At 41.1% G+C, this 58,554-nt stretch overlaps 1 protein-coding gene across 3 annotated transcripts; it reads right to left on the bottom strand.

Annotated features, from left to right (window-relative positions):
* Nucleotides 1–2,712: 2,712 nt before the first annotated feature.
* add1 (adducin 1 (alpha)) lies at nucleotides 2,713–57,970 on the bottom strand. 3 transcript variants are annotated; one of them, XM_056290213.1, is made up of 16 exons: nucleotides 57,842–57,970; nucleotides 37,940–38,148; nucleotides 34,572–34,734; nucleotides 31,836–31,987; nucleotides 30,703–30,783; nucleotides 29,659–29,808; nucleotides 29,367–29,510; nucleotides 28,079–28,177; nucleotides 25,932–26,105; nucleotides 24,901–25,158; nucleotides 21,477–21,572; nucleotides 18,970–19,062; nucleotides 13,888–14,044; nucleotides 9,563–9,652; nucleotides 8,167–8,200; nucleotides 3,384–3,502 (listed from the first exon to the last, which is right to left on the bottom strand). In XM_056290213.1, coding segments are annotated over exons 2-16 (1,887 nt in total). In that variant the 5' UTR covers nucleotides 38,135–38,148; nucleotides 57,842–57,970; the 3' UTR covers nucleotides 3,384–3,501. The 3 variants fall into 3 exon arrangements, with proteins under 3 accessions (XP_056146187.1, XP_056146188.1, XP_056146189.1); XM_056290212.1 differs by lacking the exon at nucleotides 8,167–8,200 and having other exon boundaries at nucleotides 2,713–3,502; XM_056290214.1 differs by lacking the exon at nucleotides 3,384–3,502 and having other exon boundaries at nucleotides 8,166–8,200.
* Between the last annotated feature and the right edge of the window lie 584 nt (nucleotides 57,971–58,554).

Genomic DNA, 58,554 nt, shown 5'->3' with positions numbered 1-58,554 from the left:
TGGAAAAACCCGGTCCAGAAAGTAAAAACCCTTACTGTGTCTTCACTCTACCCAACCATCAGATTGCACTGACTAGTTTCCCAAAATAGCTGGTTTAATACCGAAAGACATCAGCATTCTTCCAATGGTTTCTGATGTTACTCATCCTATTTCAAACATAACATCATTATAACCATTTTGATATTCAAAATCTATGGACTAACGCAATTTAAACCAAATAATGTTTTCATTTGATAAAAAGTATAACATAGGCACCTTAAACACCAAACTCACGAATCAAAATTGACGTTTCAAACGGCTTGCTTTAATTAGTTGAATCAAACCCTGGCGAGTTTAAAATGACATGGGACATATCAGCAAATAATCCAAATTGCGAGGGAGAATTAGACTGTTATATATATGTGTGTGTATGTATATGTGTATGTATGTATGTATGTATGTATACGTATATATATATGTGTGTGTGTGTGTGTATATATCTGAGGTCCCAGATTTATATCACAGAAAGTGCTTGTTAGCGTTCAAAAAAAGAAGCATCAGAGCTAGTTTGTTAGACATCAGAGCTCTTGCCCCTCAAATTCATTCTCCTATTGATCCAATTGCCCCCCTCCCTTCCTTTTTCCAACCCCTACCAACCTCATCTACACCATTTCCCTATTTGGTCCTTTATTGTTTAATTTTTGTGCCATACCTGTAAACGCTTAATTCCAGTCCATTTTTTAGTAAGCTAGTTTGGTGAATTGCACATTATCTGAGATGTTTATCCTCATAGTCTCGTACAGAGAAGTGACAGTCTCAGGACCACTTCGGGCAAAACATTGTCTGATTATTTCTATTCAGTTTTCAGTCCCTGCTTAAGTAATTTATGCCAACCAATCACCAATAGAGTGAGAACATGAGATTAACAGAAGGAAAGGTGTTCATGTGTGGTGAGGGTATGAGAGAATTGGTATTCCTTAATAGGAGGCTGTTATCTGCACAGTCCGCTGCAGCTTTATGCTCACCCCTAGGTGATGTAAGTCTTGAGTTCATATATAATAAACCGTCCTTGGAAAATTTGCTGCATGCCAGGACACAATGCATAACATCCCACTCTCTTGGGTAATGAACTCAAAATATTTGCCATCTAACTGAGTTGCTGAAATCACAGAAAATATAGACAAATAAAGGTTTCAAGGTAGTGTATTTATTCATGGATGAAAAGGAAACTACCATGAAAAAACAAGAGGCAGTGGTAGCATGTCTATAGATGGTATGATGAAGCACATTTAAATGGGAAATAGATCAGAGAATACAAATCAGTGGAACTGTGAGTGAGTGACTCAAATCAAATCCAGGACAATCTAGTATTGTTATTAGCACAATATAGCAAAAGGTAGTTACAGTCATGTAGAGACAAGACAGTACGAGCTCTAAGCATTCTAATGTCATGCAGTCCTTAAGAATTTACTTTGTTCTCATGTAATATTGTGAATATACCGCATTTATAGTGGTTTGTCTGACCAAGCATTTTAGATCAGGTGAAAAATTCATATTAGGCATACATACGCATGATATTGTAAAAAAAAAAAAAAAAAGCCTTTCAGTTCATCGTAAACTGGATAGCTAAGGAAATCAGATCACCTACCCTCGATCATCACTCACTCTGACAGGCTGGATGGAAGCCTTAAACACTGGGGTTGAATGTGGTATGGCATTAATCCCTTCAGTTTTAAATGTTAAAATTATGTGCAATTTCATCCCTGATTTTATAATCAGTAACAGTTAATTGCTTCTCCATTGTCCGTGGTGGCCTGCCTGCAACTGGAACGCAACAGAAGTTCACAAGAGTCCGGGATGAGGAATTCTGATATTGATCATGCAGCATTATAATATAGGCATATTATCAATTACATGTCTTCTAATAACTGTACCTATTCAATATTATACAGATACATCTTAAAGCAATGCATTGTAGATGAGTTTCCAGGCAGTGGTTTACAGAAGGGGTTGATTCAGTGCTTTCTCACAGTTAGCAATAATGGCTGAATCTACTTTCTGAGAAAAAAGCTTGTTAAATTTCTACAACAAAATAATCTCATCTAACATGAGACATTTGTCTCTAGTTACTGCGTTTCATTGAGGTGGGAGTGAAGTCAGGGAGGAAATGCCAAGTAAGATGAGAAAAATGGATGAAGACAAACTAAACGAGAATAGTTTTGTTTGTTTTTTTACACATTCCTTCATATTCAATGGCAAAGCGTTGCTGTGAAAACAAATAAACAGTAGCAGAATAAAAGTGATGCCTGGACTCATTAACAAACGCTCGGTAAGGTCAGGCGTGGTTCAGATAGTATAAAATGAAGTTGTGCAGAACTGCAAATTGCTAGTATATACTAAGGATGTAGTTTGTAAAAGTTTTTTAATACTCCTATGAGAAATGTTAACATCATTACATAGTCACTTGCAGTGTGAGGCTATGTCCAATGTGATTTCATTTCCCGAGTCTAAGAGAAAATATGTTTGAGCTCTGTGGAGTCAGCGAGCATTCAGACTGTATAGGGGATTGCATCAAAAACAAGAAAACATATATATTACTATAGATGGGAGCATGTTTCATAGACAAAGACCCACTTATGATCTCCAAACCGTCACTCTCCTGGCCTCCATATATGTGTGTATATGTAATCAGGTAAGCAGATCAGTTGTTTAGAAGATACAAAATCAGCAATGTGCAATTTGTAGTTTTTATTTATTGTAATTTGCCATCTGTAAAAACAAAAAGATTGCAGCTTCTCCTTTTGCATTCCTTGTTTTTAAGACACTTTGACATCTTTTGATACAATCCCAATACATTCTAGTGGTTAACAGTTAATATCCTTTAAACAAAATAGGGCATTAAAAACCTTGGACCTCATATCAACTGTGCGGCTTGTATAAGATGTTTAAAAAGCCACACAGATGAACAGGACAAGATATAATGCAGTACTCACTCACAACTAAAAGCACTATTACTTAAAATCCTTCAAGCAACCAACTCATACACGGTATACAAAATTGGCACACACTAACATTGATAAACAGGTTAATAAGCCAGAGACAAATTGTAACAAAAAAAAAAAAAAAGCATAAACTTAAAAAAAACGCATGGGTGCTTATTCCTATGGTGCATTGGTAAGAGGACGAAAAGCAAAAACTAAAAGATGAAGCCAGCCTTGAGGACCATCCCAACGTTTCCCAATCTACGGCTCTGTCTTCTTTTTGTTTTTCTTCAGGAAGGAAGGTGTACGAAACTTCTTTTTCTTTTTGGAGGGTGACTTGCTGGGAGACTCGTCACCCTCCTGGTCAGCGGTGTCTGCAGGCTCCTCCCCCTCAGCTGTATCTGCACCAACAGTGGCAGGGGCGACGTCCTCGGCAGGAAGGGCGGGGGCGTCGGAGGGGTCGTCGGGGGTCAAGTCAGGAAGGGTCTGTCTTAGGGTGGCTGCATCACTCTCGTCCTTATAAGTCTGTTCTGGCAAGGACTCTGGGGGGGGGAGAGGAAGGGCACAGAACAGCTACAGTATCTGTCATCTCAGAGGCTGGTGTACTTCCATCAAATTATATACAAGTGCTTCAAAAGGCTCCTTAACAACGCTAAAGACATAATATATGTTCACATCAGTCAGTCTGCTGAGTAGCCCTTTTCTGATGTGAAATAGGCCCTTTCATGAGCAGCCAAGTCTGGCCTTTCCCAAGCAACATTCTCAGCAACAGCCAGAAGAGCATTTCATATAGACTGAAAGACCACACTTCACATAGAGCATATTTTGCACACCACACCTCTACTGACAGCTACGACCAGACTGACAGCTACAACCAGACTGACAGCTACAACAAGAACAACCGAGGCGGTCATTTTGACCATTTCGGATTTTCAAAGTTTAATAAACTTTGTGAAAAGAAAAAAAAAAGATACAGACCTGCCACTACCTGAATGCTCCTGAAATTGCATATAATTCCATTAAAATTAGTTTTAGATCAATTGCACAAAAGAAATTTATAATAAAATCTACCTAAAACAACCATGAGTGGTCAAAATGACTGTGTGTAATTTGTGTATCATGTCAAGTCAAGTCAATTTTATTTGTACAGCCCAATATCACAAATTACGAATTTGCCTAAAGGGGCTTTACAGCAACACACCATCCTGTCCTTAGACCCTCGCATCGGATAAGGGACAATGCCCTAAAAAAAAAAAAAAAATTTAACAGGGAGAAAAAATAGGAAGAAACCTCAGGGAGAGCAACAGAGGAGGGATCTCTCTCTCAAGACAGACAACGTACAATGGATGTTGTGTTTACACAATTTACAGAATACAACATTGAAAAGGATAACAGAATTATAATGGAATTATCAAATTTACGAAGAATATGTCACCATTTATGACGTGTGTTGGTCGCATCATTTCCTTCGCGAAGTTCATTGCTCTGTCCTAGAAACCCATTAGCGTTCTCCAGTGCAGAGTAATAGTCTAAATTTGATTTTTGATTATCGCCAACATGTCTGGTTACAGACGCCATTTCAGACGCCCCATGACTACCACCAAGGCACTGCAGTATTTACAGGCATTGGATAGCAGCTATTTTAAATTGTTTGAAAAATAGTATATACGTTGTAAATGTTAATTTTGATGTCAGTCGTTTCTTAACAGACATACTAACATATGTAATGCATTAATATCTCAATTGGGTATTTATCTTGATAGAATATAGAGTTTAAAACCCGTGGGCGGTCAAAATGACGGCCCATGGTTGTTCTAGTAGTTTTAAAGTTCCTGTCGTTGTTCGGGACTGTTTCAATGGTTATTTTCAGTTCCTTTTTTTTTCTTCCATTTCACGCTTTATAGGCCTTGTTATGTTTGTTAGATGAGCAATATGTGTTTACCGTTTTGTTTTTCAGGTAATATTTCACTTTTTCAATCTTGCTATTCAAATTTGACCATGTCTCTCTGAAGTTTAAATTGTTTAAAAATAGTATTTAAGTTGTTAAAGTGTTAATTTTGGTGTCAGCCGTTTCCTAACAGACATACTAACATATACAATGCATTACTATATCAACTGGGTATTTATCTTGACAGACTATAGAGTTTAAAAAAACGGCAGCCATTTTGACCGCCCATGGTCGTTTTAGGTAAGAGTGAAATCGTTCTAGTGTTAAAACCAATAAGTGCAAAACTAAGATCTCCTTGCACCTTTGCTCGAGCATGCATCCCCTTACTTCTGACTTAACAATAAGTAGAAAAAAAAGAGGAAACTATGACTGGAAGATCTTCTCTGGGATTCTGAATTCTGACTGGCCCACACTGTTTCACAGAATCTTTATTTTACCTTTATTTATACAGGGAAATCTTAATGAGTGCAGTTCTCTTGTTCATTTGCACCCTGTGTACAAAACAAAAACGACAATCTAAAAATAGAAACATATGCAACATGTTTACACATGTAATAAGTAACACGTGAGGGTACAGATTGCAAAATCAGGGCATTAAAAAATCAACAAATATTAAAAGCTGGTGCACATCTTAGTGTGACTGAGCAAAAGGAGCCAACAAGTCAAAATAAGTGAAAGCAATGTTACATTTTATTATGGTGGGAGTACAAAAACTACTCGCAGACTTCCCCCTGTGTCTCGACACCTTACCTAGTCATGATCTCTTGTCTGACGATCACGTTTAAAATTCATCATAAATATGTAATGTGAGAATGGGTGGTAAAATTATGTTTGTAAATTAGGGATGTCTACTTCCACCTTAAAATAACGTGTTCCTATCAAAATGTTGGCTATTTGTTTTCACCTGTTAACGTCATGCCAAAAATCATAAAAGAAGTGAATTTTTGTCCAGTCACTTCAATGCTTTCTTTACAATAGTTTTATCAATGGGTATCACTGAGCTTTTAAAGGATTTAATAAAAATCGATTCCTATAAATATAGGAATGTGTCATTAACAGCAGCTGCTGAAGAATAAAATGCTAGTAGTGTATCTTGGGACTTTTTCTTGAGTTGTTCATATAATCTATGACATTAACGTACAATATATTATACACTTTACTGAATATAATCTTAAATTCCAATATGAGACTGGAAAAGGTATTCACTCTGCTCTGTCTTGATACATACTCAATAATCCAGGTAAGAAAACCAAAGAAAGTTGTATCAGTTCATCTGGACACAACGTTTATTGAGAGAAACGTTTCATCACTCAACTAAGTGACCTCTTCAGTGTAAACTGACTGCAGGTATCCCCACCCTTATAAACAATACAGTTGCATAATGACTGAAACCAACAACCGGTTTCATATACAAACATGAGTGCAAACATTAACTACAGTTTCAATGGCCATGGATTGATAGGGAGGAACGCTGGTTTGAACGGGGTGTCAAAAAGGCTATCTGTGTGAAGAGGGAACAACCATCCCTGAACTCTAGTTGATGGTCACGGCAATTTGCATATCGTCACCTTCTTAAAATAACGACCTAAGTCATATTTTCAAGTTTTTCAAAAACAGAATAAATATAGAATATATGATATTTCTTAATCATTTCACACAAAAAGGTTATGACAATATATGACTATTGACAGACAAATAACACAGCATTATTTGTATGTCATTAGTCATATATTGTCATAGCCTTTTGTGTGAAATGATTAAGAAATATCATATATTCTATATTTGTTTCAGTTTATTCTTTTTTTAAAAACTTGAAATATGACTTCGGCCATCATTTTAAGAAGGCGACGATATGATACCTGCAGGGTGGGGATACCTGCAGACTGAAGAGGTCACTTAGATGAGTGATGAAACGCTTCTGTCAATAAACGTTATATCCAGATGAACTGATTCTTTGACATTCTGCTCTGGTTCCAGTTAAAAAAGTTGAATGTGGAAGGCCTTCTCATAACTTCTCAATGTTGTATCTTGCATGCAGTTACTTAAATTATTAGTTATTTAAGTCACAATCTCTTCCCTTGCACCAATGGTAGCCCATATGACACTCTCCATACACAGAATACTCCCAGGAGCTGTACTAGACCCTAATGTTTTTTAGCAGACTACAGGGGACAAGCAGCCCAGACAGCATCAAAACCACTGCCTCAATCTCAAATTAAAGCCCACACTCTACAATCAGTTGAAAAACAACCATAGTTGCTCAGTTATTGTTTCACTTTGAATCCATGCTACAAATGTCAATTGCCTTGTCATATCAACAAACACCTAGTCAAGTGCTTTAGTCTTCATTTAAAGTATCAAAATGATCCACAAAGCCTCTATTTATCTCATGTTCCTAATGAGGGTAACACAAAACACAAAGAAATATACAATACACACCACAAAGCAAAGCTTTAAAGCAAAGCTTTGGGCTGCCATTAACTGCAATGCTAAAACAACAGCTGGTTTCAGCAAAGCCAAAAAGCAATTTTGGTTTCAAGGCCACACTGAAATAAAGTGTTGATATACCTGGTAAAGAGTTCATCTGTAAAAGAAAAAAAAATCACCACAATTTCAATAACCTACCTGTTTCATTTATGAGAAATACATGTTTTTAATACATGTCAGTGCAAGTTTAGTAGTTTTATTTGACACTGGATCAATGCCAGGAAGAAGAGAGGGTTACCTACGTAACAACGTAAAGGTTGGTTTGCATGTTGTGAGGATTATTACAGTCGTCTCCTCCACTGGGCCCAATACCTCATCATGCTTTGGAAGTTACAGCATAATTGCCAATGAATTTAGTTATTCCCTAACATTATCATATTGAGTTTTTCAAGTGAATCAAGTCTCAACTTACATGAGTGCGTGAGAGGAACCACCTCTCCAAACTTTTTAAACACAATTTTGCTGGCTTAATTAAAATGATGTATAACATCCTGTATGTACCATGTGGCCATCAAATTCTGGATGAAAGCACATTACCAGGGAAAGAGGAGCTCTGAAATAACCTCCATCAATGTCAAGAAACCAATTTTGTGGGAAACAGACTTCGGTTACTTTGTGAAAAGTCACAAACTGCAGCCAAACTTGTTAGTGAGACCACAGGGAGGGGTAACTAATGAAGCCATGCAAGAAAAGGGTAAATGATCACACACAAGCATGAGGGTGAGGTGTAAGTACCGGGTTAGTCTTGCAAGTGGAACAGTACATACTTACTATGGCAACAGGTACTCTTTTGCATTTCCTTCTCCTGATTGCAAACGCAGCCGCAAAGAAGAAAAAGCACAAGTAGAAACAAATGTCTATGCAGGTCCAACCTCAGGCATTGTGTTAAATTAAAAAGGAAAAATAAAACGCGAAAAAGAGAAAAACCACCAGAGGAAAATAAAAAAGAACGGATAGAGACCATAGAGACCGACCCCAAAAAGATGGATAATGGAAATGAGTGAGCAGAGGAGATACTGTACATTGAGACATATGTTATATAATAATATCTCTAACATTAGATTACACCTGGGATCAGAGCTACCACCCCCTCCCTCCCTCATGGGTCATATACAAGGACAAAGTGCTGGCTCGTTTGTTTAGATAGGATGCTATGGATTAGATATGGATAGATCCATCTATCCACCCATTATCCAAACCGCTTATCCTGCTCTCAGGGTCGCGGGATGCTGGAACCTATCCCAGCAGTCATGGGGCGGCAGGCAGGGAGACACCCTGGACAGGCCGCCAGACCATCACAGGGCCGACACATTCACACCCAGGGGCAATTTAGTACGGCCGATTCAACTGACCTACATGTCTTTGGACTGTGGGAGGAAACCGGAGCACCAGGAGGAAACCCACGCAGACACGGGGAGAACATGCAAACTCCACACAGAAGAGGGATGACCCCCAAGGTTGGACTACCCCGGGGCTCAAACCCAGGACCTTCTTGCTGTGAGACGACCGCGCTAACCACTGCGCCACCGTGTGGCCAAGGGTAAACATAAAATCTGTAAAGACCGAGAGAAAATTAAAATACTAATTATTTTCCAATTACTGTCCAGTGGTACATTAGTTCCTCTGAATAGTGAAATCACGTCTTATTGGTAGGGCCAGTCCTTTTATCATCATGGATGATACTGCTAGTTTAGGTGTAATCCAATAGTAATAAAGACCAAGAGGGAGAAATTAAAAATCTCAAACAAAGAATATGTTGTGGTCCCAGACTTAGTAGTATAGCACCAAATCTAAATTTAGGAACACAATGTTTTCCATAAGACCTTTAAAACTTCAACTCTCTTTTCGTATGAATCCTTATAATGGATATTTACCCACCCAAATTGTATTTAGCATTTTCTATTTCCTGCTTTAGGAAGCCAATAATCCCATGAAACCTCTTGGCCTGTTATTACACAAACACATCACAGCACCTGCAGAAGTTACTGGTTAAAGACCAACACATACGGACTCCAAGACAGACAGGCAGATGAACGGGCAGGAGCCCCTGCATTCCTCCTGTTGATACTAGGAAGATGAAACCACCCAGTCGGAGGACTGGGGAAACCCATGCTGAACCAAGCAGGACTAGGCCAGGCCAGGCAAAGATGTATTCAGGCCAACTTACCTTCCTCTGCCCTGATGGGGGTACTTGGGGGTGTGCATGTAGGGCTCTGGCCTTTTGCCTCCTCCTCGGGCTCTACTGCCTGCTCTTGGTCTGAAAGGGTGTCAACAAAAAAAGTAAAAAAATAAAATCATTATCAAGAAATGAATGACCAGTAGTAAGCAAAAGTCAATGACCAAAATAAGAATTTAGTCACTCAAAATAAAGCCATCCCACAACATGTCAGTCAGGTTGTGTGTTAGTTCACAATCCTAATCTAGCCCACATTTGGTCTCAAGAGTGAGTCAACCCTACATTTGTTGTTTAACACCAATATCAATGTCACAAAAAGAAAAACACAAAGGTACACTGAACAAAAAAGTGGCGGATCATGCCTTAAAGTCGCTACAAGGAGTTTTAGATTATTTTTTTTATTACTTTTTTGGATTTTTTCACCCTTTTCCTTCCCAATTGTATCTGGCAAATTACCCCACTCTTCCGAGCCATCCCAGTCACTGCTCCACCCGCTCTGCTGATCCGGGGAGGGCTGCAGACTACCACATGCTTCCTCCGCTACATGTGGAGTCGCCAGCCACTTCTTTTCACCTGACAGTGAGGAGTTACAGCAGGGGGGTGTAGTGCGTGGGAGGATCACGCTATTCTCCCTCAGTTCCCCCTCCTACCCAAACAGGCACCCTGACTGACCACAGGAGGCGCTAGTACAGCGACCAGGACAAATATCCACATCTGGCTTCCCACCTGCATACACGGCCAAATGTGTCTGTAGGGACACCTGACCAAGCCAGAGGTAACACGGAGATTCGAACCGCCGATCCCCATGTCGGTAGGCAACGGAATAGACTGCTACGCTACCCGGAATTTTAGATTTTTGTTAGCTTTGTCTGTCCCTGTGGACAAAAGCAGAAGTGTTTTGCCGAAGAACAACTTCATTTCACATAAAGAATTGCCTCATCTATATATATTGTCTATGTCTAAATTCACCATCTGGTAACTCATGCATTTGTTTTGAAGAGAAGATTGGGAAATGTAATTGTGTTTTGGAAAAAACAGGTGTTTGCAAGATATAAAGCGCTGGAGTAATGTATTAGTGGCTATTTATCCCATCTGTGTGCCATAAATCATTTTGACAGATTTCAAGGGGAATCTGACCCCAAGACAACCATTTAGGATCATTACAAAGCAGTAACTTATCTTCTCGCTGATGGTCTCATTTAATTATGTCGGTCACATAGAGAAATCAAATTATATTGATATATAATCGGTAAAAAACTCCCCGTAGCTGCTTTAAAGAGGAGGACAACCGCACTTCAGACATGTATAAACAGATCCCAGTACGTCTACCTTGAAAAAAAACCCAAAGAATGCCAAAGAACCCCAAACTGCCTTTAGTCAGTCAGAAACATGAGAGGTAGAGACTTGGTTCAAGGCTCCTACAGACTGTGCGATTTGGGCCGACTCAGATGCAAGTTGACTAAATGTGGCGATATCTTTGGTCGTGGCTCCAAAATGGCGGTCCTACGTCACACTGTGAGACAGGTTCAAAGATGGACGTTATTGCGACCAAAGATAACCTGCGACAAAAGTCTGACAGTGTCAGAAATTTAGGTTGACCATCTCGCAACGGGACTGCTGTTACGACCTACGTCTACTAACCAACCAATAGAAATGCAGCACGAAATGACGCACCGATTAACACGACGCAGAATCTTTGCTGGCGCTAAACACAAACAAACACACTGTTAGCATCTGTGACCCAAATGCGATGGATTCAACAAAATGAGCTAACAAAACGAGCAGTAAAACGAGTAAAATGAGCTGTGGCGACTACCAAAAGGACTCGATTCCTGCTTGGCGTCATGTTGCTCTACCAGCGGCATAGATCGATTACACGTGCTGATGCAACACGCACGCTGATGTTGTTTTTATGGACTTGCGTCATAGCCTGTGATTCAATAGGTGTTATCGTACGGTCTACATACATCAAACTTGATGTCGTACCCAAGTTTATTGGATCCATATCACACAGAGTGGCTTGCAATAAACTTATAGGATTGCTAAAATCGCACAGTCTGTAGGAGGCTTTAGAGAAGGATAGTAAACATCAGGTTACACAATGACAATGTTTACATATCCAGGAAAGATTAGAAGGAGGAGAAAGAGGACAATATTGAATTTTTTCCAAACACGAGAAGTTCTGGTTGGATAATTTGGATGAATGAAGAGGGACCGCACCTCCTTTAACAGTCGGAACAATTAAGACTCGGCTGTCTTAATTGTACTGATAGAGATTTCAGATTTATGGAGTGGGCACGCTGGAAGAGGGGATGTGTTTGAATCTCAAAATACAATTTCTTTACTCCTCCTTTATCATCCTCTCTCGTTAGCTTCCCAATCCAATCATGAGAGGGACCTCAGATTTTCTCCTCCACTGCATTTTTGATGGGAAATCAGTGAGAGGCAATGAAGGATAATCAATCAAAGACTTTGGAGATTCAACTGCAGATGGGGGAGGGGGGGAGGGTTGCAGATGGTGAAACTACATGTCAGCAAACTCCAGACCCTCAGAGGAAGGAGAGGACACCACAGGCAGGGATCCCAGACTCCCATTGCAGGAGTATGCACAGCAATAGGTCGGGGGCTGAGGCAGCGAGGAGTTTAAGCAGAGGAACAGAGCCGAGCAGGACTCTGCTTCGTCTGGTGTACCTGGATCCTGGTCTGCCTTGGCTGCCTCTACCACCATCTTCTCCTTGCTGAGAGCTCGTAGCACAGCACAGTGAAACTCCTTATGGGGGGAATCGGGAGCTGACAGACTTGTGTCTTGTAAAATCTCATGAGTCTCAGTCTCCTCTTGGACATGTTCAGCCTCACTAGCGAGGCAAAGTGAAGACGAGACCTGTGCAGGACCTGCAGCAGCAACTGGCGAGATCATTTTCTCAGAGGTGGAGGTAATCCCCTGAATTTGTGGTGTACTGGTAGACTGTGCAGGTGTGTTGGTACAGTCATAACCTCTTGAGACTTCCTCAGGCTCAGGGAACTGGGTGGATTCCTGCTTCTCCTCCTGTCCCTGTACTGCGAGTGGCAGTGCATGTGTGTTTGAAAGAGAGTGAGTGTGTGGAACAGAGACAGCATAATAGTCTGGCAGCCATATTTGGCATAAATCTTTGCATGACTCTGACAGCACACAAGTGAGTATTCTCTCTAATTATAACTGTTATAACAACACCAAGGAAAGGATTGCCTTTTACTTAAACATATTCACAAGACTCTCAGGCATAACCCAGTAATGGTTTTCAAATTCAAAATATGGAACTGAGAAATAAAAGTAAAAGAAAGGAATAGTTCCATTCATTTATTGATGCATTACAATTTATGCCAATTTAGATTGCTGGCATTAAAACTAAAACTACAAAAATATATACACAAATTTACATGCTCAATTCTTTTTCTCTTTAGTCACTTTGCTCTGATACTATATGCTTTGGTTCTGCCAGACTTCATCAGTAAAATAATATTTTTTTTAATTTTATAATTTTTCCTCAAAATGTTATTAGAAGAGCCTTCCTTTTTCTTTTCTTTTTTAAATTATTCATATGTTTAATTTATACTTCCATTACAAATAACACTTCAAGCTGAAATAAAGTTTTTTTTTTCTTTTTTTAATTTACTTTTGTTAAATTAACTGTAAACCATATAGGGACAGCTGAAAAAATGAAGAAAAAAAACTGATTAATTTGTGAATTTGGCTGCGTAAGTTGTTAAAATTGAAATAAAAACTAAGTGAAAAAAATGCCTTGATAAAGTATAAGATTATAGGGAATGGCTGTACCTGTCCACTACAAATAAGAAAATTGCCCATTTCTTCAATAAAAAAGGGACAACAGATGGTAAATTAAGATGATAGTTTTTGCCCTCTGTGAGCCTTTCCTTCCATCTGCATGAATCTGAATAACATTATGTTACCTTATACACAGGGTGGACATTACCTCTGGCTCCATGCTGGTGAATTCTTGATGTTGCTACTTAAGTTTGTCAAAGCTAACTGGACTTTGACAGGTAGCCAGCTACTTTTTTAACTGGCATCCTCTTCTTGCCCCTTCCCCCCTATTTGTAATGGGGAGTTTTTTGTTTGTTTGTTTGTTTTTTTTCTTTGATTGGTGGTAGCCCATCTACTGTAGGACGAGCAGAAAATAAACTACACTGTTTAACTGGCCACAGCAGCTGATCCAAAATGTCCTTATTCTAGAAGCTCACCACAACTGTAGAACTGAATAGCACCCTTACAACCAGGCAGCTTCAGCTCATCATTCAGTCCAACGTCCCTCCTTTACCTTCAGGCCCCTTCTGTTTCAGCTCCACCTCCTTGCGGTACTCCTCCAGCTCTTGGTCAGTGAGCTTAGTAAAGGGGTTGGGACCCTGCTTGCTGACAATAACCTTCGGCTGGTACTCCTTCTCAATGATGGCCTTGGATGCCGTGATCAGCTCCCCCTTCAGGACAAATATATGAAGGACACAGATTCCTGAGTTTCACAGGTAATTCCAGAGTTTACATGCAATATTCTCAGATAAAACAAGTCTCTGCAGTGTCATAAGCTTGGAATGAGAACAATTCATACTCTACTATGTAAAGCATAGCTGGTTTCATTGGATAACAGACTGTTCATTATTGACATAACCGATGATCACACTGAGTACAAACAGCAGTATCATGACTTAATAAATGTGTTAAGTTCAGCGCACATGTCAGACCCAAGACTGTTTCTATAAATCAATGTACACACAGTACACACATATAACCCAATCATCTTTCTGAAGAGTAATATGTCATCTTTGATTCTTGATTACATAAGAGAAACACATTTTCCTTCTATGACGCAGACAAATGTTTACACGAGAGTTAACAATTTTGGCAGTTTGCGACAACCAGTGAAAACCAACAGTGTATAGTCAGAAAAACAGTGAAATAAAGCAAATGCCATCAGTTAAGTAAGCTGACAGCAATAGCTGCATGCTTCAAGTCAGAAAAATTAAAGATGAGTTTGCACTTAATATTTCACTCAGTTTTATTTTACATGACAGTCCAAAGAACATGCATTGCACAAAAACGCAATCTGGATCCTAAACCTGCCTTTGTCACTTTCACTTCAAACTGCAAAAATAAGAAATGAATATTTCTTCAGCCGACTAGCCCATACTAGCAAAAGATACCACAAGAAATCAGAGTAGCATCTATCATAAGGCTTCTTGTAGGGAAAAAATCACTCTGGCTTGACCTATACTGATTACACCAAATCATAAGTGGTCGAACCCTGTTCACAGGGATGTGGAACAGATAAAATCATGTAAACCATGGCCCCCCTACATCATATCCACATAAACGTCAGTCTCACTAAAAAGGCCAACTAATGTCAGCTAAGCAGTCATAGTCACAGGCATTTCATCCACAGAGACCCAGATCTACAGTACCTAGTACAGGGACAGGGGGCTAATGTAAAATATAGGGTGAGAGGTCATTGTGACTGGAGTAGTAAGTACCTTTCTAATAGACTTAGCAGGACTATAGAACCCATCAGACACATCGAAGCCATCAATAGTGTCCGTACAGTCAGACAGAGGGGCATCCTGCAATAGTAAACCCAGTGAGGGGGGCAAAACCCAGCTCTTAAACACTCTTTCTTTTAAATTAGCTCCATCTTACAGGCATACATTCATGCACATGTTAGGCACACACACACACTCTCATGGACATAGACTACCTTGAAAACTTATAGAGGAACACTGCAAGTACATGCAAATAGGAACGGTGTTGCAAGGAGCTATGGAGTATGGCAGCAATAAAACAAATCTTCAGGATCATGCATTGCAGTAGCATACTATCTACACAGAGGGTGCTATTGGGTTCAACGCACCCAAGTTCAACAGCAGAGTAGAGCCTGACCGATAATAATTTAGTAATGGACAAAGTTATAAGCCGCTGTAAGTGATGTTGCCAGAGGATTTTTAGAAGTGATGAGGGACAAATAACAGGACCGTTATTTGTTTACTCACTAGAACTGCCACACTGTTTCATAAATAAACCTACAAACAAGTCTGTCAACAGCTTAGCGTACACCACTCAACTACTGTAATGTTAAACATAATTTTGATGTTTGACTGACGGTATTGGCTATCACATTACTGCAGCAAAACCAGGTATGGCTGACATGAATGTTGTCAGGCTAAAGGGAAGACATGATCAGGGGCATTTATTATTATTTAAGTAAGGTATTTCACATGACAATTATCAAATTACCATGAACACAGATGACCTCGGTCATGGGCTACTCTGCATTGCGGTGAAGTTAGTTTTACGTTGGATATTCAATGGACATTCACTCTGGATACTGTGGCATCTTTTTACTCAGTTTTAGCCAGTGTTGGCAGTAAGAGGACGGTCAATGCTCAGCGTTTTCGGTTTTTATTTTTCAAAGCCATCCAGCATGCAGAATTTCGCCACAAGAGGAAACTGTTACATAACCTCACACGAAGAGGAACAACTTTTGGATGCGTGGAACCATAAAATCCGGGTGAAAATCAGTTTAAACCGATCTGCTCCTTTTAAAAAAAAAAAGCGGGGTATTTTTCGGTGAAAATCGGTAAAAACCGAAAACGCTGAGCCTTGAGGATGGTGAGCTGACTTCCAAGCGCTCGCTCTTAACTACAGCGGAAGCAGCTGGATCCAGAGTGTCTGTCAAATATCCAACTTAAAACTAACCACCGCAGCCTACTCTGTTCGACTCTGATTGGGTCAGCTGATTGTTTTATTTGTGGCATTCCAAACACATGTGTTGCCAACAGTGGAGCTGCAAACTACACAATGACAATCTTCTGTCTCCCCGTTTCTTTTTTCATTGTCATTTATCAGCCGTTATAAACACAAATACCAATCTATCTGCAATGAGCTCACGTCGGCATGCCCATTTATCGGCCGGGCTCTACAGAAGAGTAATCTATTAGTGCTTCATCTGGTTTATGATAATGAAAATCTAAAATTAGTTTTATGAGCCCTTCTCCTGAAACAGCCTGATTAAAACAACATTTAGTAGTTCACTCTGTAATTGCCCATGCCCTACCCACAAACGAAAGTAGACTGCTTGTCCATGCAGTAGTCCATGTCTGAGTACCACGGGTACAAAAAAAAAAAAGAGACTCCAAGATCACTTGAGGGATGTAATGGCAGAACATGCAAAAATTGAAAAGGCAAACCCCAAGAAATCCCAAGTCTTTTATCAGTTTGCAGTTGAGGCTATAAAAACATTACAGCGCAAACAAAGGTCATATCATCATACAGTCTAGCCCCGTTTTGGACTAGTGCAAACTACTGCATGGGTGCTAGTCCCACTAAAATATAAGACAATTTCATAAAAAAAACTTGTTTTGCGCACTTTGCAGCACTTTCGACTTGGGTTGAGCAAGGTTTCCCGACCCTGATAAGGGTCTGAGAGTTTTCTGAAATCCTTGAACCCTTTTTTGTTGCTCAAGTGAAACATAGTGTTTGAAGATATTTGCAATAAAGTATAAAGATCTCACCTTTGTGTGGCTACTTTCAACTGCATTTTTTTTTAATTTCTTTGATTTTGATTTTGATATACTTTAATGATCCCCGTAGGGAAATTCTGGTCTGCATTCAACCCATCCTAGCTGTGTAGCTAGGAGCAGTGGGCAGCCACCATGCAGCGCCCGGGGACCAACTCCAGTTCGTCTTGCCATGCCTCGGTCAGGGGCACAGACAGGAGTATTAACCCTAACATGCATGTCTTTTTGATGGTGGGGGAAACCGGAGCTCCTGGAGAAAACCCACCGCAGACACGGGGAGAACATGCAAACTCCACACAGGGGACGACCTGAGATGACCCCCAAGGTTGGACAACCCCGGGGTTCGAACCCAGGAACTTCTTGCTGTGAGGCGGCAGCACTAATCACTGGGCCATCATGCCACCTTTAAAAGTCACAAGATCAAGAACTGATCAACAACTTTTTTTCCGCTTCTCTTCTAGGCTTTTCAGACCTGTATAGTAACCCCGGTGTGAGAGTGACTGAGGGAAAGTTATAAATCAAACAACAGAATAATGCATTGCTTTTATACATCAACAGGGCCTAAAGAATTATACCATATGGAGCTTAAACATGAAAACTGGTTACTAGTGCATCTGTTAATATGGACACCCCCGGTTATTCTTCTAGGCCTTTTTTTATGCACCAGGCGAACATTAACCTCAGCTAACTTGTTCATTATCAATATGGACAGCCTACTTTACGAAATAAAAATATTTCTCCTTTAAAAAGGACAAAGGGAAATAAAAAAAGAAAAGGCCTTCTCTATGGGGATGAACGTGTCTGCTGTTCTTCCAACAGGTTTCAGAAAAAGAGGGGTAGAAGAGGAAGCGTGTCCATAATGACAGGTGCATTTGAAAGTAGACTCGGAAAACCCACACAAAGGTGAATTTATACTTTATTAAAAATATATATTTCACTCAGGTAAAAAGAAAAGGATTCAAGGATTTCAAAAAGGTCATCAAACTTGTAAATTTCGGCAGGGAAAGCTTGACCAACCCAATCAAAAAGTGCTGCAAAGTGAGGGAAACAAGTTTTCCAGGAAGCTGTCAATACATTTCCATGGGAGTATCACCCACAAAGTGATTTGTGCCTATCCAAAACAGGGCTACAGAGAGCCATATAAGTTTGAGAGAAATTTATGCCAACAAAAGACTTAGGTGAAGTGTATTTTTTTGAATTAAACTGTATTTTGATGAAACCTAAAATGATTAGTCGACATGTGCTGAGACAAATCTGAATTTTAATAAAAAGAAAAGAATGGCAAAATACAAAAGAAAAAAAAATGCACACAGCAAGGAGATGTACACAACCTGAGCTGGGACGCAGTGAGGGTAGCATGAAGTTACTCTTCCAACAAACTACTCACCTCCAAGAGTGACACTCTCTGTGGTCAAAGAATAATGTCACAGTTAAACTCACCCCACTGTCTGAGACGCAAAATGGCGGACATTTTTTTTCTCCTGTGAAGTTACCCCTTTCGAAACTGATCGACTGTAGGATCAGATTACAATGGATTTATTGTAAAGGCAATCTATTATAAAGATCACAACGGTGGTCATTGTCCAGGGTAACTTCACTTTAACAATTAACACATTGCTTAATTCGTTTAAGAGGCGATTCCAGTGCTGGGGCAAAACAAAAAAAAATCATGAAACACTTTGTTTTCATTTAATTTGTCAGACTACTTGAAAGTTAAAGATCCAACGAAACCAGAGTGAAACTTAATTCTAAAAAAAAAATCCTCCAAGGAGAAAAATAATCAGCTGCATGAGATATATATCATTAGCTTATGGTTATAGTGGAGGGTGTGGACTGACCTGGCCGTAGGAACGTTCCACCATGCTACCAGCACACAGAACCTGAGATTGGGGACCTGCTGTCTTTATATCCTGTAGGTTTTGCTCTCGGATCTACAAACAGGAAAGGTAGTGTTAAGAGGTACAGCACACAGACAACTGTAATTGAAACTGCCTCGTTGGGAAGGTGTAGTTGGTTAGATTGCAAATTGCACAAAATAGGATAATCTCAGGTTTACACAGACCGGAAAAAGGGTTAGGAGAAATGTGCATTACCATGTCATCAAGATTAAAATAGCAAAATATGAGTGAGTGTAGGGCGGATGATCCGCTGTGGCGACCCCTAACGGGAGCAGCCGAAAGTAGTAGTAGTAGAGTGAGTGTAGGGCTGTGCGATATGTATTGTGTGACAATAGAAAAATGTCTCATTGTTTCATATTATGCGTATTATGAGCATCTGTCTGATTTATGGTGGTTGTTGTGAATATTAATTCAAGCCAGGGTATTGTGGCATTTAATGCTATATTGCCAATTCCTTTGGACCAGTAAATTTGTAATGGTTACCCGTATCATGCCAGAATTATCTGCCATGTTATCCAGTAATTAACTCAATATGAGTCGATGGTGAAAGGGTTACATTTTGGGGGCTTGTCCGGGATTCCATTGCAGTTGGGAAACGAACCCGGATAGCCCGGACCACAGGCAACTGTGCTAACCAGTCAATTAAAAGGTCCGACCTGTTAGCCAAGGGCTGGCTAGTCTAGTCATCCATGGTCGTTACACTACCCCCCTCTTTGGAGAAGCATGTCCCTGCGCTTCAGCAAATCAGCTCCCTGTATCCTGTATCATAACCTGTATCATAAGCACCTTGGACATGTCATCTTTGGCAAAATGTAACCAAAATGTATGGGAGGAGACCCTAGGGTAAACCCAGAACTAAGTTTATTTGTTTACCTAATTTATGCATGTAAGTTTCATTTCAGCTCAGTGTGAATGTTTTTATTTTTTTTAGGTCTTGACCTTTCTTTTATAAAGAAGCATAGAAATACAACAAACCATACATAGTCACCTATGTATTAATACAGGCGTTGTACTGATGAAAATATATGTCAGTACATACAGTAATGGGTCAGTAATAATCCCAAGAGGTCACAAATACAATCAAATTTTCCCAGTATTCCAAGAAATACCAACCCTTAGATTTTATAATAATTTGAATATTAGTCACAATACTATCCACTCAGTCTTTGTTGGAGGTTCAGTCTGTAAAACATTTCTTGCTGGCTATTAATAATATCTTTAATAGATATTTGTCATGAACCAATAAATGAGCTACAATATTGCCTTAATATATTGTAGCGAAAGAACAGTCAATTCCATCACCAAAAATATTCTGTATTGCCCGTATTACCTTCTGCCAGTATGACCGAATGGCTGGGCAGCTCCAAAATATATGGAAATGATCTGCCAGCTGTTCTCCAGATTTCCTTCACACAGACCCCTTCCCCACCCTTTCACATCTCACCTGTCTACACATAATAACTTGGGGATTATAAAATAGCTAGTCAAATTCTACCAACAGAATTCTCTCCAAAGTCCCGAACTAGTGGAAGCAGACTGTACAGAACACACATTCAACCAGTCTTCCTCTGAAATAACAAGTCCAGATTATTTGTCCCATTTTAATCTAACCTTATTTGTTAAATTTTTATTAATGGATTGAATACTTGAGTATAATGTTGAAACAAGTTTCCTGTCATCCATCTTTTTATACATGTCAATAAATGTCAGTTAGGTTGGTATCACATTTCTCTATAGGTTTTCTCATTATTAAAATAAGCCCTAGTTTGTAAATACCTAAAAAAAAAAAATTCTAAACATATACACTATCAGCCAAAACATTAAAACCACCTTGCCTAATCAGAATAAGCTTTATCGGCCAAGTGTGTCTATGCACATGAGGAAATTCACAGAAGGTCTCCCATCCAAGTACTAACCAAGCCCATACCTGCTTAGCTTCTGTCATTCAGCAGAACCAGGGTGCATGTTTGTATGACTGCTGGCTGCAGCCATACCAACATATAAGAGTCGGGGAATTACATTCATTTTTATTGTTTCTACTGTAGTGGACTTACGGACATGTTTCACCATAGCCTGTTGTTTGTATTAAGTTGGCGTGTTCACTTTAAAAGCTCAGGGTGTAGCAATGGTAACACAGCATCATGTTTGTGGAGGCGGGGTGGGTAAAAAAATAACAAACGACACATGTGCTGGTGTGGTCAAAGAGAGAAGCTATTCATCTATGTTCTCTCCCAACTTCCACACTAGTGACCCCGATGTTTGTCTGCTGGACGTTTGCAGAGAAACGATTTACTCATTGGATTTATAGAAAATGTGCTTGGTTTATACAAATAAACTTGACTTGACTTATGTATCGTTATTGGGATATGAAATTACCAATATCGGGATATGAGATTTTAGTCATATCGCACAGTGCTAAGTGAGTGAAAAAAAGAGAACTACTTTACCTTATTCCTCATCTCCAGGACTTCTTTGGGGTTAGTGTTCAATGGAATGAACTGATTGGCTACTGCAGCCTGGCGGAGCCCATCTTCCTTTGTCCACTGTAAACACCACAAAAAGTGTTAAAAAATCAACTGAAAATCGGGTCTATAAAATAACATGAATACCCAAGCACAAAAATATACATAAGACAAACTACTACGCAGGCTTTACAATACAATAAGGAACATGCTTGTCAAACTGAAATGAATTAAATTTTTGATGAGTTTTAAAAAGGACTGAATGGAAACAGGACCTGAATGCAGTGGACCAATGATGATGCAGCTTTGAAACAAGATGGGAGGGTTTCATAACTACGTAGAACGTACGTAAACCCTTCTTACTAAGAAGCTGCTCTATTACTGAGCCAACATGATCTTGACTGTATCATTTACCATCGAAATGGTGATTCAAGACTGAAGTCCAAGTAGCATGTCTGATTTACCCTCAAGACTAATTAAAGACCCATATGTTCATTATCAGGTTTGTATGATCCCTAAACAAAGGCATCTCCTTCCAATGGCCTTAGTATGTGACTACTACCAGACCCACCTAATAAAATTCTTACAGTATTACCATTTTCATCATCATTGATGTACTTTTTGAATCCAAAACCAGAAAAAAATAACCAAAAAGCACACTAGAGATCAAAACATCACAGAATGAAGCCTAAAGTAATTGAGGAGGGGACAGAGGGTTTAAGGGGTAGGGTAGGAGGAGGTGAGGGAGCGTGGGGGTTGGATGGATGGTTTGGCGAGACGATGAGGCTGGCTTACGAAGCGAGTGGCAGTGAGGGGTGAGCTGGCATCACCAAAGTCATTTCCCAGGCTAATACACACATCAACAAAAAGAACGACAGAGATAAAAGAGAAAAACACATCCAAAGTGTCTCGCTCTCTCGCCCACCTTGGACGGGACACGCCAAAAAACAAAAAAAAAATCTTTCCTTCAGATGACAAAACCTTTCAACATCTTGTCAAATTAACATGTTCTGTGTAATCTGACAACAAAACAACATCTAGCTCACAGGAGGCAAGTAATATTAATTCCCCTCATCTGACAACTACTTTCAATAACAATAACTTGGTAATGCTCAGCATCTGACTTGAGAAAAGAAAATTGTTACCCGTTTTTGCACACAAATGCAACTGAATGAGCAGCAGGTGAATATATATTAAAAAAAAAAATCTTCAGCTTTCATGCAATTTTTTTTTCATTCTTAAACCAAGTATGTCATAGGCTGTGAAGAGCGTAAGCTCATGGTTTCATTCCTGTATATATATTTGAAGCTGGGCTGCTAAGTGCCAAACCAAGGGCTAAATGAGAAGGGTATTCTGGATGGAAGTTGTTGGGTTGGGTTGGCTGAGTATGGGATGAACATGTAGACGCAATATACTCACTGAGAAAGAGTCTCACAACACAACATTTCCTACTTTCCCAACAGGAGATAATTGATTCAAAACACAGGTCAAATTTCATTTGTCTTTTTTTTTCTTTCTTGTTTTAGACAAGTCCACTCATGCAGGTGTACACCTTGAGAGGTTAGAAAATCATTTTCAGAGTCAAACTGTAATGAATAAAAATTGAGAAAACTATATAGACAACTTAAATATACAACTGCAGTTGCAGGTGATGAGGAGGGGGACAAAAAGAGTCAACAATGTAGGCTGCATGACTCTTCTGGAAAGATAATTTCCTACCGAAGGTTGATCTGCAGTGCCCTCTTGTATGATACATACAGGAGCATCATATTATCCAATAACTATAATTCATCTCGCATTAGTATGTAACTATATAGTACTTATTAGAAACATGCCACCTTTCACCAAACACACAAGCCACTCAAGTCCTTAGGCAGCTTAAGGGAGAATTTGCATCATATAATCTTTATGTTTCCTGCAGAGTTGTAAAAACCAGGTCCAGACAGTAAAAGTCCAAACCATGTATTAACTCCACTCATGCACTAAACCAGCAGATTCTAGTCAACACCACTCCTCAACTAGGTAGGGAAAACTAGCTAATGAAATCAGCTGGTTTAGTAACATGGTTGGAGCCAATACACAGTTTGGACATTTAATTCTGGACCTGGTTTTTACAATTCTGGTTTCCTGTCATTGTATGTGCCGTATCTCTGAGTCGTTTTCTGTGAATGCAATACAGTTGCTGACCTTCACAATGCACTGACGACAGACATAAAACAAGGGGTGTGTGTGTGTGTATTTGGCGAGGGGTGAGTCTGTAAAGCAGTAGTGTGGTTAGCAACAACATAATCATGCGTTGCCACATACAACTGCCCACTTGGGGGCCATGCCACACACCCCTGCTGCTCCCTCCTCTGGGAAAAAAACAACAACAACAATAACGACAACAACAACAAAGTTGCATATCACTGCTACTCATGCAACAGGGCATGCGCTGGGCAGCTGGCCTGGCATCCTGAAGCGTTAGGAGACCAGTAGGGAAAAGACAGCTAAAGAAGGGTTAGACCATAATCCACAGATGATCACTGCTCAACTGGAATGCAAGCAACAGAGCAGAGATGACTATTTAAGACAAACCGCCTGTGGGGGGGGGGGACTGCAGTGATCAGAGCCTTTTGAGAGAGGGGAACATGGAGAAATCTATCTTTAGTTGTCCAAGGACTTGTAATTCAAACTATCTTGAGAAATCATGATAAGACTAATAAATAATCCATCCATCCATTAGCCAAACCGCTTATCCTGCTCTCAGGGTCGCGGGGAAGCTGGAGCCTATCCCAGCAGTCATTGGGCGGCAGGCGGGGAGACACCCTGGACAGGCCGCCAGGCCATCACAGGGCCGAGACACACACACACACACACACACACACACACACACACACACACACACACACTCATTCACACCTGGGACAATTTAGTATGGCCGATTCACCTGACCTACATGTCTTTGGACTGTGGGAGGAAGCTGGAGCACCCAGAGGAAACCCACGCAGACACGGGGAGAACATGCAAACTCCACACACTGGACGACCTGGGATGAGCCCCAACGATGGACAACCCCGAGGTTCGAACCCAGGACCTTCTTGCTGTGAGGCAACCACACTAACCACTATGCCACTGTGCCCCCACTAATAAATAAAGGAAAATAAAATTGCTATATGGTATGTTATATTCAGAGAGGGAAAAAAAGAAAACGTGTCAAAGTGAGACCAAGGAAATTTGTTGCACCCAGAACCTCAGGATGCCAACCCACTTACCCGTTTCCAAGACCAAAGTAGCTGTAAAAGTCTATACTATGATCAATAAGGTAGGCACAGACCAAGCAGTTGGTAATACAGCTTGGCACGCAGACACCGGACGAGAGAGACTGCAGCAAGGGTTTGACGTGATCGTGTGTTATGTTCGTCCACACCTTAGTCTTCAACTTGGGGCTGCTGCCATCTGGCCCATCTTCGTAGGGCTCGTCGGGCCGACCGCTGGCATTGAGCCAGCGGGTCTTGTCACGCTGGCCACGCTGGAAGCTGTGTTTCAGCGGGGAGCGAGCACCTGAGTCACTGTCATCCCCATAGGAATAGCCACCATGGGCGGAGGGAGCAATCTCAACATCACTGTACTTTTTAGCTTTGTCACGCAGTGCGGGGCAGCGATAGGGATAACCCGTCCTGTAGCCCTAGGGTCGAAACAACAGGATTGTTTGGATGGCCAAAGGCTACATAAACACAAATGTAACCACAACCATACAGTTCTTTTAGCTTTAACTGAAACGTGGAGCACACTATTTCAGAGCAAAAATGTAATTCTGCATTACTGTTTCAATCATTCATGAAATATATTTTCAGTATATCTACAATTATTGTACAACATTGTTTTCTACAACAGACTTGAATATTCTATATTTGTTCATCGCCCCCCCCCCCCCCCGTTGTTTTTTTATTTTTCCCCTTTTCCTCCCAAATTGCACCCGGCCAATCACCCCACTCTTCCATGCCGTCCTGGTCATTGCTCCATCCCCTCGGCCGAGCCGGGGAGGACTGCAGGAGACCACATGCTTCCTCTGATACATGTGGCGTCGCCAGCCGCTTTTCACCTGACAGTGAGGAGTTTCACCATGGGGACGTAGCGCGTGGGAGGATCACACTATTCCCCATACAGTCCCCCCCCCCCCATAGGTGCCTGACCAACCAGAGGAGGCGCTAGTGCAGCGACCGGGACAAATACCCACATCCAGCTTCCCACCCACAGACAAGGCCAATTGTGTCTGTAGGGACACTCGATCAAGCCAGAGGTAACATGGGGATTCAACCCGGTGATCCCTGTGTTGGTAGGTAACGAAATAGACCGCTACGATACCCAGATGCCAACATTTCCCTTTTAATAGGGAGGGGAAAAGGGAACTACTAAATAACTAGCATCCTTAGGTGTACACAGATACATTATTCCTACCAGGTTGTCCAGCATTCTCATCAGAGCCTCAAACTCCTGCTCCCCGACCTGCCACTTGGGCTGTGTAGAGGTCCCATCACCAATTTGCCCAGGGACTCGTGGGCGTGACTTGTACTTCACTGGATCCAGCATCACCAGATTGTCTGGCCCCCCAGCACTGGCCAAGGTTCGAACCTGGGGAGATCATTAGGGGGATATCGGCAGACACCAACACAAATCCAGGAGACACGGATAGAATTGGACAAAAAGACACACACAGACACACAATAACATATCCAAACCAAATACACATGGCATACAGGCCGTTGGAAAAAACAAAAACAAAAAACATACGCACACACACACAAACACACAGACAAGAGACAAAGATAATAGTTATGACACACACACAGACAGACATATTGGGGCAATATTCAAAATCTAAATACAAGTACACGGTGGTCCACATTTACAGTCAGTACTGACAGTTACAAATGACACAGATCACATAATGTGCTGTGCGTGTGTATGTGTGTGCGTGTATGTCATTAGCTGTGTTTCCATCTAATTATCGAGCGATTTTCAGCAAACTTTTGAAACGTCGCAAAAGGGGGGAAAAAATGTAAACGCGAATTAGGAGCGTTTCCACCAGCTGGCTTGGAGCCAATAAACTAGGCTACACAAAGCGTAGATTTTTTTTCTCTCTGCACCCTTCCGAGCCATCCCAATCACTGCTCCACCCCCCCTCTGCTGATCCGGGGAGGGCTGCAGACTACCTCATGCCTCCTCCGATACACGTGGAGTCGCCTGCCGCTTCTTTTCACCTGACAGTGAGGAGTTTCACCAGGGGGACATAGTGCGTGGGAGGATCCCGCTATTCCCCCCAGTTCCCCCTCCCCCTCAAACAGGTGCCTCGACCGGCCAGAGGAGGCGCTAGTGCAGCGACCATACCCTCAACCGGCTTCCCAACCGCAGACACGGTCAATTGTGTCTGTAGGGATGCCCGACCAAGCCGGAGGTAATACGGGGATTCGAACCGGAGATCCTTGTGTTGGTAGGCAACGGAATAGACCGCCACCTGGATGCCTGTTACGCATGGCTGTAAAAAACAGAGTAAAAGAAGTAGAGGTTGCGAAGCAGAAACAAAACCAGTCACGTTGGCCATCTACGAGAGAAAATGGAGAGGTCTTCAGGAATTTGCTTCAGTTGGGCAAGTTGGAATTGTTCTTCCATGTCAACTAGTAACTGGCCATGTTTTATGTTGTCCGCAGAGGAAGACAGAAATGCAATGGCACTAATGCACGTAGCAAGGGCCATACGACAATGACGGGCAGGTTATGGAAATATCCGGGAAGACGCCGACAGCAGAAACAGCTGATCCATCATGTGAGTTAAACGTTCGCTGCATCAGAATGTATTCGGCAAAGGTGTTTCCATCCCCCATTTAGTGCACTAAATCTTTCAAAAACGGCAAAAGCCAACTCAAACGAGAGTAAAAATAGGACTAAAAACAGCGTAAAAATATAACACCGAGGGTGGTCTGGCGGTGGCCTCGCCTAGCGTTGACTGTTTTTAGTGTCGTCGTGTGGCGTGCGGGGAGGTGTGTCGAAGGTGTCCGGCTGGGAGAGCTGGCGTTGGATCGGCTGGAGGAGCCTGGTCTGCTGCATCCGGTGGGCCCAAGGACCACGGCCCTGCCCGGAGCTGTGCTTGAAGAGGAAACACCAAGGGTGGCCTGACAGGGCACGGAAGCGGGGAAGGCTAAGCTAACTGCTAGCCCATGCTGACCGGTAGTTCCGACAGTCATCCTGGCTGGCGTTCGTTCTCCTGGACTGTGAGTTTTTTGTTCAATTTCGATATGTGTTAGTTTGGATATATGTGTTAGTTTGGATATATGTGTTAGTTTGGATATGTGTTCTTGTAGTTCTTTTAGTTTTTGGATATGTGTTATTGTCTTTATGTTGTACTGCTGTGGGCTGGGGATACAATATTTCACTTCATGTACGCAAGTACCAAATAAAGTGCCTGATTCCTGAAATGTTTTTTGCGAAATTGAGGAAGTTTTTTCGAATCTGACTGTTTCTAGCAACCTTTTCTAATTTGATGCTTGAAAATACACATAAAAATACATTGATGGAAACACAGCTAGTCCGTCTCTTGGCTTTTCCTACCTGGATTTCACAGGCAGTGACCAAATTGTGGATGTAATAGAAAGCTTCCTCAACCGTCTCTCCAACAGACACCAAACCATGATTCCTCAGGATTAGCACCTGGGGGGATTTGGAGAAAAATAATAGTTTGGGGGTATAAAAACCAAAATGAACAAATGAGTATATGCTTCCCTTCTCAATAATTACTTGTAAAATAGGGTTTTGTCCATTTACAAAGAGCCAGGTGAAATGAAGCTCAAACAATACATCCATCCATCCACCCATTATCCAAACCGCTTATCCTGCTCTCAGGGTCACAGGGATGCTGGAGCCTACCCCAGCAGTCATTGGGTGGCAGGCGGGGAGACAACATGGACAGGCCACTAGGCCATCACAGCCCCCCCCCCGCACACACACACACACACATTCACACCTAGGGACAACTTAGTACGGCCAATTCACCTGACCTACATGTCTTTGGACTGTGGGAGGAAACCAGAGCCCCCGGAGGAAACCCACACAGACATGGGGAGAACATTCAAACTCCACACAGAGGACGTCCCGAGACGACCCCCAAGGTTGGACTACCCCAGGGCTCAAACCCAGGACCTTCTTGCTGTGAGGTGACTGCACAAACCACTGCGCCACCATGCCACCTCAACCAATACATGAAGAAATAAAAAATAAAAAATGCTGCAAGGGTGGGAAAAACAGCATGTGGGTTTAGCAAGGTCTTCTGTTCCTTTTCCTGCCCCCTTTGTGCATTTGCACATGCACACACGCATACACACACACACACACACACGCACACACATACACACTACGATGCGAGAAAAGTCCCATGAAAAACAAAAACCCTCACACAAACACACGTGTGACACTTGCCTCATAATCATTCTTGTGCTTGACCCCAGTTGTGACATCACACTGGGAAGTGACTGATCAAATCCAGCCAAACAGATCACACGGCCATCGTTTGTAGGCAATGACTGTGTGATCTGGTTGGCTGGATGTGATCAGTAATAAATAAAATAAATAAATAGCACTATGACACATTAGACAGACACACACCACACTCATGAGGTGTATGCACGGTTACACCGGCCTCAATACGACACGTCTGACACCTGACTCAAGAGCCACGTTTGTATGCCTCTGTGTGGTACGACTGCAGAAAGTGTATAACCGCATCTGTGAGGTGAGTCACAGGTGCGAGCATTTGTGTTTCCTATGGTACGTTTAATCTTTCCACACACTCTCACTCTCTCTCTCTCTCTCTCTTTCTCTCTCTCCCTCTCTTTCTCTTTACCTTGCTAGTAGGCCCCAGGTTTCTCTGTATAAGTATACTCTCCTCCTCATCCACCAGTATGCCATGGTAGTCATGGTAGGCTACTTCACCCAAGGACAAAGCCTCAGGTGAGATAGGTAACAGGCCACACTTCATCGCTGACACCTAAAATCGAAGAAACAGGGCTATGTGACTAAAACGTGTAATTATACACATTAACAGAGTGTGGTGTGTGTTTGAAATTTCATGGTTTGTGTGTGTGTGTGTGTGTGTGTGTGTGTGTGTGTGTGTGTGTCTGTACACTGTAACTTACGGCAGCACCGGCAGGTGTGTGTATGTGTACAATGCACTTGATGTCAGGTCGGGCAGCATAAATGGCAGAATGCAGAGTGAAGCCGGCCTGGTTTACCCCCAAGTTTGTGCTGCCTCTGTCCACGATCTCACCCTGAAGGTTTATCTTCACCTAGTGGGATAAATGAGAAGGGTTTTCACAGCCACACTTATAAGCTTGCCAAGTGTTTCATGATTGTTGTGAAGCTGTATATTTCAACCATACATTAACACTAGAATGACCAAGGCCGCCATTTTGGCCGTTCTGGATTTTCAAGGTTTAATAACTTTGTGGGAAAAAAAAAGATTAAGAGCTGCCACTGCCTGAATGCTCTTAAAATTGCATATATTTGCATTAAAATGAGTTTTCGATAAACTGCAAAAAATAAAGGTCATGACAAGATCTACCTAAAACGACCATGAGCGTCAAAAAAATGGCTCGTAATTTGTGCGTGATCGTGCGCGTCATGTCACTATTTATGACGTGTGTTGGTCGCATCATTTCCTTCGCAAAGTGCATTGCTCTGTCCTAGAAACACACTAGCATTCTCCAATGCTGAGTTATAGTCTAAACTAGATTTTTGATTATTGCCAACATGTCTGGTTACAGACGCTGTTACAGACGCAGCATGGCTACCACCGAGGCGCTGCAGTATTTACAGGCGTTGGACAACAGCCATTTTAAATTGTTTGAAAAATAGTATTAAAGTTGTTAAAATGTTAAATTTTGTGTCACTTGTTTCCTAATAGACATACTAACATACGCAATGTGTTAATATCTCAATTGGATATTTATTTTTTATATTTATCTTGACAGAATATAGAGTTTAAAAACCAGCTGTCATTTTGACCGCCTATAGCCGTTTTAGGTAGGAGTGAAATCCCGTTCATTCTAGTGTTAAAGATTGTGTACTGTCAAATGACAACCTGTTTGTGTTAGACAGCGGTACCATTTGTCGGGCTACAGAGGCTTGTGAGTGGAGCAAAGTGACAGTGAATGACAAAATAATAAACTAAAGATTCTCACCAGACTGGATGCAGAGACTTCACTGTATAGGAGCCCAAAAGGGACAATCAGAAATCGCTCTTGATCTGAGTTCACCCTGACCTACAGAGTCAATATGAGATTAGATAATGCAGTAATATTGAAAGCAAATCAAATTAAGGTAATAAACTGACAGAGGTGTTTGGCAGACACAGAAGCAAAACCATTTTTCAAGTTCAACGCAGGATGTGTCTGGTTTAAATAGAATCAAACACAGTTTTCTTGTATATTTATTGACTTGAACTGATTTACTCTCTTTTGACAACCCCTGAGTTCATTTCATTCTTCCACTCTTAATCATCGTCATATGAGGCCAAAGTTACGAAAACATTTTTCCAAGAAAAATGTGTTGTGAAATGGATTTTGCTGCAGTGGCATCAAAACCAATCTTTCCACATACCATTGCAATTCACATGGATACCAGAACATTATATGGACTCATTATGCTGCAAACATTGCACTCCCCCTGTGAAGCAACGCAAAACTAAATTACTGAGTTTACCAAAAACCTTTCTTCATGAATATTAGCCTTAGTGCACTATAGTACATTCATTCATTATCCAAACCACTTATTCTTACTCAGGGTCACGGGGATGCTGGAGCCTATCCCAGCAGTCATTGGGCAGCAGGCAGAAAGACACCCTGGACAGGCCACCAGGCCATCTCAGCCCCCCCCCCACCCACACACACACACACACATACACACATTCACACCTAGGGACAATTTAGTACTGCCAATTCACCTGACCTACATGTCTTTGGACTGTGGGAGGAAACCGGAGACCCCAGAGGAAACCCATGCAGACACAGGGAGAACATGCAAACTTCACAGAGGACAACTCGGGATGACCCCCAAGGTTGCATAAACCCGGGGCTCAAACCCAGGACCTTCTTGCTGTGAGTTGACCTCGTTAACCACTGCCCCACCGTGCCGCCTATTTTGTATATTTTTTTTAATATATTTTGTACTCTAGTACAAAAGTAGCAAAAATGCTAACAGTAAATTCAATTCAATTCAATTCAATGTATTGTCATTAAAAACAATGTGCAGGCACATGTTAAAAATGAAATGAGGGAACTTGAATATATATCTATAGTAATGTACATAATCTTACTGTGAGGTGGTTATAAATAAGCTGGGACCAGCCAAACAAATCAGCGAGTCGATAGAAGGCGGCCAATTTGCATCGCAGCAGCTTTTCACCCTTGTCATAGGAGATGGAGTCTGAGCCACGTAGATCGTTTACCGGGGTCACCATACCTAAACCTAAGAGGAAAGTAAGGGAAAGAGCAAGAGAGGTATAGAAAAGCCAAGAGTTATACAAATGACATTGAATGAAAAGGGTAAAGAGAAGACATAAAAAGACTAGAAAACAAAAGACAAAAGGCAAACAATTAAATTAAATGTTCTGTTCAGAATTAATATGAATGAAAAATGTTGTCCATTCCTATTTCAATAGCATGCTTAATTCAAATGAATAATATATGCCTGATTTCCAAAGATTTGCTGAGCCACACCAGATTGAAAGGGGAGGAAAGAAGAAAAGGGCAAAGATATAAGGATAAGCCCAGACAAGCAAACACAAAGAAATTACTCCTGAGTAGAAGTCCACTTTTGATCGGCTCTGGCAGATATACTGGCTAATATTTAGCATTTTTATGAATGTCGGCATCGGTCATGACCCCCTTAAGAAGGGTAATATGAGGACGAAGAACACCCCTATATCAAATGAAATGGCTGTAATTCATCCATCCATTATCCAAGCCGCTTATCCTAATCGGGGTCACGGGATGCTGGAGCCTATCCCAGCAGTCATTGGACGGCAGGTGGGGAGACAACCTGGACAAGTCGCCAGTCCATCATAGAGCTGACACATCCACACCTAGGGACAATTTAGTATGGCCGATTCACCTGACCTACATGTGTTTGGACTGTGGGATGAAACTGCAACCCCGGGGTTCGAACCCAGGACCTTCTTGCTGTGAGGCAACCGTGCTAACCACTGCATCACTGTGCTTCCTGAAATGGCTGTATTTTTTTTTATTATATAATATATAATTTTGGGGAGAAAGCAGTGCTTTTATTAGCATACTTATACAATGCCCATGGATGTGTTATTTCTATTTCGTTGTTTAGGTACATAAACCTACATATTGTACTTATAAAAAATAATATAAAACAGAAATGGCATTCACATATACGGTGCTGTGTTTTGTATCAGTTATGTTTTACAATGGTGGTTAATGCTAATGAAGTGTTAGCTGTGAAAGACACATGCAATTTCCATTCTATGGTTCGCTAATTCAATAGGCTGGCTCAAGGTGAGCAACGTAGACCGATATTAGCTGCCATGCTAGCACAAGTCCCCATTCAATGGCTTGGCAGCAAGACAACCAGATATTTCCCAGATTCAAAAGCACAAAATTCCCTTTCCTTCACAATGTCCTTTTGCAGCCATATGTTTTTGCCTTTTGGAAAAGTGAAAGCAGCTGTGATATGTGAACTTTAACCCCAACATTGGCTAAATAGCAAAATCCATTCTCATTCTGACATACAACTCCATCCACAAGCTTTTGTTTACCTTCTAGCTTATCTGAAACAGAGCCAGTATGAGTAGTGTGCCACACACAATTACTGACAGACATGTTGTTAACAAACACATTCATTTTACAATGTGGAGCAACCACTGCTCATCTGCATCCTGTACATGCATGCATGTTAGTGAATGTTATAATTCAGCATTAACGAGACGATTAATAAAATCTAAGTGGCCTGAAACAGTGTTTCTCAACACAGTCCTCAAGTACCCCCTTTGTCCTGCAGATTTTCTTTGTAACACTGAATAGGTTAAGGCCTGCTTTGCAGATACTCAAACAATCACATCAGACCACCTAATAATGTGGTAAGGCGTGCGAAATATAACTCTTTTTTTTGGGGGGGGGGCCCCTTTTTCTCCCCAATTGTCTCTGGCCAGTTACCCCACTCTTCCAACCCATCCTCATCACTGCTCCACCCCCTCTGCCGATCCAGGGAGGGCTGCAGACTACCACATGCCTCCTCCAGTACACGTGGAGTCGCCAGCCGCTTCTTTTCACCTGACAGTGAGCAGTTTCACCAGAGGGATGTAGCACATGGGAGGATTATGCTATTCCCCGCAGTTCTCCCTCCCCCCCTGAACAGGGGCCCTGACCGACCAGAAGAGGTGCTAGTGCAGCGACCAGGACACATACCCACATCCGGCTTCCTACCCGCAGACATGGCCAATTGTGTCTGTAGGAACGGCCGACCAAGCTGGAGGTAACACGGGGATTCAAACCGGCAAGAAATATGACATTCTTAAGTGCTGATTGGTTGAGTAAGTATGAACAGGCCCACATATGTAGAGTTGAATAGGTGGCCCTATGCAAAACATTTCACTGCTCACTGAAAATGAAGTATGTGAAGAATAAACCTTTTGAATCTTTGCAATGAAACTCTGCAGGGCAGGGGGTACTTGAAGACTAAGTTTGAAAAAAGAAACAGCCTTAGCCATGAAAGGAAAAAAAATGAAGATCAGCACCACATTAGTCACCCCCCCCCCCGCTGCCCTACCAAAATTGGCATCAGCCCTTGAAAAACCTATACTGATCAACGTCTACTCCTGAGGTCAAATTAAGTGGTAATTTAAAATGTTTGGGTAGTGGAAATTATTTAATGCTCTCCAACACCAACTCCCCAAACATGTAGGTCACAACGTTCTGTTGGAGCCTGCCTGAATGCTCTGTTGAAGAGGAGAAAAAAACGTTGCACATGACTCACACTGAACAAAGACATGGGGGGGGGGGGGAATCAGTCCCTCCTCTCCACTTACTCATGTTGAGTGCTGCCATGCCTCCTTGTGGTGCAGCAGGGTACATGGAGGGGATACTAGTCGTCATGAAGTCAGCAATCTGCTGAAGGGCCAACAGGCTGGTGGGAGTCTTTCCTTTTTTCAGCTGGTCCTGGATCATGGTCTCAAGCTCCTCACAGAATGCCTTTTAGGCATGGATGCAGCCACACACACAGACAGAAAGAGAAAACACAAAGCACAGGTAAAGCTTGTCAGCTCAACTCTGCCACCTCTCTGCTGATGCTGTCACATCCTTACAGCGACGATTCTCAGGAAAACTACTTGCTTTCTTGACAGCTAAAGTGACTGGTAGGACATCACAGCCTCAATGAGAAAAGTCAAAACCAATCACAGACACCTAAACACAACGTTTGACAGAGAGCAACAAAAATAAGGAATATTTTTTCGTTCTACATAATGGAAATAATGTACACTGTATTTTTCTTAGTTTGCTTGAAAAGATTTATAATAAAATATTCAACACAAAATATGTGTAGTTAGAAGATATAATTCAAGCAGACAGGCAGAAGGAGGTCAGTCAGATAACATTTAATGGTACTCAGTATCCATCCATCCATCCACCCATTATCCAAACCGCTTATCCTGCTCTCAGGGTCACAGGGATGCTGGAGCCTATCCCAGCAGTCATTGAGCGGCAGGCGGGGAGACACTCTTGACAGGCCGCCAGGCCATCACAGGGCCGATACACACACACACACACACACACACACACACACACACACACACACACACACACACACACACACTCCCACAAATTTGTCCCTAGGCACAATTTAGTATGACCGATTCACCTGACCTACAAGTCTTTGGACTGTGGGAGGAAACCGGAGCACCCGGAGGAAACCCACACAGACACAGGGAGAACATGCAAACTCCCCTCAGAGAATGACCCAGGACAACCTCCAAGGTTGGACTACCTCGGGGCTCGAATTCAGGACCTTCTTGCTGTGAGGCGGCCGTGCTAAACACTGCACCACCCTGCTGCTGGTACTCAGTAATGAAACCAAAAAGAGGACATGAAACATGAAAAGTGGGTACTATTTTGCTGGCTTACAGCCCAAGATAATCATCACTCTGGACCCGTTCCGAGTTAAGCACACACACACACACGCACACGCACACACACACACGCACACACACACACACACACACACACACACACACACACACACACAGTTTCCATATGAAAAATGCTAGTTTCACAAATATGTGGAGGACTTATTGATAGTAATATGGAGCAAAGCTGAGCCAAGGGCCACTGGTTTAAGGGCAGCCTTCTAAATCAGTACATCATTGCAGGGCTGGGCGATATGGACCAAAAATTATATCTCGGTATTTTTAGGCTGAATGGCGACACATGATATATATCTCAGCATTCTACGAAGTGGGCTAAATGTTCAGTTTTAAGTCAAAGCCACATGTGAGATGTCAAAAGCGCTTTTATTAGAAAAGATCAAAATAAAATGCAAAGACGGGGCTTCCTTCCCTGTTTTAAGATATACAGCTGCACAATATATCAACATGTAAATGAAAAATTATCTAAAATAAATAGCCTATATTAAATACAAATATGCCTTTCTCTGAGAATACAAACCACATTCCAATTTCAAAGTTGAATAACTTTGTGGGGGGGGGGGTAAAGATACAGACCTGCCGCTCCCCAAATTCTCCTAAAATTGCATATATTTGCATTTAAAATGAGTTTTAGATCAATTGCACATAAAAAAGTTATGATAAGATCTACCTAACACGACCAAAATGGCCACTTGTAATTTGCGCGTGTGCGTCATGTCACTATTTATGTGGTGCTTTGGTCGCATCATTTCCTTCGTGAAGTTCACTGCGCTGTCCTAGAAAAAAAAATAGCATTATCTAGTGCCGAGCAATAAATTTGATTTTTGATTATTTCCAACATGTCTGGTCAGATGCACCATGACTACCATCGAGACGTTGCAGTATTTAGAGGCATTGGACAGCGGCGATTTTAAATTGTTTGAAAAATAGTATTAAAGTTGTTAAAATGTTAAGTTTGGTGTCAGTTAGTTTCTTAGCAGACATACTAACATATGTTATGCATTAAAATCTCAATTGGGTATTAATCTTGACAGAATATAGAGGTTAAAAACCGTGGCAGCCGAAATGACTGCCCGTAGTCGTTCTAGTAGTTTTTAAGTTTTGGCCGGTGTTTGGGACTGTTTCAATATTTATTTTCAGTTCTTTTTCACGTTTCATAAGCCTTGTTACGTTTGTTAGATTAGCAATATGCGTTTTCCGTTCAGTTTTTCAGGTAATTTTTTTTTCACTGGAAGTGACGAAGAAGGACAGGATTAGAAACGATTATATTAGAGGGACAGCTCAAGTTGGACGGTTTGGAGACAAAGCAAGAGAGGCAAGATTGAGATGGCTTGGACATGTGTGGAGGAGAGATGATGAGTATATCGGGAGAAGGATGCTGAATATGGAGCTGCCAGGGAAGAGGAAAAGAGGAAGGCCAAAGGGGAGGTTTATGGATGTAGTGAGGGAAAACATGCAGGTGGCTGGTGTGACAGAGGAAGATGCAGAAGACAGGAAGAAATGTAAAACGGATGATCTGCTGTGGCGACCCCTAACGGGAGCAGCCGAAAGTAGTAGCAGCAGTAGTAGTTTCAGGTAATATTTTCCCTTTTTCAATTTTGCTATTCAGGTTCAACCGTGTCTCTCTGAAGTTTAAATTGTTTAAAAATAGTATTACAGTTGTTAAATGTTAATTTTAGTGTCAGTCGTTTCCGAACAGACATACTAACATATGCAATGCTAACATATGCATAGTATTTATCTTGACCGAATATATAGAGTTTAAAAATAGGTGGTCATTTTGACTGCCCATGGTCGTTTTAGGTAGGAGTGAAATCCCGGTCATTCCAGTGTTAAGAAACAGGTTATGTATTTTAACGCAACATCAAACTATATCGATATAAACCAAGGGTGGGCAATCTTATCCAGAAAAGGCCAGTGTGGGTGAAGGTTTTTGTTCCAAACAAGCAGTTACTCACCTGATCCCACTAGAGCTTTTGCTGAGGAACTTGATTAGGAGACACAGGTGTGTAACCGCTTGGTTGGAACAAAAACCTTCACCCACACTGGCCCTTTCTGGATAAGACTGCCCACCCCTGAACAGTATTTTCTCATCCTATATCTTGTTTGAAAATATACCGATATAACATAAAAAGTCGATGTACCGCCCAACCCTAAATCATTGTGTGACTTTTCTCGCATCATAGTGTGTGTGTGTGTGTGTGTGTGTGTGTGTGTGTGTGTGTGTGTGTGCGTGTTTCCTCTTCCTGACTAACCGGACTTTGCAGTATCATGGAGACTCGTTTCCTTTGCTCCATCATGTTGAAGTCCTGTCTCAGGTCGGGGGCCATGTTCCTCTCCCTCTGATACTCTGGGCTGCTCTCATCTACCCGGTCAAAGTAGCGCTCCTTGTGGGGAGCTGTGGTGGGAGGGGGGGCCGTCACCACTCCGGCACCTGACTCACCATTCATCCTTGGCTCGCGTCCTGGGGGTTCAGATAGGGCTGTTACCATAATTGAGCATTAAAAAATTAAAACATGAAATAATTGTCAAATCCAATAATTTTCCAGTTAATGAACTACCCTATCCATTTCTTTATATGCTATTGTGTACAGCATGCTTTATGATTCATCAAACTATAAATGGCTTGACAGTTTGTTTTTTCTGATAGAAATTTATATCATTCTTGGAGAAGTAATAAATAAATAAAATTGTTAAATTGCCTGGCTGGTCACTAGCCCTCCTGACATCAAATCACATAGACCACCCGCTTCTCTGCTTGCTGTCACGTCATATGACTTTCTTTCCTGGACCAGAGGGCTTTACATTGATTTCCTCAATCTGTTTCCTGTAGCTCATCCACAGCCCGGAAACAAAATTACCCTCAACAGTCAAGGCTAAACTAGTGGGGGAAAAAAATCTTCGCAAATATATCCATTGTTGTTTTTGTACATCAGTACACGAAATACACTGGTACTCAACATTTCTATTTAGACAGTGAAAATAAACATGTTTGCTTTCTTTAGGGAAAGATCATAGATTTAACTAAATCTGTTTTGCTGTCTAATGGTAAAGGTCTTGTACGAGCTTGGTCTGCCATATCTGCTTGAGAGCAGCAGCTTAGTTTGTTTCTCAAACTCGTGACTACCTTCCTTTTTCTTTCTACATTGAGCTCCTTTAGTGATGATGTAAAACACTATGCAAAATAGGAATTCTCCATGTGTTTTCCGGCAAGAATAGGCAAAACAGGTGATTCTCAGGTAGAGGACCAAACACTGAGAAAGGAAAGAAGACTGGAGCACCCTGTTGAATTAAAGTCTTTATTGTGTGTGAGAAACAATAGTATTGAAAGCATCCGTGTCTTCATCAGAGTAAAAGGCTATGTGCCACATCAATTTTTCCAAGATAGCTACCTTACTGTAACTAAGAAGCCGGGCAATATATTGATATTGAGATTTTGGTTATCATCAAATCATGATATAACTTAAATGTTGGCATTCCCTGGTCTTAAGGGCTTGATTATAGTAAAAATACAATTTTCTGAACTTATTACACTGCTTTAGCCTATGCCGGGACCAGACTACACAATTTCAGCCCAATTTGGACATGGTTTTGTCATCGCCGACAAATTTCCAGTGTCGGGCCCAGTTATGAATGTCGGGAACGATGAAAGGGCGTCTTTACCGCGTATAGTGTGACATAATGTAAGAACAGCAATGTGGCATCTGGGACACCCCATGACACCCCGACGAAAAGTCTAGCATGTCAGAATTGTTTGTATTTTCCTGCCTGGTCTGACAACTCCTATGACGGGTTCCTTGACGTTGGCCAATAGGATGACAGTGCGCTCTCTGGTGCACATACATATGTAAACATGGCAAAGAGAAAGTGATGCTGCTGTTGCTGCCATCAGGTGGAACGACGAAACCGAGGAAACGTTTGCTGAGCAGTACTAACAATACCCCTGCAGGCCTTTTTGATGTTTCCTCAAGAGAGTACCATAACACAGTCAAAAACATAGGCTAAATGTTGGCGGGAAATAGCGGAGGCACTTCAGCAACCCGGCGAGTAGCTGGTTAAACTATGCTAGGTTAGCATTCCCCGATAGCAGTAGCCGCAACAGTGTCCACAATCATTTTTTATTTTTATTTTCAGAACACAAGAATACTAGCATCACACATAGCATTTTACACATAGCCATGATTGACGATTTCTTGTCCCTCCTCCCCAACAACCTATGAACTCGCGCAAAAACGTGAAAGGCAGCATACGATGATTGGTCGGGGTCATACTTGTAGTGTTGCCAGTCTCCCAGCCAAGACAAGGCAAGAATTTATGGCACTAAGATTGCCTAATCTGACATTGTGACTATCGTGCCGGGATCAGACTACACAATATTTTTGTCTGATCCCATTTTTTATTGAAATGAACAATCAAAGCCTCTACATGCTTGGTCATCATATCCACCATTACTAATGAGGATTTTTCAAAATTTTGGGTGTGTGCAAATATCTTATGAAAACATCAATATACATCCCCCAAATATGATATTGGTTTTGTCAATACCACTCAGCCTTACTGTAACCCTAAAAATAAGTAAATAAAACTGTATGTGATTTGGAAAGTCATGGTTTAATTAGTTTTGTATTTACATGTAAATCTTCAGGATTGTAGTTTTAATAATTGGTGTGTGAACTGGTGCAAAAAAAGTTTTTCTGTCATACTCATCTGCTAGTCTTAAAGGAAAATCCCTGCTTCAAGACAACTGACACCTCTTTAGTGGCAATGATTCATCCAAAAGATTCATTATTTAAATTGAGGAGGGGCTGAATTCCCCAATCTCCGTTTCTGTATATCTGTCAGTCTATCAGGAGATTAGCTAGCCAGTTCACACAAGACCCGACTCTGAAGGACACATAGACTTAAGAGCATTAGGAAATATGTGCGTGCCTGTGCGCATGGGTATTTGGGGGGGGGGGGTCTGTAGCAGACTCTGCTGTAGACCATTAGTGCACATCAATATGAGAGCTGAGCCAAACTGCTCCACAGTGCTTCCATGACAACAACAGACCAAAGTTAAAAGCATCCAGCATCCCACAGAGGACTGACAGAAATGAGGCTCTTTCTTTGCTTGACTTTTTCCAGTTGTTCGTAGCCTTCACACAAAATCCAAAGAACAATTTTCACACATCACACTATAGTCATTTTGTTCAATTTAACACCCCAATCACACAAACACACACACACACTTACACACACATTATTTTGCATATAGCATGGCATAGCCACACATCACATATTAAAATGGGACAACATTCTTATTATTTGTGATATTCACATTACATAATTGAGAATGTGGACACATTGGTAGAAGCCGTATTTAAAATCAGTTTCAAGCCCTCATGTCTGCAACTATCTAGCCTGGCAATGTATCCTTGAGTAAGACAAAAGCTAAAACGTAAGCTATATGAATGCTGTTCAGAAGCTGACTCTAGAGTCTAACCTCCCTCTGCAGACCCACGCAGACAATATTCCTATGGTCATCTAAAAAATATCACACTTGTATTAATGTTCTGTACATAATTTTTGATTGTCAATGAGTAGGAGCAATGTATTAGTATAATTAATGGCAGCAGCATTGTTAACAGTAGCAGTAGCAGTACTATTAGCAGTGGTGGTAGCAGTACTGAAAGGATCATACTTTAATTTAATATAAAAATAAGTTGGTCTATTACAAGACATGGGCCCTTTTAAAAATTATTAACAAGAAAACCCCTCCTGTTCACTTAATGTCATTTTAGATAAAATTGCCTGTTAAATGTCTAAAGTATAAACGTAAAGATCCTTGGTGCATTCCTAAATCATCAAAACCAAAAGTCCGATTCACTCTTACGCCTTCTTCGTGTGAAGAAACTCAGAATAGTGCCCAAAGATGAGGTACTCGTGGTGGGAGCTCCTGTCTTTGAAGCCACATTTGCCATTTCTTGCCTAGGATTAAATGCCATCAGATCGTGTTCTGTGGTATGAAGCTGTTTTTCTCTGATCATCCTACAGTCTAAAACTGTTTGACGAAAGAAGTAAACTTTGAGCAAAAAAACAAACTGGTCACTCTCCCTCAGAAAAAAACTTTGAAAATGAAAGCCGTTGTCCCTTCATCTCACTGGGACAATTAGGATTCGCATCAGTTATTGGGATAAGCAATTAGTTCTGGTGCCAAACACACTCATTAGGGAGAAAGAGACCTGTAACTCCCGGCCTGTCATTAATACAATTGTGTCTTTAATCAATGCAAATGGGTCTGCCAAACAGTGGGAAATCTTTCATTATGATGAGGCTGAAAACATCTGACTGTCCAGTATGTACACTATAATGGAAAACCCTCCTGCTATTTAGCACCTCAATCACGATTCAACACCATTATTGCTTAAAAAGATAATAAATAAATAACTTGAATGTTGGATTTATTTCACTTTGTGAAAAAAAAAAGCCACAATGACAGCACTACATTGCAGCCGATCTTAGTCTGGCCGGTCTCCATTACATTGCATGTGCCAAATATATGAATACCAGTGAGTCGTAATGGTTCTTGGGCCGAGTAGCAGTCAGTTCTCACTTCCTGGGTCATACTCAGCACTCACTGTTTATTGTATTCTCTATTCGTTATTCTTTTTGTAGTATACTTGCTGTGCCAAAGCTAGGGATGAAACCTGACTCTTTAAAATGAGGCGACCAAAGTAAGAGAAAGTCAAAGGTTGCAGGCTACATCCCTATTCTAAAGATTAAACATAAATCTTGTTTAAGAAAATGTGTTTCATTGTTGTACAAACCTTTTGGTATGGCACAAAGAACTGACACTAATTACTACTTGTAATAATCACTATATTAAAATTACTCATAATTTCTTAATACTTTATATTGCTATAAAAAAGATGGTCTGTTTTATTTAAATATGGCAATGACGACTGTCAATGCTGTCTCATAAAGACACCTAAATCAAACAGTCAGCTGCAGTCTGCTGCGTCCTGTCGGCTCAAGGATCACGGCCATTGCCTGGAGCTGCAACCGGGGAGGAGACACCGAGGGCAGTCTGACAGGACGCAGAAGCGGGGCGGGCTAGGCCGACTGCTGGCCCTTGCAGACCGGCAGTTCTGACAGTCGTCCTGGTAGTGAAATTTTTGGACTGTTTTTTTATTTTCCCTCCTTTGTTCTCTCTGTTTTTTTATGTTTTTGGTGGTGTCGTTTTGGTTTGGATTTTTTTTGTCTTTTGTGTTGCATTGCTGTGAGCTGGCAGAAATGAAATGTCTCTTTTTTGTACGCAAGTACATGAATGAGATGACAATAAATTGTTCCTGATTCCTCATTCCTGATGCAGAAGGAGTTGTTCATACTGGAGAGTGCACTCTCTAACACTGAAATTTTAATGGCTGAAACTGGGTGAAAGAGGGAGAATTAACATGGGGAATAGAACAAATGCAAGGGGCAGGCTGGATTTGGGACCTGATGTTCTCCACCTTATTTACAAAATGAATTAGAAATTATCGGACAACTCAACATTAGGTTCAAATAAAGAAGTGGAGGGACCATCAATAACAGAATCAATTACCCTAAAGAGAACTTTAGGATTGTGGCTATTTCTTGATATCAGTTCAGAAGTACTACCTTCTGGTAAATTAACATTTGGTTTTTAAGGGTGTTATGTGCTAATTCAGGCTTGTTGCCCTTCCATTGTCATTCCGATTTTCTGCAAAGTCTTCTAAGGGCAGGAATGTGATAGATCAGCCAGTGGAGGTTGTTTGATTTTAATCTCAAGGGATGATGAGATGAGAGGGTGACTACTATGGTAGTGATAGTGTATTTGATTAAGAAAGATGAGGACATTGATGATAGCAATATTCATTATGCTGCTAATTTCTTGATTTCCTAATTTACTTGCATCCCATTCTCCTGCTCTGGCTATATTTTGCTGGTGATTTAGCATTATGCAGATCTTGTCACTTGTAGATGCCATACAAGAAACTTGGTTGTACCCACTTGGCCAATGCAGAGCATTTTATTTTTAAAAAACGTTCCAGCTTATTAAGTATTTTAGTAATTTCAGCTTTTTAAACAAATGCACTTTTGTTATCATCAGAATCAGAATCAGAATACTTTATTCATCCCCGAGTGGAAATTGGGTATCTGTATATTGTATTGACGTGCTGCAAAAATTAGTGCCCAGTTAAGAACAAATAAAGCTTAAAGTTAATGTGGTCAACTACCACTAGCTGTAACAACAAGAGAGAGAAAATTAATTGGAGGAGCAAGAGAAACTGGACAAAGAGCATCCTCTTTCAGAGTCATATTTGGTGGTCAACAAATGCCCTTTAAAAAAGCCATGTTTTTTCTGTGCCAGTGTGTAATAATAATAAATAAAATCTGTGCGCAATAATGACAATAATAACAAAGGTAATGATACAGTATTGTCCTTCTGACAGACTATGCTAAAAAACAGACTATATAGTGTAATACCCTGTGATGTAACAACTATAACAGAGGGAAAGAAGTAATTTCACTTTTCTTTCCTCTCATCAAAGATCATTTGTTTATAAAAACACATTTGCTGCTGCTCTCTGGCTTCTCCACAGACGTTAACTGAATCACTCCAGCTGTCCCACACCAAAAGACACCACTACAACACACACAGCTTTACCTCATCCTCCTTCAATAGCCGTTGCCATACCTATAGAGTATGGCTGTGGATATTTTAACAAATACCTGTGCAAAGGGCAAAAGGCTTTCTCTGTCTATAGGGAGGTCAGACGCCCATCTCTCACCTCTCTTCAGAGCTGTGCATGCAAGGCTACAGCTAGCCTCCACTCCTCTGAGTGCAGTCACCATGGAAACCAAACATCACCATGGAAACCAGGGATCATCTTTAGAGATTACTGTTACGTAAGAACAGCTGTAGGCTTACAGCAAACCCTGTCAGTGTCCCAAGGCACACATTTTCTGACAAATGCGTTACTAACTCACTCCAGAAATCAGACTTGTAAGGGTCAATGTCTCATTCAGGGGATATAGGAAGGATGCGCTGACGAATTTCTAAAAATATAATACACACTCAAATCCTACATTTAGGCACACAGGCTTTCAGATCAAGACGGAACTCATATGATAATCAAATTGTAGCACAATACAAAGAGCTTAAATAATGTTCTTAGCGAGGGTCAATGTTATGAACTTCACATACAGAGTGGAAGTACTTTGTTAGTATTGATTACAGCTTGTCACAGAAGAATTTTGCAATGTACAGGCAATGCTGACTGGTGTTATTTAAAAGGGCCTTTAGCATTTGTTCCATTAGCAAGCAGCCAGATAAGAACTCAACACCTCTGCCAAACATTCTGCTCATTCTCTATATCACACAGCATAATGTCATTCAATGCTAAAAAAAAATATTTTGCAGGGAACCAATATCAATTGCTTTTGCTACCAACTGGTGCCAGTTGTATTTTCCATATATTAAGGAGCTGACTAAACATGGCAGGGTGATGTGCGTAACTCTAAGATGGGCCAACAAATGTCCTATGTAAAGAAGCTCGTGTGCATAACTGACCAAATTGATTTGAACGTCTGCAGGTTGCTCTGAGCTTAAGATATAGGCTAGATTGTTCACTTAGACAACAGAAGTTTGATTACAACTCTTTAATTACTCAATCACTTCAGTTGGTCTCACTAATTAATACACCTTCATCCAGTCACAGGGAGAACTGACTGGAAACAAAAAAAAATAGCTGGTGTATTGAGTAGCTGGACTGAGCACATACACTTATGGTCCTCCAGGGCACGTGGCCTGAGACAAAAGGTACTGAAACTCTCTCTCCGGGATATAAAGGAAAACTTCATGTTCTGACGTCAGAAGATAATGTAATCCCTATGCACCGGCCATTCCCTTAAATTCATCTGGTCCGGCCATAAACTGGGGCTCCAATACATGGTAAAGCCACTAAGTCAGCCTGCCATATACCGGACCAAGTGAAAAGAGATAGAGCCTTTGCACTATCTTTTTGACAATGATGCCAACTGCACTTTACAGACAACAGAATCTGACTTAAGAAGACAAAAGAACCATGTCATGGCTACAAATCTCCTGAAGGCAATAACTTTTGAAACTGCTTGAAAGGTCAGATTGTCCCTGGAGCAGACACACAATCTTGTCTGCACTGGTATATTCATCTCTGTTGCAGTCATCAGTCCTACGAAACTATTTCCATTCTCTCAGACCCTAGTCGTGATACGATCTGACAATGATGTAAACATGAATAAAGAGGGCGCGAGAGTAGCAAAACGTACAGGTAGTAAAAGAGGTAAAGCTGTCGCAATTGGGGCTCAAGCACTGCTTTTTTCCTCAGTGCCTTGCAGTTTATAGTTTTGTCCATATTTCAACTTTATGACTTCATTGAGACAGAGGCTATACTTGAAAGCTATTCTCACCATGACTAAGCTCTCATCGGATGGGAGGCAGCATTAAATAGATCCATTAAGAGTGCTCCAAACATATGACAATGAAGAAATAATCAATGAGATCATTGTGGTATGAGAAATAACATGTTTTCAAACTTTCACTGGTCTTTTCTATAGCCTTTTCAATGTGTCTGTGGGTTTCATGCAGTTTTTTAGACATTAAATAAAGGCTCACTCAGCCAGATCTCTGAGCTGGATGCCTGTCGTGACTGGGTACTAGCAACTAGCACATTTAATGAAACTGCTGTTTTGTGTGTGGGTGTGGGTGTACACGTGCATGTGTATTACATAGCCTAACCACTGTGTACTGGCCAAGTGACTCGTAGGACAGGAATGCATTAAGTGTTGTTTTTTTCTTAACAAAATGTATTGTGCTGGACACAGTATCCTTGTATTTTTGTAGTTGTTACGACACAGATGGCCTTCACGGTAAGCAAATGGTGCCGTTGAAAATATTAGCAAGGGGAAAAAACAAACAATAAAATGTTAAGCAAAATACAGAGGCAAAATTATTGATTCACATTTTGTAATGAAAAGTGGTCCTCCTAAAACCAATCTGAATTGAAGAACACAAAAACAAAGAAAGGGAATCAGCTTGAATCATTTGTCTTTTTGTCATTCTTCATAATAGTCTAAATGCAACTTTATTGAGCAATTAAAAATCTGTCTGCAATACTTTGTTCAAAAATGCAAAAAAATTGAATTTTAACATCTTGATCAAACATAGATATGACAGTGAGACCCAAGATTAGAACCTGACCGATAAATCGGCATGCCGATATCATCGGCCTATATGAGCTGAGCTAATTGCAGATTTATAACAACCGATAAATGATAATCAAAAAACAATCAAAGACATGGAAGACGGATTCAACCATGTTATGAATGTTGTTGTTGCATAGTTTCCAACACCACTGTTGGCAACGCACGTGTTTGGAACACCACAAATCACAACAATCAGCTGACCCAAGCAGAGTTAAGCAGAGTAGCCCACGACGGAGATCATCGGTGTTCATAGTAAGTTGACAATTATTACATGAAATCTACTACTACTGTCAGCTGCTCCCCTTAGGGGGCACCACAGCAGATCATCCATTTCCATCTCTTCCTGTTCTCTGCATCTTCCTCTGTCACACCAGCCACTTGCATGTCCTCCCTCACCACATCCATAAACCTCCTCTTTGGCCTTCCTCTTTTCCTCTCATCAGGCAGCTTCATCTACAGTTTTCTCCCAATATACCCAGCATCCCTCCTCCGCACATGTCCAAACCATCTCAATCTCCACACATCAAAACCTCTTTTGCTTCGTCTTCCAAACTGTCCAACTTGAGCTGCCCCTCTAATATACACATTCCTAATCATGTCCAACTTCATCACTCCCAAAGAAAATCTTAGCATCTCCACTTCTACCACCTCCAGCTCCACCTCCTGTCTTTTTGTCAGTGTCACCGTCTCCAAATCATACAACATAGCTGGTCTCGCTACCAACTTGTGAACCTCCCCTTTCAATCGTGCTGGTACCCTTCTCTTACAAATCACTGCTGACTTGTCTCCACTAGGCGTGGGACGATACTGGATCGAATTCCGAATCGTTCGATACGGTCTTCATGGTTAGATATGCTCCCCATTTCACAAGATCGTGTGTAATTAACACTAGAACGACCGGGATTTCACTCCTACCTAAAACGACCATGGGTGGTCAAAATGGCCGCTGGTTTTTAAACTCTATATTCTGTCAAGATAAATACCCAATTGAGATATTAATGCATTGCATATGTTAGTATGTCTGTTAAGAAATAGCGGACACCAAAATTAACATTTTAACAAATTCAATGCTATTTTTCAAAGAATTTAAAATAGCCGCTGTCCAACGCCTGTAAATACTACAACGCCACGGTGGTAGTCATGGTGTGTCTGAAATGGCAGCTGTACCGAGACACGTAGGCAATATTACCTGAAAAACAAAACGGAAAACACATATTGCTAATCTAACAAACGTAGCAAGGCCTATAAAATGTGAAAATGTATAGAAAGAACTGGAAATGATGCAAACTACATGTCATAAATAGTGAAATGAAGTGCACAATGAGGCGCAAATTACATGCAGTCATTTTGACCGGTCATGGTCGTTTTAAGTAGATCCCTTCATAACATTTTTTTGTGCAACTGATCTAAAACTCGTTTTAATGCAAATATATGCAATTTTAGGAGCATTCAGTGAGCGGCAAATCTGTATCTTCTTTTTCATTTTTTTTCTCACAAAGGTATTAAACTCTGAAAATCCAAAACAGTTAAAATGACCGCCTTGGTTGTTGTAGTGGTTTTTAAAGTTTAAAGATTTAAAGTAAAGCAATTGTGTTACAAAGCAAGAAAAGATGACACAAAAAATTGTTAGAACTTTTGCACTTGCGTTACATTTGAATAAGTGCCTTGATAATGCCAGAATGGTGGGCCTAATTCTTAAAATAAATGAAAAATAGAGGACTGCAGTGGTGTTTTTTCTCTTGCTTACCAAGGCATCCACTGTATCGTATGGAATAGAAATCGTGAGCCCTGAATCGTGAGACGTATCGAACTGTGAGATTTGTGAATCCTCCGACCCCTAGTCTCCAACCTGTTTGCACTTTCTTCTTCACCACCTCTCTTTCACACTTTCCGTTACTTTGAAAAGTTGACCCCAAGTATTTCAACTCATCCACCTCTGCAATCTCTGCTCCTTGCATCCTCACCTTTCCACTGTCCTCCCTCTCATTCATGCATATATGTTCCGTCTTGCTCCTACTGACTTTCATTACTCTTCGCTCCACTGCATACCTTCACCTCTCCAGGCTCTCCTCAACCTGCACCCTACTCTCACTACAGATCACAATGGCATCCGTGAACATAATAGTCCACAAAGACTCCTGCCTGATCTCGTAGAAACTTCAGAATGTGACATGTGGTCCATATTGAGTTTGGTCTTGGAACTCATTACTACTACTACTACTACTACTACTACTACTACTACTACTACTACTACTACTACTACTACTACTACTTTCGGCTTCTCCCGTTAGGGGTCGTCACAGCTGATCATCCGTTTCCATCTCTTCCTGTCCTCTGCATCTTCCTCTGTCACACCAGCCACCTGCATGTCCTCCCTTACCAAATCCATAAATCTCCCATTGGCCTTCCTCTTCTCTGACAGCTCCATATTCCTCATCCTTCTCCCAATAAACCCAGCATCTCTCTTCCGCACATGTCCAAACCATCTTAATCGTGCCTCTCTTGCTTTGTCTCCAAACTGTCCAACCCGAGCTGTCCTTCTAACATACTCATTCCTAAACCTGTCCTTCTTCATCACTCCCAAGGAAAATCTTAACATCTTCAACTCTGCCACCTCCAGCTCCGCCTCCTGTCTTTTCGTCAGTGCCACTGTCTCCAAACCATACAAAATAGCTGGTCTTACTACCATCTTGTAAACCTTCCCTTTTCCTCTTGCTGGTCCCATTCAAATAACTCCTGACACTTCTCGACCAACTCCACCGTGCTTGCACTCTCTTCTTCACCTCTTTTCCGCATTCCCAGTTACTTTGGTGAACAGTTGACCCTGAGTATTAACACTCATACGCCTTTGGCACCTTTACTCCTTGCATCCTCACCATTCCGCTGTCCTTCCTCTCATTCATGCATATGTATTCCATCTTGCGCCTACTGACTTACATTCCTCTTCTCTCCAGTCTATACCTCCACTTCTCCTGGCTCTCCTCAACCTGCACTCCACTCTCGCTACATATCACAATGTCATCCGCGAATATCATAGTCCACGGAGACTCCTGCCTGATCTCATCCATCACACTGCCTTCATACATATCCTGCACCACTCCTACATACTTCTCTGCCACTCAAGACTTCATCATACAATACCACTCCTCTCTCAGCTCCCTGTCATATGCTTTCTCTAAATCCACAAAGACACAATGTAACTCCTTCTGACCTTCTCGATACTTCTCCAACATTCTCAAAGCAAACATTGCATCTGTAGTGCTCTTAAGTGGCATGAAACCATACCGCTGCTCAATAATCATCATCTTTCCTCTTAACCTAGTTTCCACTTCTTTTTCCCACATCTTCATGCTGTGACCGATCAACGTTATACCTCTGTAGTTGTTACAGTTCTGCACATCACCCTTATTCTTGAAAATCGGTACCAGTATGCTTCTTCTCCACTCCTAGGTCATCCTCTCACTTTCCAAGACTGTGTTAAACTATCTAGTTAAAAACTCTACTGCCATCTCTCCTAAACATCTCCATGCCTCCACAGGTATGTCATCTGGACCAACTGCCTTTGCACTCTTCATCCTCTTCATAGCTGTCCTCACTTCCTCCTTGCTAATCCTCCGCACTTCCTGATTCACTAGCTCCACATCATCCAACCTTCTCTCTCTCTCATTTTCTTCATTCATCAGCCCCTCAAAGTGCTCCTTCCACCTTCTCCACACACTCTCCTCACTTTGTCAGCACATTTCCATCTTTATCCTTAATTGCTCTAACCTGCTGCACATCCTTCACAGCTCAGTCCCTAGCCAGTCAGTACAAGTCATTTTCTCCTTCCTTAGTGTCTAACCTCTCATACAACTCACGATACGGATTTTCCTTTGCCTTCACCACCTCTCTATTCGCTTTACACCGCATCTCCTTGAACTCCTGTCTAGTTTCTTCATCTCTCTGACTATCCCACTTCTTTTTTGTCAGCCTCTTCCTCTGTATACTTTTCTGTACTTCAATCCACCACCAAGTCTCCTTGTCTTCCTTCCTATGTGTAGATGACACACCAATTACCTTCCTTGTTGTCTCCCTAACTATTTCTGCAGTGGTTGCCCAGCCGTCCGGCAACTCTTCACTACCACCCCAGTGTCTGTCTTAACTGAACCCCTGAACTCCACACAAGTCTTCTTTCTTCAACTTCCACCATTGGTTCTGCCTTCACTCTCTTCCTCTTCTTGGTCTCCAAAGTCATCGTACAGACTACCATCCGATGCCACCTAGCTAAATTCTCCCCTGTCAACACCTTGCAGTCTCCAATCTCTTTCAGATTGTGCCTCCTACATAAGATATAGTCCATCTGTGTCCAACTGTCACATGAAATGCATTACTTAAATAATTATAAATGTCCCCAATCACTTTCTTCTTAGCCTAAATAGGCCTGACAATATTCATGTCTGCCATGCCTGGTTTTTCTGCAGTAACGTGAAAGCTGGTACCTTCAGTCAAACATCAAAATTATGTTTAACATCATAGAAGTTCAGTGGTGCACGCTAAACTGTTGACGAATTTGATTGTAGGTTTATTTATGAAACAGTGTGGCAGTTCTAGTGAGTAAATAAACAATAGTGCTATCATTTTGCCCTCGTCATTTCTAAAAATTCTCTAGCAACATCACTTACAGCAGCCTATAACGTTGTCCACTGCTAAACTAGGTTACCCTCAAAGCTAGCTAATGCCATGTTTATCAGTGCAAGACTACTAACATTAATGAGCAGTTAAACTATAGCATTTAACTTATTCTGACTAAATGAAGCAATGGTAAATATATCTGCGACTCGCATATCTGTAGTTACAGTCAATGCATTGGAAATTATTAAATCAGAGGGGACACATAAATAAATGTGAGCTGAACAAGTCTCTAACATGCCTTGGTAGCCAAACAAATTATGTAGCTTCTCTTTCAAACATGTAGTGTGAAATCCCAAAGTCGCAAGGCCTCGTTTCAGTCATGTAGTATTAGATGCATTCAACAGCAGCGTTGAATTCAACCTGTCATTGACAGAAAGAGAATGAGTGGTGGAAAGACAATGGCAGCCGTTTCAACAGACTGTCAGCCTTCGCAAGGCAATATCTCTCCTATCCACCCTCTTCTGTGGTGGGTGAGAGGGTTTTCATCACCATAGGCAACATTTATGAAGAGAAGCAAAGTACTCTGAGAGGAGAGAATACAGAGAAGCTGTGTTTCATGTACATATTACAACCTGCCCCTGTTGGATTGGGATGAATTAATATTCTTTACTACCACTGAACCATATGGCACACTAACTCATTTACTGTATATTGTTTATTTGTCAGGTATTTGTTAAAACATTTTATAGATGGCATGTTATTTTCATTTCCCCCATATTTTAATAAGGATAATATATTTGTGCTTTTTTTTTTTATTTAGTTTTTCTATGACATTCTTATGGCTGCACACACACACAGACACACACACAATTTCTGTAGTACTCTGTAGTTGACTCCTATTTATCAAAACTTTAATATATTTTTATTGTACGTTTGTTCAAAGTACTATTTATGACAATAAAAAGTTTATTTTCAAACTGCATTATGTCATGTTATCTTAGTGAGGACACACATAATTATACATAACAAATGTTAGGGAAAATCTTTGTTTATGTTGAGTGTTTCTGAAAGAAAAAAATAATATCGGCCAATATATCATTATCGGATTTTTAAATCCTCAAATGCCTGTTTTAAAAATCTTATATCCATCAGGCTTTACTCAAGATATAGGATTAAGTTTGTCTAAACTATTAATACCCACTGATCTGGCATAAATTCAGCTTACCAATCAGCCATTTTTGCAATGAGTTATCCTTAAAAGCCTAACAAGAGGCGGCAATGAAAGTGCATGGTAAAATCAACGGTTCTTATGGACAGATTTGAAAAGGTGAAGAGAGAACTACCAGTTCTACAAAAGGCTACAAATTCATGAAAAGCTAATGTGAAGCAGGATGTAGTATTTAGCTATTACTCTTTTGAGTCAGGCTGACTCCATGAGACATTCTGATTAGGGCTGACTACATTAGAAATATTTCTGTGCACATTACTACAGCATGACAAGACAGGAAACCAACATATGTAAGAGTGGATATCTAAAACTGAATTATTTCAGCATAACATCCAATTTTCCAGATATTCTACAAATCATAAAACTAACTATCCACCCTTATTGCTATGTTTGCATTCTCCTCTTATAAATTATAGCCAGGTTTCTTATCCGTCCACTCACTCACAATATTAAACATTATACCATCCACTCACTCACAATATTAATCCATAGTGTCCCTTACTATCTTTATTTATGTACCAAAAAGCTCGACTTAGTTTTGGTGTATGACAAAACGGAGTTAATGGAGAGTTTTCCAACAAATTTTAAACAATCAGTGTCAAGAAATAGATGTCACTTCTTCCAGAAGTTTTCCCCCCTTATCCTACAAGTTAACTTAATGACCCTCATACTAAGTAAAGAAAAAAAATACACCAGTGTTTTATTTGTTAAATACAATGATAGTCACATTAATAGTAAGTATAGGGGAGACTAGAAGAATAACTCCATATGCAAGCCTGATTAACAGACATTGCAAAACTTGCTGTGGTGAACATCAGCTTTGAGCTCAGGCCCTATTAGCATGAGAAGGGCTATTATCAGTCACTGGCTGCAGAGACCTGGAGGGGCTATATATGTTATGTTAGTGTGGGGACAATGGCTGGGGTTTGACATATAGTCAAAGCCCAGCCATAGGGCGAGGAGCCATAGGGGAGGAGGGGATGAGCCCCCAGGCTTTATATGACTGTCACATGACATATGGGAGAAAGCAGTATGGGACCTCTCTTAAAAAAACAAGCACCTCTCTGTACAGTACACCAGAATGTGTGCTTTGCACTGTCCAGTTGAAGCTGTATGTCACTGTAATAATAGCTGTAATAATACAGCTGTAGTCACTGTAATCCTACAAATGGTCATACAGAGTCCTAATCACTGATGTTGAAACATGTCAGGACCACGTTCCTCAACATTCACATGCATGCTTTAAAGGTGGAATGAGTGGGATTTTCCTAAAAATCAATGTATAGACTCGTACAAAAATAATCCCTCTCAATCATCACTTATAACCCACTAGATGTGTGTGGCGGTGTCTGTATCTGCAGAGGCCCTGTCCTTTGCCTGTTATTTCCTTATTTTCCATGTATGGGACATTTCTGGGCGTTAACCTTTGGGCAGGGGGACTCTATAAAAACACAGCGACCAAGTGCCAAATCGAGATCATAAGCACGCATCCAAAAAGAAACTATAACAACAGTGGGCACAGTGTCAAAAAGACACAAATATAGTGAGGCAAAACACCAAGTGGACAAGCTCATTCCAAAACGAGAGTGAATCTCGGGTTGGCTTTCACCCACTGGTCAGCACGGAAGTAGAGGATGGGAATGAAGAGCAAGAGTGTTCTGGTAACTGCGGTCAGGGGGTGCTTCTGGTGTCATTGAGCCGGGGAGGAGGGGCCAACTTTAAATGTTGTTTACAAACTCCAACCAACATGTCCTTCTCGTTCTACCTTTAAAGGTGAGCACAAGTGCATGCTAAGTGTAGGCAACAACTTACTAAGCATGAGTTCAAGTTTGTATAGGAAGTTAGTGTTTTCTGATTGCTCAGATCACATGATCATGTTGCATGCAGATGTGTTTGCACTATGCAAATATGCACATTTTTGTAAACATATTTCCTTAATTTGATGAATTGATTTCACAATATTTCAAGTGTTTTAACAACATTCATGGTAAGCTCCTTTTCTTTTGTAAGTAATGCATTCAATATTTCAAAAATGAAAAGGTCCTTTCTTTCTTTTGACAATAGCCTTAGTGGTTCATCTTCTTCTTTCGAAGATTGCTTTGCAAAATTACTTGGACTGCCCACTTAAAATGACATTGAATCGGTTCATGGTCGGTGCACTGAATCGGTGCAAGGCAAGCTTGATAATGAGAACTTGGTGCGTTAATGACAACTTGTGATTTTCAACAACGACAATCTTGCTTTTTTTGCAAATAAAATATTTAGTATAATAATCTAAATATATATCATATGATTTAAAAAGAAGACCCCAAAAATTAGTGATGACATCATAGGCGTCATTTTGGGGGGTGGAGGGGCTGCCTCTCCTTCGGTCTTGGGGGGGGGGGGGTAGGGGGGGTTGCTACATAAATGGCTCAAGTAGACCTAACTTAAGCTTCTTTCAGTGTCTGCAAACCATGTCTAGATGCATGCTCAATAAGTCAGGTAGGAAAATCAAAGATGTCACTGAAGATGAGTAATGAAACGTAGCTGTCAATTAACGTTGCATCCAGATGAACTGATTCGACCATCTTTGATGGCTGCAAACCAGTGATTACAAATGGAGAGTTGTCTTTATTTACCCTATACTTTTCTGTCTCCTTTAGATGTCGATTGTTAGCAAAGTAGGCCAGTGCAGTCTAGACACAAGAAACAGACCACGTTCCCAATTTTTTTCCACACACTCCCCATTTCCCTTCATGCACGCAGGCCTTAAAGTGAAAATTAAACATTTTTATTTTTCTTTCTCTCCTTTCACTTTTTTGCATCCATTTCAAATACCAGTGGGATGCTTATCAGCCAACATAGCCTATATAAAAACGATGCTAATGAAATTATGCTAATGGACAAGATGTCCCCACCATCCCCATGACTCTTTTTCAAGAATAATCAGAAGTGGCGGTCGGGTGTCACAGCGGACCGTTACAGTAGAGCCTCAACACTGAGTTTCTTAGTTTGAAACCCAGTGTTGCCTCTGGGCATCGCACAGAGTGCAACTGGCGGCACTCCAGGGTGGGGAGCAAGCAGGGGTTTTCTGTCCCACCATTGAAACTAGTGACTTCCACATGTGGTGGGGGTCTGCACAGCTGTGAGTGGATATGGGGGAAATAGCATGGGCCCCCATACTCATTAAACCCCCCCCCCGTGAAACCCACAGCTGGCAGGTGAAAAGAAATGGTTGGTCACTTCACGTTTATCGGAGGACTCGTGTAAGTCTTCACCCTCATTGCTGCAGGGTCACACAATGGTGAGACCCAGGAGAACAAGGAACTGGTGTCAAATTACGAAAGAAAGGTGGGAGAAAATCGATTAAAAAATTAAGAAAGAATACAGACAATACGGTAATGCCATCTAGTTATTTTGACTAGGTTTTCTGTGACCTCAGCGGTGTGAATTTGAGTTCCGCGAAGACTGTTTGGACATTTCTAAGCGATTGCATATGGTGCGGAAGGAAGTTAAGAGTAAAACAGAAAGAAAGTGAGGGACAGTAATAAACTTGAAATGAGGAAAATATTTTCAGCTGCACTGCGGTCAAGGGTGTGTGTGGGGAGTGGGAGAAAAACAAACACAAAGCTCTGTATCTGGCGAGTGTGTGTATGTGCCCGCACATGTGTGTGAGTTAGTTGGAACATGTAATCAGATTGACAAAGCTAAGCTATGTCCTTTGGGTGTTCCGCTTATTATGACAGAATCGCCAAACCCAGTGACTTACTATCCTTAAGATATGTACATGCACACACATTTGTCTTGGTCGTTGGGATTTCAGACTCCCTAATCCTCATACAGTGGGGGGGGGGGACTTTGCTGGAGAAATATAAGAGAGTCCATAGAGAGTAAGTGCTTAATGCACCCTGGTACAGGCCTAAAATCAACAGTTAACTGCCAGACAATGAGCCTCACCATCAGACAGATGAAGCATTGAATGACACACACACTCTCCTAATCATCAGGACATCCACCTCCTCATTCTCTCTCTGTTTAACATTAGTATCCATTATTTAACATAGGATTGGCTTGCTGCAGTCAAAAATATATCCCTGGTTTTGCATCAGTACAGGGATATATTTTTGAGAAATTACATAACAATGCAGAAAAACAGGTTCACTGGATAATTTGCTTGCTTTAGAGGAAAATTAATTAGCTTGGCTTAATATGCATTAAGTAAAAACACATTTCATTGTGACACATTGCCACACTGGTGGAAAAACAGATGAAGAACAGACCTACACCCACCCAAATAGAGAAGTTATTCAAAATCATTGATTCCGGTACATGTATTGCTACACCTCTTCGTGCAACCGTTGTTATTGCAATGATGTTCAGCAATTATAACATCTCGGAATGCAGCGCCACAGAAAACTTTCTCTTTCTTCGTCACCATCTGCACCGGAACACACTGATCTATATATAGCCTGTCAAAATCATATGATTTGCATAATTCTCTTGATTGCACTGTACACACAAACTCGGCGAGGAAACCTGATTAATCACAATAAAATAAAAACAACCTAGTGCCCATTTGTGGTTCAGCATCTTCGCAATGCACAGCAATGTCATGAAACAGCAACAGGCCCAGTACAAACCTTCCAAGTAAAGTACAGCAAGAGGCACGTAATGGGTGCAAAAAAAATAATAATTAAATGGGTTTTCAGTACATGCTCAGCAATGGCCAGCATGTAAAATGTAAAGCATTTAACACAAGGCCTAATCCCACTCGAAGGTAATATTACTTCATGACTTAACACTGAGCAAAATGTGTGGTTCCGGGTTGTTTGGTAAACACGCTGAGGAATCAACGCAACTTTAGTGCAAAGTAAAAGTACCATCATGCTAAACGAAAACATACACACACGCCCCTCTGCAGACTCCATTGATTAAGATACTGGCAACAGCAACACAGTTAGAAAGCACGCCACATTTAACCGCTACAAAGACAAGTGTGAGAAACGTTTTCATAAATCACAGGGGGGCGTCGTTACGACGGCAGAACCACAACACTTGCATGCAAAACGTCGTTTGTTTCGTAACTTACCCTCTTTTTTGTGTTTGAATAATCAACTTGAAAGACTGCGTTGTGAAAACGGGCTAACGAATTTGACTAAAAATTTGATCTCCCTCCTAGCTGATATGGAAAGGGTCCCTCTCGGTGCTCGTAGCTCCGCCCATTGACCGTCGTCCCACTAGGGTGCGGCAAAATGATTAGCGCTGCTTCTCACCATTGATTGGAGCATAATGAATCACGTGACATACTTGGCAAATCTGATTAGTGCATGCGTGTTAAAGCCCGCCCTACGGAGCCGTGGACAATTTTTTTTTCTTCTAGCGATAAGCGTCCTGCAGCCAGATACAGTCAAGATAGTTAAAATGTGTCTATTTGAAATAAATCTATTTGGGTTGGTAGCAATATGTGTCCATAGGAACGAGCATTTACAAAGTCGAAGATCTTATAATGCATTAAATACGGTTTTAAACAGGGTTGCTAAGTATTGTTTTGTGTGCTCGTATTCAAGGAGCTTAAAGTAAGTAGCAGTAGTGTGGTTTTGACACACCGCACACCTGCGAAACAAAACAAAGTCCATTTATTTCTCGTTTCATTTCCATTGGTGAATAACCCGTTCATTTGTACCAAAAAATAAACCCAAATACATATTAATCAACGACTTTAAAAATTAAACAAGAATACGGCATAAGAATGATAAGCCTGTCTATTGTATCTAATTTCAATACTTGCAGTGACTTTATGTA

The sequence above is a fragment of the Lampris incognitus genome, chromosome 12 (genome assembly GCF_029633865.1).
Source record: "Lampris incognitus isolate fLamInc1 chromosome 12, fLamInc1.hap2, whole genome shotgun sequence".
Classification (NCBI taxonomy): Eukaryota; Metazoa; Chordata; class Actinopteri; order Lampriformes; family Lampridae; genus Lampris; species Lampris incognitus.
This window is presented reverse-complemented; position numbering and strand designations above follow the sequence as displayed.

What these genes read in the sequence shown, in the direction of transcription:
- add1 (XM_056290212.1), bottom strand. Translation starts at nt 38,134, where the DNA reads ATGAATGGTGAGTCAGGTGCCGGAGTGGTGACGGCCCCCCCTCCCACC. An exon ending in CATGGCAGCACTCAACATGA is followed by an intron (nt 31,988 to 34,571) that starts GTAAGTGGAGAG and finishes CTTTCCTCTTAG; the next exon opens with GTTTAGGTATGGTGACCCCG. An exon ending in TGAGAATGCTGGACAACCTG is followed by an intron (nt 25,159 to 25,931) that starts GTAGGAATAATG and finishes TTTCGACCCTAG; the next exon opens with GGCTACAGGACGGGTTATCC.